We start from the raw sequence: 72,089 nt of genomic DNA, 5'->3' as shown, positions 1-72,089 counted from the left end.
AAATTATACTAATAGAAAAGGTTGCGTGAACAATACACTATAACTTCCACCACAATTGTTTTGACAACAAACAATAGTCATCATGGACAAGCAAGGAGAGACGCCATCCTCGAATTGGCTCGCGCGGGGCACAAGCCCTCTGCTATCTACAAGCTTCTTAACTACCCCAAGACCACGGTGTATTGGGTCTTCAATGCCTGGGAGGTTGAGGGGAAGGTCTTCCGCAAGGCCCACAACATGAGAAGTGCCCAAATCCGTACTCCCCGCTTCCTTGAAGGCCTCCGGAAGTCCATCAAGGCTTCGCCAGGGACTTCCTTGTCCAGGTTGGCCAAGAACCGTCGAGTGAGCAAGCAGCTGGTCTCCAAAGCTGTGAATGAGGACCTCGGGTACAGGTCATACCGAATGACCAAACAACACATCATCACGGCATCCATGAAGGCCACCGGGCTCACCAACGGTAAGCGTCTCCTCAATGAGCTGAAGAGCCATGGAGGAAGAATCATCTTCTTCTCCGACGAGAAGTACTGGACTGTCGACAGAAGCTACAACGTCCAGAATGGCAGGTGGCTTGCCAAGGAGAGAGAAGAGGTCCCTGTTGTCTTCACTACAAAGTTCCCGGCCTCCGTGATGACCCTGGGTGTCATTTGCAGCACCGGTGAGGTAATGCCTCCTTTCTTGTGCAATCCCAAGGAAAGGGTTAACACGATAAGGTACTGCGAAGTCATGAAGGAGTTCGTTATCCCCTGGATTAAGGATACGGCCGCTGGGAGGGAGTTCATAGTTCAACAAGACTCAGCAACCGCACACATAGCCATGAGGACCACTAACCTCTTCAACTTCCACGACATCACTATCTGGGATCGCAACACCTGGCCCTCCAACTCACCCGACCTCAATACATGTGATTACTACTGGTAGGGGAAGTTGGAAAAGGAGGTGTGCAAGGTCAGCCACAAGAGTATCGTTGCCCTGAAGGGCTCCATTGCGAGGGAGTGGAATGCTGTCGATTCCGCGGAAGTCATCAGGGCAAGCAAATCCTTTAGGGACAGGATAGAGAAGATGGTGGCTGCTGAGGGAGGACATGTTGAATAAATTTATTGTTCAATATCATATCTAACTTTTTCATATTAACAAATATACTCCAAATTCCATTTTTATCAAGCAGGTTGAATTTTAAGATAGTTCCAATTTATCGTAGTTTTATTGTATATTAACCAGAATACACCCCAACTCTCAGGTTGTGCAGGTTAAGTGCCTCAGTACAAGTTTAAACTGCACTGCCGTCGCATTTCTAAGCACCAAGAACCACTTATAATAGGCTAGAATACACCGCTGCCCACGCGTTGTGGGCTACGGGTAACTTAAGAGGGTAATATTCTTCCAACACCACTTCCCTAAGAACCATCGAACCTTTCTATATCCAAAATACAAACCGGTCTTCAGGTTATACAGGTAGATTGCTAAAATGCTACTTAAAGACCACTGGCGCCCCAAAAACCCAAAATAGGTAACTTAAACCGATTCTGGAGCCAGAAGAACCTACATAAAAAATTTCAGCAAAATATATCTATTGGTTCGGCCGTGATTAAATGACAGACTTTTACATTTAATATATGGAAATTCTATGACATATTAGTTAAATATATTGTATGAAATAAAACGATTAAATATAATAAATGCTTTATTTATATGCACTACTTTTGAGTACTATTTTATTAATATTTATTTAAATACTAAATGACAACAGCAATAAATAATTACCCAATATTTTGAATTAAATATCCATAAATTTTTTTAAATAATTGATTATTATTTTATAATAAAAAATCATACATGAATCTAAAAATGCAATGTAATTTATGGTCATTATCATCTAGGATACACTTTTAAATTATAATTTCGAAGTAATTATTGTTCAACTTTATGTTAGCTAGTAACTAATAACTACATAATCATCAACTATGTATTCTTCTTTTCTTTTCTTGAGGTTATTGAAGCATAAAACTGGGGGAGAAGCTTCAAGTACAGTATATACATGCTATCTACAATAACAAGTGAACTCTGAAATTGTAAATGAATGTAAATTTTTGAAAGAAAATACTAAATCATTTTTGACACAATTAAATAAATACCTATTCGCCTATCAAGAAAATAAGATAGACATTTTAAAGCAGACATTAAAATTACCTCTAATATATTTAATTAGGCCCTTTAATCTAAAATAATTGAAACTTTTCACATACCTAGTAATTCATATATAATTGAATTTTACCATGAGGAGTTAGTGAGGTAAGTATTTGAAAGTGTGAGTTTTTTTTAATGTTCCTTTAATTGGTCAGATGGAGTTGCACTTATTAAGTATAAGTAAACATTATAGCTTTACATTTACTCCATCTGCCGTAGGAATCTTTTGGGGAAATACATATTCAGAAAAAATATTTGTTTCTTTAAGAATCAATGGGGGCGAATACACATTGAATTTAAGAGAATAAATTCTCCCGAGTGGGTTGTTTATGAGCTACGGCGATACCATTGAGTATTTTTTGTGTAAGCAATAGAAAGTGTGTAAAAATTCTTATAGGAGTAATTTGAATGAAAAATCTTCTTTCTTTTTCAAAACCAAAAAGGGACTTTAATATTTCAATGGTTGATCGACTTTCAAATCTTGGTCTATTGCCAACAAATCGTCAAATTATTGTACTCATATTCAACAAAGAAAAGTGACAACTAGATGGGATCAAAATTATGACTACAAACAGCGAATTACTTTGAAATAAAATTATTGATTTATCTACCTCTTCTAGAGCTCTTATTTGAAAAAGTAAACTCAATTGTTTGATCAATTGTAAGAAGAAAAAGAATCCATCTGATAAATTCAATACTTCACTATTAAAATTATTTGATGTCAACATGGTAAATAGAGAATGGAAATACTTGGGAGGCAAGGAGTTCTACCAAAGGCAGATTAAGAGTGGAGCGAGTTTGGTGATTATTCGGTAAAATAGTTATTTTTGAAATAAACACACAAAAGATAACAGCACGGAGCAACAATACTAACTCATCTTTACATATAACAGACCTTGAGTCTGGTAATGATTATTTGCCTGAGTGTTAATTAGTTTATTCGTCAATGTCTTCATTTTCATTGTAGAAGCCAAATAAAAGAAGAGTAGAAACCACAATAGCAAGTTTACTGATGCGTAAAAACAATATTTTGACCTATAAGACTCACGATGTTCTTGGAACTATATTTGAACAGAAATATAACGTGGCCGCTTCAAATCGGTCGTGAGCCCAGACAATAGTAATTACTAATTGCTTTATACTAATAGGTATGTTTTGTCTCCAAAAATAAAATATTAACAGTAATAGCTTTGGAAAATAAAAATCATGCTCAGACTACCAACTCGAAATAATACATGAACAAATGTTGAGTCCCGAATGACTTTATTTATCTAATACATGTTATTGCTATATGTATACAGACAAAGTTAATCTGATAAGGAAACATAATTTCAGTTATGATTTTCTATTATAAATAAGGTGTTGATTTATTGTCTTACAAATAAAGCGGACGTTCTAGGTGATGATACAATCTAATACAAATTTAGTGTTAATGGAGATAAAGAAAATACAATATAATACGAATGAGGTATTAATATAAGTTTCTAGAAATATATTGGCATTATTAAGTATACTATTTCCAATGGTGATTGACATAAATATAAAATAATAATAATTGTAAAGGCTTTTTTTTACTTGCTACCTGAATAGATCGTCTGGGAGCCTACGACGGAAGATTTTACCCCATAAGGTACATAAGGTTTTACCCTGTAAATTACTTATGTCACCTACAACATTGAATATTTTTTTGTCATCCTACTCCCCCCGCTGGGTCTGGCCTCCAGACTCCCCCGAAAATAGACGGTTTTTTTTAAATCATAAGTTACATGGACAAAACTTGCAACAATATTTAGTACTATATCATAACATCATAAAAAACCTAGAATGGCAAATGGACAAAACTTGATCATTGTATTTTAATATGTCAGGACATTATAAAAAACCAAGACTGACAAAAAATTTCCATAGGATAAGTGAGTCAGACACACTTAAAAAAAAATTATATGGCTGTATAAGGTAGAATACAAGATTTTTAAAAATATCTATTTTTATATTGTACAAAAATTAATGAATTAAAAAATCTGAAATGTTATCTCTAACTAATTTTGTTGCACATTTCCAACATAAGATACATATATATCCAAACCCCAGAATATATACATTAAATTGATTATAATATACTAGAAAATCAAAATATAACTTTTATTATCCCTAGATTATAAAAAATTTCGACTCTGTATACAGGCAATTGTCCCACCCATACTTGTTCATTACATCAAAGATACAAATTACTTATTTAGAGGGGTGTTGATAAATATTATCCTAATAACTACTCACAATTATCAACAGTATCGATGTATGCGTAAAACAAGTTGCAATTAGACACATTTTTTTAATGTTACTGTAATTGGATAGATGGAGGTGCACTGATTAAGTATAAGAAAACATTATAGGATTACATTTACTTCATCTGATCTAGGAATGTTTTGGTGAAATCCATTTACAGAAATTATGTTTCTTTCTCTAGGAATCGCCTGGGCGCAAACGCACATAGAAATCAAGAGAATTACTTCTCCCGAGCACTTTGTCCATGAGCTACGGCGATTGCATTGACACATTTTCGTTGAATATTATATTAACTGAGTACAAACGGTAGGTTAATTAATTTATCACTACATTTTAGTAGCGACTTTTCATTCTACAAGAAATATTAATTCATTAATTTTTGTTTTTCTGTCGTCTGAAGTACTTTTCTTAATCTTTATCCTACATGGTTAATGTAATTTATTTTTTGTTTCCAACAATGAACAACAATGATAAAAACGCAAAACGTTTTTGGCTCGGTTTCAAAAACCGAGACAAAAACAGACTTTAGACATTCTGGTCAGACCATATTCGTGGGGTCTGGAGGTCATGTTTGACATTTTGCTAATAAGTTGACTGTTTTCATAAAACATAATCGATTACTTGTGTCTCAAAATGTTTTTTTAAGGTATTAGGTTGTCGATTAGAAAATGCAGCAAAAAAAAAATCCAAAAAACCAATTATTGAACAAACAGAAAAAGGGAGAACGTATATTAAATACGAAGGAAAAGATGGAATTAGAAAGAGGATGAACAAGTTAATCTTGATATGTATCTTCAATCTTCATTATGTTTGAAGAAGGAACACGGCAAGTTAGCAATGGCAATGACAATGAATATATCACATGGTCAAACATTTGAAAAATTTGCTTTATATGTACCAAAATCATTATTTTCACATGGTCAATTATATGTTCCATTTTCAAGAGTGCCAAAAGGGGGGGTGTAGGTTTTATAAAATTTATATTAAATGGACAGAAACAACAAAAAATATTTTATACAAGGAGGTTTATAAATATAAATTTGCTTATTATATGACTACAGTTTATAGTAAATCGTTTTAGTTTTGAGATTTATTTTAAATAACCTAAATATAAATAAAATATTTTTATTTCATTGGCTATCTTTAAGATAGTATTTACATATAAAATATTGTTTATGTGTGTCCTTGATGTGTGCTTACATCATTTAACATCGGAAACTGAAATTTTAAAAGGCTAAGACGGTGTACCGAGTTTTGGAGGTCATATAAAGGGCCTATTCTGTAGCCAAGACTCAAACATTATTTTTTTTTGCTGTTCAAATAGAAAACATAAGGAATTGAGTTATAAATTCAAAAGTAAGTGACGTATCAACAAACAACTTTAAAAATTACTATATTTTTTAAATTTATTCAAAATTAAAAAAGTTATGGGCAAAAAAAAAAAAATCGGTGAAAATTGCAATTTCGTTATTTTTTTTCAGGGGCGAAAAGAAAAATGAACTTCCACCGAAATATATGATTAGTAAATAAATTTCTTAGAAATTTGTCTGGAGATTTGTTTGTATATCAATTTGACCGATAAAAATTGATGTTTGACATATCTGTCATTTTCTGAATAATTTTTCAATTTTTCTTATTTTTTCATCAAATGTATATTTAAGTTTTTTTAAGAAGAATGCTACAAAACGATGCATTTTGGACAACAATTTTGTAGAGTCCATTTTGTATCTAGTGTATTTTCAATTTCCAGAACATTTTATTGATTTTTTTTTGCAATATTTGCAGGATTGGAAAAAAAGGTTGGTGGTTTTGTGTTTCTCTTCACAATGCGGATAAGTACTATTAACTATTTTTTTGCAAAATAAGTGCAAACAAGTTTTATCTGATTTTCCTTCCTAATTTTTATTTGGTAATTTTTTGACAAAAAATGGAATTCTATAATAACTATTTTTATTATGGGTATATGTTGGTACGTTATTTGGAGTTCATAAAGCAATATTTATTTCAATAAATTCATAATAATACTACTAAGGTTACAAGAACCAAAGTAAGAGTCATTTATTGGGGGTAAGGGATGATATGATGAGACTTTGTGGATTGCCATACTTAACTAGCTAGGCATAGTGTGATTAGTATATATATAATATAAAATAGTCAATTTCCCGCTCTATTGTCATTATTATAGCAAGGTAATTAGAATTATCAGGATCTTTCTCCATAACAACAAAACATTCACATTATAATTATTAGTATAATAATATAATTCTATTTACAGAATTGTTTTTTAAATAATTTTTCAACTATTTTGACAATTGCCAATGCAATGTCTTGTTTTCTCTTTGGCCGAGCAACGCTGCACTACTCAGAAGTCTTGCTCGAATTGTGAGCATTGTTCAAAGGAAAATTATGCCTTCCAGAAAAGACAAATAACTTGCAAAGGATAAGATCTACATATTAAACCTCAAATGAAAATATTTTTTATGATAGTTGATGTTGCTCAAAATCAATTTTTCATACTTTCCATCCATTTTTACATTTTTATTTCATTTTGAAATTTGTTGGTTAAAAAATTAATCTCTCGCCAATAAGGTAAGCATAGTGATTTATAAGAATATATTGTTTTAATAGGAAAATCTTACTGTTGGCGAAATTTTAGACACAGTTAGAAAGAAATTCTATGTTCTAAGGCAAGAAAGTAGAAAAGAGTTGAAAAAAAAGGTATATGAATATGACATTTCTTGATAGCGTTTATACATATAACAAAGAAAAATTGATCTCATAGATCCGATATCAGTTGGAATAAGAATTCGGTGAAGGAAGGAGTGGTTGGTTATATTTTACGTATCAGTAGTGCTTCTGTTGTTCCAGCCTGGCAATCCATGAAAGTTAGAACAAATGTATGTATATCTTCCTTATTTATAATTCATTCATCATATTCTTTAATAGACCCTAGTCAATCCTGGAGCATAGAGACAAAGAATGTGCCCTCCCCCCCCCTCTATTATTGAGAGGAACAGCTAGTGAAGTTAAGACAATGACATCCAATTTACTAGGTATATCTCTCAGTTAAGACGTTGCAAAGGTCCAATGTCTAAGGGAAATTCGATATTTGAATGTAATAATAGATTGGTTCTATAATTTTTTTTAAATAATAAGCAATTATGCTATAAATTAATTTTTTTATTAATGTAGATACAAAGTCTATCTATTTGAATATTTATTTAGCTTTTCATGTTTGAACCCTATAACTAAATAACAAATCAGTCTCATAATCAAATTAGGTTGAAAAAAAAGTAATTTCGTATTTTTCGATATATTAGGGTTACTATCCTTCTATTTAAGACAAGTATACCCCATTCTGTTAAATAAGTTGTTGCCAATAAGAAGTTAACTTCATTTTGCCCTTCTCTTAAAAGGCCTTACCCTATTGGCAAACGGATTGGATAACCAATTTTCACAAGTTTCTATTGAGGCCAAAGTTTTACACCCAAGCGCGTTGGCCATAGACAGGAACGGGTAATAGTCACTTGGTGCCAACTCAAGACTGTATGTTGAATGCATAAGTGTAGAGTTAGTACTAGAATCGATTAAAAAAAGAATAAATAAGGTGAAGTGAAGTCATGCAGGACCGAACTTAAGTTTTTAGCACTGATATGCTGGACTGAAATGGACGGGACTGTAGACTTCATTCCCAAATAAGGCCTGACACAATACTAGTTATAATAAAAAAAATACGATTCAGGTTGCCAACAACAAAAACTCTCAGGATAGAAAATGGTTAGATCTTATATATAAATTTACTTCCTTTTCTTTTCTTTTTTAAAAACACTCAGCTTTAGGGAAACATCTAGTAAAAAACATAAAATATACAATTTTATGAATATGTAATAAAAGTCAATAATATTTTTTTGAAAATGAATTAAATTTTTTGTTGATCATCAAACTACTTAAAATAGTTAAAGTTTTGTTGTTAAAAAAATAATTTCAAGCAAAAAGATGTACGAGGAAAAGTTGTGAAACTTCGATATTAGTGAAGTTCTTTTTAGGGACTTTTATAATATGTAATGAAGCATACCATATACTTTTACAATTTACATATGGGTAACGAATTATTCAATTGATAAAGAATAACTGAGTTGCTTCCATTAGTATACCTATTTTTATAGATATTGTAGTGTTTAAAGAGGCTTTAAACAAATTATTGTTAATTATTTAAACCTATTTAAGCTTGATTAAGTTAAATACCGTTTTTAGATAGAAATATATTTGACAAATGTAAAGCCTCCTTAATAATTAATGTGATCTCCATTGATCTCAATAATAACCTCCAAGCGATGTTGGAAATTAGTATAAATTTATGATATATAGTCCTTGTAAATTTTTTCCATTCTTTCTGGACAGATGACTTCAGGTTTTCAACTTTACGTATTTTCCATCGTATACAGGTATAGTAGTCCAATGGATTAAGGTAGGGGCTCTGTGCAGGATCAAAGTTATTTCAATCAAATGTTTATATTGAACAATCTTTGAATTGTGATAAGGAGGAACAACTAATTAAATATTACTGACTGCTCTGTGATTCTGTTAATCTGTAGAAGAACCTTTTTCTTTAAGATAAATAAACTGCTGTTCATCAGCATACTTTATCAAACCAGATTGGTGGAATTTTGGACCACAGCACAAAGTATCATTACATATTTGAGACATTACATCCTATATAAATAGTGAATTTAATTAGGGCTACTCAGAACCAAATTATTTTTCCGACTTGTGACCAGATTTATATAAAACTTATTATCATACGAGAAAAATAAATTTTTTTTTATCATGCTTGATAAATCGACCTGTTTGAAATGGTCTTTACTTTTGAAAGAGGAAAGGATTCTTAAAATATATCAAGGACTTAAAACTGGCTGGTTTGCCATAATTTTACACGGTGGCCGGGGACAGACACTTCTTTAGGTCAAGTTCAACCACGGAAATTAATGATTTTTTTTGTCGTCTGAGGCTCAAGTCTGACCAACTGTTATGAGTGATAACGATCATCTAAATGTTCCCCTTTTTTAATGGATTTTTTGACATTGTAAACAGTATAGCAGCTGATTCCCAGCTGCATGAAGTTATTTTGTCTGCGTGGATTAAAAATAGCAGGGTGAAACAAAAAATTTATCTTTTTTTTTTCTAAGTAAACTATAAATATCTTGTTTTAAAAATAAATACGTTAGGTCTATTTTTTAATCAAACAATAATGTCTTAGGGTATCCTTAACCCCTATCAAAAAGTATAATTGAATAAGTGACAAAATACTTTTTAAATACTCAGTATTAATGTAGATATGTCGTTTAGGTATTATATAAATTCCAAAACCTATTTCTACATAATTTACATACATAGACTTTATTTTAGTTAACACAGATAATAATAGAATCATCGTTCAATTACATAAAATACAAGGTAAATCATTGACAAAAATAAAATTAGAAGAGCGCTGGAGAAGTTGATGAAAGAGATGAGAAACGACTTTTGAGAAGAAGTGTAGTAAAGAAGCGCTAATCTCCTGTGTCCTATTTGATTAAAAAATTAACTGTAAAAATATTGTGTTGGAAGCAATGGGCAGTTAACAGTCATTTATAGGTAGGTTTAAACAAAAGTGCTATAGTGATGTTAGGGAGCCTGGGACAAATTACGTGTTCCACTTCATATCAGAGAAAGCAAACAAGGTTGAATCACACCCTGCACAAATTGAAAATTTTATACTTAAAAGGTTAAACGAGATGGGTTTTTATAAAACAGTCATGTCCATTGGTGGGAGTCAACAAATGTGACCACAGGTGTAATGGGAAAACTTGAATTGCAGTTTGGGAGAAAACTGGTCTGGTAATTGTGTAGTTTGCAAACCGTTTAATTTTGAGCTTGATGGCCCAATTTTCGATGATAAGACATTGTCTCGACCAATAAGAAAGCTGATAGACTCGGTTACTGCCTTGAATATCTATCTAAACTTTCCCCGAATCTATATTGACTCACAATTACTCAAACTGTATGATGAGGTTATTCAAGATTTGTTTACAGATCAGTACTACGCCTATATGATAGTGTGTGCTATCAGAAAAAGCATATTTCCAGAAAGGGTGGATGTCTTTTGGAGATCGGATATATTTACCACAGCCGCTGGCGCACCATTGCAAACATACTTTTAAGACTTGGTGTTTCAAAGCTGGGACTGTAGGGGAAAAATCTGCGACTCATAGTTAAGTTTATAATTGATGCGTATTATCCATGTTGGTTCAATACAATGGGATAAAAATGCAGGTCATATTTAAACTTAATGGTCTCAAGTCTACGAAAAAATAGGTTTGGGAACTCGTGATACACAAAGTAAAAAGATCTGCTTGGTTTGCTCGCAATGAAATAATTTTACAAGTTCTGGTTAGTTCTGATGTCCAGAAGGAGATAATCATAGTGGTTGCATGAATCCTGGCTACCAGGGGAGAAAGTCAGTTTTTCTAAGTATTTTACAAACAAAATAGTATTAAAATTAAATCTAATTTGTCTTGACATCAAGGACAATACATATACATGCCCTTCTTATAAATATTTATAAATTACAGATGGAAAGCCAGCACTGGAAAAATACATTAAAAAAACACCACAATTATTTCCAGTTTTTAAGGTCATTGTAGCTTAGGGTTATTCTATGTTTTTGAAATTTATATTTGTGAAATCTACGTGAAAATAACACAGTAAAAAAAAACTATTATTTATTTCCTAGATATTCCTAACTGTCCTCACAATCCCACCAAAAATGTCTGAAATTCTTTTTGGATCCACATCTGCATCGAGAAGATCCAAAACCCTTTGCCTTTTTGATTCCTGTTCACTCATTTTTGTCTGATTATGATCAAATTAAATAATATAGTAATTAATATGCAAGAAAATTCACACATGTTTCGAACATTGGTTGAAATGTCACTTGAAACCTTAAATAGCGGTAAAAAAATAATGACGAAGAAAATTTCTCTGTCGCACTCCGTATGTATAATGCTCTTATCAGATAATACCTCGAATTATATGCTTAAAGAAAGGACGTGTGTAAAGAAAAAACTAAGTTTACCCATTAGAAAAGAAAAAAAACGGTTGTTGCGTGTGCTCTTTCTTCTTTTTTTTTCATTTTTTAAAAAGTCGGGAGTGTGTATACATTTCACTCTAAAAGAAGAATTTCGCTTATCTTTGGTGTTAATTGTCCTATAAATACATAATTATATAGGAATAAAAACTATAATTAAAACGTTTCAACTACACTAATTTTATTTAAGATTTATAGCTGTAATTTATTTTCTCCCTCCAAAACAGGTAGCTGATATCAACATGGGTGATTTATTCAGTAATATCAAAATTCTTGCTCCCGCCTTATCACCGCATTTTTACACAAAATTCCATCTCATGTCATACTAGTATTTGTCTACAACTCCAAGATATTTTATTACCAGTCAATAGTATTTTGTGTACTTTCATAACACAAAATGAAAAATAAAAACAAATGTAGGTATATATATTTGTCTATTTATAAAGAAAATCCCATTAGCTATTTTTTTCTTTTTTTTTCAAAAGTACCATTTCGGATCCATATTGGGAAATAAATTACTTCAATTTATTTGAAGAAATTGGGAAAACTATTTTATATATATAAACAGAGTTACAAAGAAAAAAATATTTTTACTGACTAAAATAGATTACGAGCTAAAATCTTCCCACTATTGCAAAATGCGTATGTATCTTTTTAAAAAGATGAAAATTTTACATAAAAAATATTAGTATGTACATTGATAAACTTATAAAATATTTCACATAACACCATATCCAAATCAGTGCACTAAGCAAAGATAGTGTATGAAATAGATATTCTAGATAGGTCAGGTTAAAGTACTATTCTCTAATTTATTTATAACTATAACTACTAAATCTTTCATTAAAATCTGGATACTATTAAAAATGAGTTAATTAATAACCAAATAAATTCATGAGTTTACTTGTAAATATGTAAAGTATAAATTTAATGGGGCTCCAAAGTGATTTGTCTCAGATTTTGTATCACCAGAGTTTTTAAATTTTTTGCAATATAAATATTTGCTCTGATATTTTATATGATGCAATCAGAAACAAGGAGGGAATGTAAAATAAATCGTTTCCAATTTTTGTGGCTAGGGAATGCTTAGTTTACTAATTACTCGCAGTTATAGGAATGAATGAATATATTTGTTAAGACATTTGTACTTCTTAAAAAGATTGAGATACAAAAGTATGCCTCATTCGTAACGTTACACTACGTAAAAAATATAACATAATTTGTATTCATTACCAAGGCTGATCAAGTTTGTCTTACATAAAAATAGCTTTCTTTTTTTTAAATTGTAATCTTTCTAAGATGTCTAAAAACTGTTTAAGCACAAACAATTCTGTTTTTTGTTTTGTTTTAATATTCCATTGATTGATGAGATGAAGTTGTACTGATTAGACATAAGTAAATATAGTATTACAATTACTCCCTCTGATTTACGAATTTATTATCTTTGAAGTCAATATACGTAATATATATCTTCTTTCCTATGAATATCCGAGTAACGAATTTACGTACATTGAGTTAAAGATAATAATTTCTACCGAGTGAGTTGTCCATGGAGCTACATTGCTCCATTTTGTATTTTTAGAAAAGCACAACGGTTTTGTTTATTTCAATATGTCCTTCAATTAATCATGAAGTTACTATTTACAGTTTTAAGAAAAAATGTCGATAAAATTATTGAAAATTAATTAGAGATATTAACAAACGTAGCATCACCGAGGAGGTGAACATCGATCATAAACCGTTTTGAGCCATTGTCAGAAAGATAAATACAAAAAACAACTCAAATAACAAAGGAATCGGACTTCAATGCCAGGCCGCACACATCTTTAATGACGTACTAGAAGCTCTGGGAGCTCAGATGGTAAAGACCGGACCTAAGACTGGACTGGATCGAAAAATAAGGACTGAGATAACATTAATTTTTTAATACTGTTCTTTCCTTTTTTGGAGAGAATGTATAGCGTAATCAATTCGTGTGTGCTCATAAAAGATGGAGAATAATACTGAAAAATTGCCAAGGAGTCATAAATGTAAGTCCTGTTGGACTCAGATTCGAAATGAGGATCGACAACATAGTCATTCTTTTCTATTTCTCTTTATACGACGTTGGACTTATGTTTATTTTCTTCATCTCACATATACTTGCAGCTAATTTAATTAAACGTCATGACAGCTTAGCTTCTCCTCACTCAACAATCTTCAACTTTTTGGATTTTTTTTTTGACATTCTGAAAGAGATTACGATTTATAACCATATTGATATCTGTATTATTGAAGTAAAGTTTGTCCCTCTTTTTCTCAAGTTATTGACAAGTCATAACTCCAAGTAATGTCGGCCACTACAAATAGTTATGAATAAATGAAATTAAAAAATGTAGGAAAACCTTTCATTTGAATCAAAAATATGTAATTAACATTGATTTACAAAAAAAAAAATAAAGGTTTAGTCCACCTTTTTCATTTCCTCTTCTAATTAATGAAGTATCAGCAAACTAGGAAAAACTTTACCTGCAGGGTGGTGATTCAATACTTTGTTATAGTAATAAAAAAATGTACGAGCTACTTATAAACAAAAACAACAGCTGATTTTATGCTTTACTTAATATTATATAAAAGAGAAGACTATTAATTAATTAGTGGGGGGCTGTATCACTCAAGAGTCTATCTCAAATTGATATTGTTGTTCAATTCTTAATTATGTCTTCCTGGAAAAGGGGAATATCTCAGACAGTTTAATTGTTTTTGAGATCCTTGATGTTGCCTAGGATTATTTTTCAATAATGTCCATTAATCTAATAAATTTTTATTAAATTTCGTAATTTGCTTATAAAAATTTGACCTTTCGTTAGTAGGTCAGCATTATGATTTATAAGAGAAAATTGTTTTCATAGGAAATATCTTACTTTTTACGAAATTTTAGACCAACTGAATAAAAGATAATCTTACTCAATGACAAAAACAGAAACTTGAGAGAACATATTCTCCATCTACTAAAAATGTTGTTGAAAGTGTTGTGTGGAGAAATAATAGGTCCTATTACTCAGCGAGCAACAATTTCAAAGATATTCATTATTATGAAGCAATAGGTTAGAATAAAATTCAAAATAAGGATGCTAATTTGTCAGCTCATGATAATCTTTCGAATTATAACAAGGGTGTAATCTCTTGGATACAATAAAAGTTATCTTTGAAGGAAAGGGTGGTGGGCTATATTGAAATAGAAAGCAGTGCTTCTGATTTTCAAGCCTTGCAATCCATGAAAGCTGGAACAAATGTATATCTACCTTATTTATATTTAATTCTTAATATTGGATAATTGACCTTAATCAATCATGGAGCACCCAGTTTACTTAATTTTTTATAAGAACAGCTAACAAAGTTAGAAGAGGGCAATGGCAATCCCTTTATCACATTTATCTCTCAGTTGTTGTTGATGTTTTATGAAATTTTATTGATGTAAATAAAAAGTTAACATATCTGAATAAGTTCATTTAATTTTCCAAGTTTAAATTCTAAATGCTCCTTATACTAATAATAGGTTAATTAATAAATATCTATTGGGGTCCTAGGAGTCTTTTTAGATTAAAAAAAATATACAAAACCCCATAATTTGAATAACCAATAGATAAACTGAGTCCCGAAAATCTTTAATTGGTTAATTAGCACGTCAATTAAAATCATAATAATTGCATTTAATTATGAAAGTATAAATGGCTTGGATGGGGAAGAGTGCTTCATATTTAGAATTGTAAAGCTCAAAACAACAAATGTATACGTTTTTTAAATTGCAAGATATTAGTGTTCTTTAATGAATTAGTAGTTCTGCCTATTTTGAAATTCGAACGTATTAGTGAGCAAGGACCATTATACTCTTTGTCATCAGATTTATATCAAATTTGCAAGCTTGGATCCCTTCTCCCTTTTCAGTTACTTCTTTCATTTTCTGAAAAATTTCCGTTCATTCGTTAATTTTTGAACTACCAAAAAAAATATGGAATAATAAAGTTTTATGAAAATTATTAAAATAAATGTTCCCATCACATTGTAACAAATACAATATTTTGGAAACTTGTATAAGTAGTCATATGATGTTATTATGTCGATGTTCCCAATTTTAAAATACACACTCGTCTATAGACCCGGACTAAACTGAATTTTAAATAGCAGCTGTACGGACGGTACTCAATGACACTCTTCGTTAGACCTTATTACTTATTCATAAGGTACAGTGATGAGGAATGTAATAGCTTATATTATAGAGAAATATTTAATGTTTAAAAAAATAAAAAAATGGTATATGCATCCCGAATGATTTTTGTTCCATTTTCTATTTTTTAAGTGATCCCATATAAATATTGGAATAATGAAATTCAGAATCCGAATACGAACATTTCATGAGATGGATGATCAAATTAGAAGAATCTTCATTCCATTGCCCCGATCTTCTTTCACGTGTTATGACGTCATTATAGTTACTCATATTTTCTATTACATCACCATAAAAAATAAGACTACTATAGTCCCAGATACTTTAGAATATAGATGACAGTTTTGGATTCTACGGTCATAAATCGATTTGATTATTTTCTTCAATTCAATTGTGTAAACTTTCCCTATTCCTAATTGCCTCCCTCTGCTTTCGATGTTATGTATATTTTGACTATTCTAATTATAAATTACTAAAATATAAGTCTACTGTCGACACATATAGTTAAGTTCAAATGCCCACAGTTATATTCTCATATATACATAATATCAATGTAATGTAATTTTAATACATCAAAACAAAATAAAATTATGGATGTTTGATGATTGCCAATAATGTATTTTGAGACTAAGAAATTACAACTAGTACGATTTGCTTATACAAATTGCAACCAAAATTGATGTGAATAATTTAAGTGAAAGATTTACAGTAGTTAGGATATGTATCAATCAATAATTGAATATGACAAAGTACATTGTTTTTTGTTAATTAATCAAAAGGATTACTAGGATAAGGAATTATTAACAAAATGATATACTTAATTTAAATAAATACATTATTATGAGGCTATATATTGTTAAATGTGCTTAATGTCCAGCAACCATTTCAATTTATCTGTATCTATTGCTTTGTATGTATAACATTTATCTAAGCAAGGATTCCAATGACGTCACCAGAAATAGTTACTTAATAAATCTGCCTTGTTCACCATACAATTTTTATTTTCCCTCACATTAAGTCTTCTTAGTATTTTTTAAAATGTAATTATCTTATTTGAATAATAAATAAATTATGTTCCCGATTTTAAATCTTTTTTAAATTGGTCAGAAAGAGTTGCACTGAATTCAAATTGACTATATATAAGGTGTGTCGATTATAAATTTATTTGCATTTGTACAAATTGTACTGGTTATTTGAATGACGTCACAGTGGAGTCAATTCAAGAGGAAATTCAAATTTTTAAATCTAATTGTATTAATACAACATATAACAGATTTTGTTTTCTTATCTGATTTATTAAAGTAAATTTTTACCATCTGACAATTGCACTACTATAATTAAAAATAGAATAAAAGTTGCTTAAATAAAAAAAATAGTTCAGAACATACATTTTCATAAATACAGTATAGCAAAGAAATCAACAATAAAATAGAAATAAGTGCCTATTATGCATTAAATACAAAATTCTCATTTGAAAAACATAAGCTAACAATAAGATCCTAATTTATCATTTATCTTGGAAATAATAAAAATAGAGTTTAATGTAATGATCTTGTTAACTTAACCGAATATGATGCCTTGATGCTTCTTTTCCCTTGTGATTTTGATTCTTCTCTCTAGATATATATTAATACTTGGAAAATCAATTTTTCTAAAGCATCCCCACTTTTATATAACTTGGAATAGTTTTTAACACAGACCAATAATAGTAATTTAACATATAAATGGTTTTAAAGTATTTACTCCCTTGAAAAGAATTTCAATAACAAGTGGCATTTGCATGTCCAAAATAAAACCGAATGAATCAATAATATAAAAAAAAAAAAAAAAAAATAAAGAGAGCTCATAAATGAGAAATTTAGATTTAGAAGAATATCATCGATGTTCTATTTATTTTTATTGATTCAATTCATACTCAAACAATCGTAATATAATTTTGATAGATTTTAACAATAGCTCTCAATCAAACAACTAATAATAAGCTCCTTTTGCAATCAATTAGTAATATATTTACTTTTGTAAAGATCCCAGATTTTTGATAGAGTAATATTCTAAGATTGAAAATTGCAACAAAATTCAAATATTCCAATAAAATTTACAGAAGTTGTTATATTTTTGAAGACATGATCACTTTATAGTTCCCAATAACTATTTATATGCGATTGAAGTATAGAATATTCTTTGAAGACAAAACCATCGAGAAAAAAGGGGTACATTATCTTTAAAGACTACAATGATCTTCTATTTGTTTTCCAATCACATATAATAGAGAAATCCCTAATTAGGGGTGAGGCTTAAAGTGTTCAGCTTATATAATTATATAGGATACTTATAAATAAAATCGTTTTTGGGGATGTGATTGTAGAAAGCTTTTTTTCTATGTTTTAACCCGACCCACAATAAATAAATGAAATAGAGAACCCTTCTGCATGAGTTTAAAATTTTTGTTTGTTTTCATTCACCTATCTAGATTAGGAGCTGAATTATGACTTTGTTTCCTACTCCTCAAAATAGAAGATGAAGCAGGGTTGATTTAACGAGAAAATAACTAAAAAACTTTAATTCAGGAGCAGTGGATGGAGGATGATTACTCTCTCTATAACTTATTGGATCTTGCAGTCGATTATTCTATCGTTTTATGTATCTCCATAGTTCTTATATGTAGACGTATACGAGGATCTCGTAAAAAATCTGTAGCAATTAAAAAGTGTGAAGAAAAATTATGTTTACTAACTAGAAAAGAAAAAAAAAAAACAGTTGATGTGTTACTTTTTGTAAATTACTTTATAAGTCGTGGTGTGTTGACATCTCCCCTTAAAACAAGTATTCTCGCCTATATTCGTGTAAAGTATGTTAAAAGAGCATAGTAAAATAAATATATATACATATTTTTTAATATTTTCTCTGTACTAAAGGTTCTTCTCTTTATACTAGTAATTCATTTTCTGCCTCCCAAATCATAAAACAGGAAGATGATATATCCAAAGGTTTTAATTCAGGTGTATCATGCGTCTCTCTCTAGCCTCCTCCTTGCGCTTTTACAACACACCTAACTGTAACTATGATATAAATACATATAAATCCGGTGTGTTTTTTAGCTGTCCCGTTATTTTGTTGCCGGGCCATGCATAATTATTTACCGATTTTTGTTCAGAACATATCGCGGACAATAATGACATTTGAATGACTTAAGAAACAATTTATTCATACATTTTTAGAATAATAAAATAGTTTGTGATCAAATTTAATCAATGTAGTTACCATTTGACTCAATGACACTGGTCAGGCGACGTCTGAAGCTGCCACAGACTTGCTGTATGTAATCGGCGTCCATGGAGGCCCAGGCCTTGTTGACAGCAGCCTTTAAGGCATTTATGTTCTCGTATCGTTTTTTTGCAGGCCTTGGTCTCCACGTGCGCCTTCATAGGAAGTCTAGTGGGTTCAGATCTGGCCTATGAGGGGGCAAGTAGTCCTTGGCCAAAAGTTCATGTTGTCCTTGAGCCACTTCTGAGCTTTCTTGGAAGCGTGGGCGGGTGCTCCATCTTGCTGAAAACCCCAAGGAGAGTTGCCGTCTATGGATTTGATCCACGGAAGGACGCCATAATCTTCACATAATCCTCCGCTGTTAATCTGAGCCAGTGGGGAACCATACCAGCCTCATGGCCTTCCCATTGGATCTCCAAAGCTCACAACACGGTCATTTTGCCTGTTGAAAACAGGATCGACCGTAAAAGTTTTCTCATCTGAAAAAATGATGATGCGTCCAGATAAGCTCTTGATATCATTCAAGATTTTCTTGCCACGCTCAAGTCTGACTTCTCACTGACGTTCAGTTAGCAGAGGGCGTTCAGTACGCCTCAGGGACTTTCCTCCAGACCTTTCCAATGCCCTTGAAACAGTTGATGTCGACGTTCCCATCTTTCTGGTCATGTCGGCAATGGACCTGTTGGGAGTCCTCTTGAACACTGCCTTTACTTGCCTTGTTGAGACAGTGGGCTTCCTGCCAGCCCCAGGGGAATGCTTGAGATCACCCCCAGCCTCCAAGCCCTTGGAAACGTTGTAAATTGTCTTCAACGAGGCCCCAACCTGTTCATTAATGTTGTTATGAGGCACTCCCGCTCGGAGGAGGGCTGCAATTTCGATCCTCTTTGTTTCCTGATTGGACATGGTCTCACGTGTGGAAGTTGTTACGCTCTCACAAGAAGGATTTTTGTTTATTTTAACAGTAAAATACGAAACAATCAGATTGGTTGCCACAAAACCTCTTAAAAAGTATATTTACATCATCGGTAAATAATTTTGCACGGCCTGGTATTGATAGTATAAAGAATGAATTTTATTTTCCTTAACAGTGATTATTATTATTTCATTCCTGAGTAGTAAACGACCTTTTCTAAATATATTCAAAACCTGATTGAACGTGTGTGGTGTACTCATAAAAGACGGAGCGTAATCCTAAGGATTCGTTGTGGAGTTATAATTGTAAGTCCTTGTTGGACTTAGAGTAGAATTGTGGATTAAAATCGGAGTAATTCTAGCAAAAGTCCTATTTCATATTATTTATTTTTCCCCTTTTTTTCACAGCTAATTGTAGCTAATTTTATGAAACGTCATGAGCATTATTCTTTCTCTCCTCCAAAACATTTTTCAAATTGTTAGTGTTACCATGTTGATTTTCGGTTTTTGCTTTTTTAACATGCCCATTCCATACTGAATATTCACCTTTGATGATACACATAAGACACCAATAATAAAAACACCCAGAAGCAGTGCTCCTCCTGTACATGCACACGCCTGCAACATTTCATTATACAGCTACATTATTACTTTTTATATCAAAAGTGCTCATATACGTAATATTGGGTAGCAATATTTGCAGTGCACCCTGTATACACGTTTGATGCTATATGCGTAAGCCTGCAATATTTGTTAGATCAAAATATGTTGATGAGATTAATCATGGAGTATATAAATTTTGAACATGTTACTGGAAATTCTTTTATATATTCATGCAGACGGAATGACAGAAACAAGTTGCTTAATTATTATAGATAGGTGATGGATTTATGAAGTAACTATAAATTCTGTAAATCCATGATATATTTCAAATTTATTGCAAAAAAAATAAAAGCTGTTACAAGCATGAATGAGTTGCAAATCAGTTCAAAATTATTAGAACATACAAATTTCTACGTTTATTTCAAGTATGATTATGAACTAACATTACGCAGAATTCTTTTGGATCAATTTCACGGGGAGGAGCGCTTCTATTTCAATCATCTTCTTGTACTCTGTGGTCATGGTGGTGAATAGAACAATGTTTTTCTTAGGAATCGACTGCTAACTATGTGCTCCACAAAATTTTCCATACTTTAATTGTAAAAACTTGACTCTTAACATCTTAGCATAATAAAGATAAGTAAATAATAACAGTTGCCCCTGTATATCAAATAATGAGAACAAAAAAAAATTAAAGTAAGATAATTGAAGAAGAATATTTTATTCCTTAAGGTATATGTAGAAGTGTATACATAATCAACAAAATTAGAACATTTAGAGCTAGAATAACATATTTTTAACACATATTTGATTCTGATATTTAGTCCATCAACACTAAAGCACGCTAAAATGATCCTATCAAAATTTAGTGTTGATTACATTTTATATTCTTCGAGAAGCCATTGTCAATTTCTATAAAAGAAATTATTATTATTTACTCCTTGAGTGTATCACAAATTGCACTTAAATTAGCCAAACTTGATGGGCACGGTTAAAGAAAATAAATTGATAAATTTGATTTGAAAAAAGTTTTATTCTATAGCTAAAATTTATGTTTATTATAACTCATCCCCAAAATTTTAATATAAATCCTTCCATTGACTCAAATATGCATATGAAATAATATGAGCAAAGGACATATTTTTGAACAGTATGTTTAGTGCTTTGTTCTTGTGTTAAAACATATGTAGAATATACCCTTTTTACTATCAACTCTTTAGAATCTTAAAATATAACTAACCATGATAATAAAATGGTTTTTATTAATCCAGGACAACAACTTGGAATGTTGGACCTTTTTAATACTTAAAAAAACTCTACTTCATAGGAAACTAGAGTTTCTTAAAAAAATTTAATTAACCGATGTCTTAAAAACATTTTCTTCAGAAAAATTGCCCATGGTTAATTTTAAAGCAATACAATTTATCTTTTTAAAAATTAATTATTTATCATTACAAAGTTTGGGAGCATCTATATTTCTGAACAAAATTATTGGAACACCAAGTTTTAAATACAACTTATGTGGATACATTCAAAGTACTTACTTAGATTTAAAAAACTCATTTGAATAGTTTATTCATTATCTCGTAAACAGAATTGATATGTTCTTAAGATTGTATGATAAATTGCTGATTGTTATTGCTCATATGCTATATAATATAAAGTACATGTATTTTGAATCTTTTACTTAATAGCACTTTGCCCATTCGATTGAATCACTGACGTGTTGGCTTATAATTGATTTATTTAAAGTACGACAATGGTAAAATATTCAAACTTCATGCTACTGGGTTATGTTTATACCGGTAGTTGCATAAATACGCGGACTATTTGTGGCAAATAATCAAATGTGTAATAAAATTCGTATGATGTATTTTTTTTTGGAGAATTATATATTAAAGAATTTATTTTGGTATAAAATTTAATATAATTACTGAATATAACCGCCATCAGCTGCTATGACACCCTTCAAGCGCCCGCAGAAGGCCTTGCACACATTGATGATGTAATGGGCTTCCATGGCTGCCCATTGCTCATTGACGCTGGCCTTCAATGAGTCCAAATTTGGGTGGCGGATAGCACAGGCATTCTTCTTAATTTGCCACCACACACTGTAGTCAAGGGGATTCAAATCTGGTGATTGAGGTGGCCAAATGTTTTTGTTCCAAAATGGCATGTTGGCAGGGAGCCAATCCTGAGTCATTCCAGAGGTATGGGCAGGTGCCCCATCCTACTGGAAGATAAAGGGGCCCATTAGAGATCTTGAAGGCCTATGGAAGGGGCTTGTCCTTCAAAATCTTCAAGTAAACATACCTACCGGCGCTGAGGAGAGTGGCAACCATATGCCGTTTGGCCTCGTCATATATCGTAAACGACTTTGTTTGATGCGAGTAAGAAAAAAAAAAAAGTCAAAACATTTACCGAATTGCTGGTGCTGGAATTTTTTATTTCCGATCACGGAACCTCGAGATATAAGCACTTAAAAATTATTCAGCGTATTTATGCAACTACCTGGATATAGAATGATTAATAATGAATATACCTAATTGATAAAAAAAATATTTTGAGGAAAAGAACAATAATTAATTTACTTATATGAAATATATAGAATATAAACGATAACAATCGGGCATTTTATCATTAAATATTTTTAATTGAATTAAAATATAAAATCGTATTTATGAATATAGTATTTACTAAATATTATGTTTCGGCCGAATTTCCGAAATGCCTTTGGCAAAATGCCAGTTCGCCAATTTTTCTTCACCGAATTGTCCGTTCAACAATTTGTCCTTCGTCAAAAAAAAATCGGCAAATGTTTTGCTCACGCCTCTTTGTATACCCAAGTATCTTCTTGATGTACACTGGGCTGTGTCACGCACAAGCCAAATCGATGATGGTGTTCCTCCTGGTCTCTTCGATCGTAAATACTTATTTTGAATAAGAAATTGGGCAACTAACTTAAATTCAAGGTTTAACCTCTCAGTTTAAAATTAAAAATAACCAAGTGAAATTATTTTCTTATTGAAAGATCGTCAAGATTTACTAGAATGATCTTGAATTGTACATTTGTAAATGGGTTTGTGTGTTCATAGGATGTGAAGTCATTTTTATTTCCAACTAAAGAGGAATTTAGAAATAATAACATATACAAGATTGTATTTTCAAATAACTCTTGAGAAATTATTATATTTTATGGTAGTGGGTCCTAGATCAGATAATCCATATTATGTATGGGGACTTCGAAGGCGATTCCTATGTTATGTAGGTAACTATCTGATCTATCAAAGAAACATTTATTCAAAAAGTATAAATGTATGGGCTCTATGTTCTTAAACATTTTTAGAAACAGTTTGTACATAGTAACAGATAGTTCAAAAAGAAGAAGAAAAAATTAAAAAAGACTAACTTGACAGGCTTTGGAATTGAATAAAATATATGCTATAAGTTTTACTTAATGTAATATTACCAGGATGGAAAATATGTGCCACTATCTTTTTAGAGAGTATATAAGTAATACCAGATGCATCCATTCGCTACTCCATGTATGAGCATTAAGTTTATTAAGTAATCCTTGGCTAACAAAATAATTTATTTTCAATTCCCTTCTATTCCTGATTATATCATATTTTATATTGTAACAAATATCTAAACTTCTCAGAATTTTCTCCGATGCCCAAACAATGTAGATATTGAAAATTTAGATCGATATATCGTGGTTTTTTTTCGATTTTGATTCTATACATCAGCCCATGTCAAATGGAAAGTAGAGAAACTTAAGATATACATTTACGTACATTGTTTAAAAATGTCAAAATCCCTTCCTTGTTCCTAAAATTACTACACTAGTGTTACAAAATCTGAGACCAATCCCTGTGGGGACCCAAGAAATTGCTACCTTATTTGGTTAAAAACAAACAAATTCAACTGAATGATTTTAATCGGAATTCACCATCTTATATTAATTGAAATATTTAGCACTAAAACAAAAAAATACATTAGAAAATTGCCCTTTAACCTAACTTACCTAGAATAACTGAACATTTCATAGTTCAGTATTATGCAAATTGTGTACTGATAGACTCTTCATAACGATTAATCAGTTATGTAGTTTAGTTACTAGTAAATATATTTTTTCATGAAATTTGATTATTGTAAGCACAAAATCAACATATTTTAATATGTTTATAAAAAATTCAAGTCTGAATACTGTAGTTAAATAAATTAATATATATAGTTGGAATATTCATATACTATGGTAAACATTAAAGACCATTATTACAAACGTAGTTACATAATCAAATATCCCAGTATAACACAAAAAAACGACTAAAAATTCGTTGAATGAGCTCATAAGTCACTTGTTAAAGATTTGGCTTGATATCCATTCCAAATATGAATTCACGCTCCTAGATAAACACTTCTAGGATTCGAGTCGTTTGAGTAACTACGTAATACAGCCTATTTACTTCTATTTGGTGAAGAAAGAAAGTTTATGAAAAGACGATGAGAATCGTTCTATTGCAATTTCAGATTGCTCCTCGCGCTCTCCAACGACTCAACCTTTAACTTCTTCCCCCAATCTTCTCAGTGATCATCTTCTGACACACCCTAGATTAATTTAATGTAGTGCAAATAACTGATCTGTCCTAATATTATGCCAATGCTTGTTCGTCAATCCATGAGTCTTGCCCAATATGAATAATCCATCATGTCTAATGATATTATATTTGATAACAGAAAATAAAGTGATTAGGACCTATTAGAAGCGATGCGCTGTGATATTTGTTTATTTCTCTGTTATCCTAATATATATACTGGCAATATTACCTTGCGTTGCTCAGACCAAGGACGGAGCGGGAAATCACATTTCTCAAAGTGTTATTAGACCATTCCCTGAATTTCGTGTGAAATATAAATTTGACACATAAAAATTAATGTTTAACGGAAATTCAATTTTTCCCCATTATTCCTTTTTTTCATCAAACGTCAATTTTCAATTTTTAAGAAGAAATACAACAAAACGATCTAATTTTGCCATAAAATAGTCATTTTTTCGAAAACATTATTCTCTGTAATTTATTTTTCTATTTTTGACTACGAAAAAAATATTGGTATGTTTGAGCTCCTCTTTTGTACTACTTTTTTTTTTGCAAAATTAATGGAGTTTTTTTTTGCAATATTCTTTTCGAATTTCGATTTTACATAAAAATGTTTAGTTATGTTATTGGAAGTATATATTCGGTTTTTTTATGTTTTTTTCAGGTGCAAAAAAAAAAAAAAATGGATTTATAAATGACTATTGGATTTGTGGATAATATTAAATTTCTAAAAAATTTTGAGGAAATTCATTTGTCGATAAAATAAAGTTTCTAAAATTTTTTCAGGAAATTCATTTGTATATAAATATGACACATAAAATAGAAGTTGAAGTAAAATATTTGTCATTTCACTCAATCCAAAGGGCAAGCTGAATGAGCAATCAGAACAGCAAAAAATCGTCTAACGAAAAACCCCACATTACCCTTAGAGGAGTTGTTGTTCGGTTATAGGTCGACGCCTTTCCCCAACGATAAATTCCCAGATAATTATTCATTCCTTCTCCTATGCGTACTTGTCTGGATGGTTTCTTACCCGAATTGGATAAAGTAGCCCCCAATAAATTTGTGCCATTAATGAATGAATGGACTACATATTTTGGAAAGGCCGTCCTATATGGAAGCCTGGTTGGTTACATCAACAATTTGGAAAAACAGTATGGATTGTGAAAGCAGGGACCAACCATATGACTACTTATGTAAATCAACTTCGACCTTCGAACTTGTGTCTTAAAAAGCAACTAAACGAGCAATGGTGTTTTCTAAATTTTTAAAAATCAAAAAAATTATAGGAATAAAAACAACGACGAAAATTGTAGTTATAATTTTGTTAGTTGCAAGAAAACGGATTTCCAATGGAACAAAAAGATTTGATCTATATCGAAAATACACATAGTTTATCTTGATTATTGAACAGAACGATATCTAGATTAAGAGTTGTGTCGTCTCGTGTTATCTCAAACGTCGTTACTTGTATTGTATCATGCAACTCCACCCTAAAAAAAAACAGAAAAAGGATAAAAATTAATACAAGATAGCCAATTGTTATTGTATCGGCGTCAGTAATCAGTATGAATATTACCTTAGTTCAGATTATATTTTATTTACAACTGACATTTGGGTAAAATACTTATAAAATTTGAGACACGTATCCGTCCAATTTTGGTTTTGGATCCGGATCTGAAAGTTCGGGTGCCCAAAATTAACACAAATATATAAGTGTAAAGAACCAAACCGACCCGTATACGAGAAAATGTGGTTCTGTCCTATTTTACCTTGTACTGAACGTACAAGTTCAGGAGAATAATTTCTATCGAGCACGTTTTCCATAGTAAATTGCTGCTGTTTAGATTTTGAGAGTAGCAAAATGAAATTTAACATTTCCCCTCATGTATTGTAAATTATGCACACAAATTAGTTTTAACTACAGGGAGCGAGGATCAAATTGTCGCCAAAATATTTTTCTACAAAAAACAACACAAAATATACATTTTTTAACTTTTTTTTATTGAAAATCAAAACTATGACGGGCATATAGGTATATATTAGCCATTCATTCGATATAATCACCGTTGGCATCAATAATAGCCTCAATACGGCCTCTGAACTGGCTGCAGGCTCTTCTGACCATATCATTGTCCATGTTGCCGAATACCTCCTTGATGGAGTCCATCCGGCTGGCGTTGGTGCTATGGGGACGTCTGTTGGTATGTCTCTCGACATAGCCCCAGACAAAATAGTCCAAAGGATTAAGGTCGGGAGAGTTAATAGGCCACAAATCCTTGGTTACGACGTTATAACAGTTCTCGGTTAACCCCTTCATGGAGATTTTGGACACATGGCAGGGTGCTGAGTCCTGTTGCCACACCCAGGGCCTGTCTCCGGCCACCCCTTGGATCCAGGGCAGAACCACCTTCTCCATAACATCCAGGTATTGTATTGACTTTTAGACCCGTTTCAAACATGCGGGGAGGCATAACATGACCTTCACTGCTGACCACCCCGAACACCATGACCATTGTAGGGAACTTGGTCTTCATTACTTTCCTAACATGGGTGGTGCAGGTGGCTATCCACCTGTTGTTCTACTTGTCGACCTTCTGATCTTGACAGAAATTCTGTTCATCAGAGAAAAACCACAGCATCCCAGGCTGCTTTGGTTGCTTGAGCTTGTTGACCAATTTTGTTGACTTCATCAGCCTGTTGTCCTTTGCCTTCTGGGTCAAGATCTGACCCACCTGCATCTTTTTAGCTCCTGCACCATAAATCCTCAGATACACAGTCCCTTATTGTTTTCTCATGGCAGCTTAGATCCCTCACCATGGCCTTCATGGACCTGGTAGGGTCATCCTCAACCATCTTCTTTAGCTTGTCGAAAAGTCGGTGCCCCTGACCTTCCTGTCGACGTCCTTCTCCTCGGGTGCCCTCTTTATGGTGGCATCAACATCCCAGGTGTCCTCTAGCTTCTTACGGATACGCTGAACAGTCCGTAAATTCACTCCTAAGGTTGAAGCAATCGTTGAATTGGAGATTTCACCTCCATTATTAACCAATGCCATGACTACAGCGGACCTCGAAAGCTCCTCGTTCCACTTATAGCTCTTTATTTCCTCATAGGATGACGGCATGATGCTAACTGAACTACGTATCGTCAGCTGACGAGAATAGCTTTCTTATTTGGTAACCAGTTTTTTTATTTGATAATGCCGTCTTCAAGTTATCAAGGTTTAAAGTAGGCGATAATTTGATCCCCGCTCCCTGTATATTTTTGGATTTGAGTATTGTTAATTTTTAATTTTTTTATTTTTACAGGGTGTCCACGATAAATTGAAACTATCTTAAAATTCAACCTGCTTGATAAAAATGGAATTTAAAGTGTCTTTGTTAATATGAAAAAGTTAGACATGATATTAAACAATAAATTTATTTAACATGCCCCCCTCAGCAGCCACGATCTTCTCCATCCTGCCCCTAAAGGATTTGCATGCCCTGATGGCTTCTGCAGTATCAACAACATTCCACTCGCTCGTAATGGAGCCGGGAACTTTGTGGTGAAGACCGCAGGGACGTCTTCCCTCTCCTTGGCAAGCTACCTGTCATTCTGGACGTTGTAGCTTCTGTCGACAGTCCAGTTTTTCTCGTCGGAGAAGAAGATGATTCTTCCTCCATGGCTCTTCAGGTCATTGAGGAGACGCTTACCGTTGGTGAGCCTTGTGGCCTTCATGGATGCCGTGAGGATGTGTTGTTTGACCATTCGGTATGACCTGTACCCGAGGTCCTCATTCACTGCCTTGGAGGCCAGCTGCTTGCTCACTCCACGGTTCTTGGCGAACCTGGACAAGGAAGTCCCCGGTGAAGCCTTGATGGACTTCTGGAGGCCTTCAAAGAAGCGGGGAGTTCGGATTCGGTCACTTCTCATGTTGTGGGTCTTGCGGCAGACCTTCCCCTCAACCTCCCAGGCATTGAAGACCCGGTACACTGTGGTATTGGGGTAGTTAAGAAGCTTGTAGATAGCAGAGGGCTTTTATCCTACGCGAGCCAATTCGAGGATGGTGTCTCTCCTTGCCTGTCCATGATGACTATTTTTTGTTGATAAAACAATCATGGTGAAAGTTATAGTGTATTGTTCACGCAACCTTTTATATTAGTATGATTTAACCCCGAATATCCACATTATGGATCTGGATGTAGTTTAAAGTAGTTCCAATTTATCGTGGACACCCTGTATTGTAAAGTTTTATCTAAGGTCATCTCAAAGACTAAAAGGAGAGGCTTCTTGATCGTAATCACATTCATGATAATTTGAGCCTTCCAATGAGAACACAAGTTATATTTTTCTCCTATAACAGGGGTCGTATTGAGTTGTGAATCCCTAACACAACAGTATACCTTAGATAACTTTGTTGTTTAGTCGCTATTAGGAAGAAGTATCACTCTCCATGAAAAAAAAAAGTAAATAAATCGAACCATAAATTAATTGAGTAACAAACTTTTTCAATTGCAAATTAAAATTATTATTCAGATTAAAATCATTTGAATTTGAACTTAAGTTTACTATAGTAAAATAACTGTGGGCATTCGAAAATTATAATGTGCCTCTGAAAACATATTTTTTAGTAATTTATATGACAATAGTCAGAAATATATACCATTAAAATATCGATCATCCTACCCATTCACCTTGACATAAAGCTTGTAACCACAATTTTTTTTAAACATTAGAGGGTTGGACAGGGAAACGTGAACTGTTAATTGATATTAGTTTTCATACTAATACATGAAATTTTAGGGATTATTTTGTGAAATTTCTGTTCTACCATCCTCTGTGCATCAACAAATTTTAATAAACATTTTGTCATCTACTCATTATGAGTGACTAAGAAGACAAAATTACATATTAGATCTCGTTGATACTAAAATTTAAGTGGCGAGGATTATATGTACATTGTCAAGTGCTCCAAGAGCCTGGTTTTCAAGGATGATCCCACAAAATCAGTGAATCGCCAATTTATTTGAGCCGTAAGCATATTTCCCTTTCTTTTATTTACTTAAATTGGTCAGATAGAGTGAGTTACTGAATAACAATTACTCAATTTGACCTAGAGATTGTCTTTGAAGTCCGTATTAACCCTATTGGTTTCGTTAGGAATGGCTCAGTATTACACATTGAGTTAAAAAAAAAATGATTTACAGCCACCACGTAGTACATTAAAATACATCAATCATTGATGATTTATAGTAACTGTTCTAAATCATTATCGCCTATAATTCGTTAAATGCGAATGCCAGTCTGTTTCTAGCAAGGAAATAAGCAGGATTTAATCAGTTTCGATCCTCAAATGTGAGTCCAATCATTCATGAGCGCTATACTATGCTATATAAATATGTATGCAATATACTATAGAGTTAGTCTATATTTTGATGTTATCTCATGGAGAATTAAAGAATACTGATAACATCAAATAAAAAACTCTGCCAACAACAACAACAATCTCACACTTGAGAAAATGCAAAGGTAATATAATTTTACTCATACTCTATTAGAAGGTTTAATTAAATTTAATGGTATTCTGTTAACTTTTAAGTACATCATAAATAAGGTCATAACGGTGACAACCTCTTAAATTATGAGTTTTGTGAAAATTTTCATTTTTTATGTCTCCTTTTATGAAGATTAATATAACAGTGATAAATTGTAGCTTTTTTATATTTAATCAGTAAACAAATAACTAAATTAAACAATGCAGGTGCATATTTCTGCAAACTTTTAGTTCTTTGTTGTAAATATGTACACTTTACATATTTTGGATATCGTTTCAATCTATTAGTATATTATCCTTATTTTCAATGTTATTTTTCAAATATATTATACAGCATAAAAAAGTTAAAAATATTGTCACACTACGTTAAAAATGTAAGCACGCCATTTTTAAACTTGCTCCTGCGAATATAGTTATGGTCTCCAGTAAAATGTATGTCGTAAAAAGGTTGCAGAGACAAAAACGTTGAAGTAATATCGTTGTGTACATCATCATTGTGAAGACAAAAATGCTGGGGGTAATATCATCGGGAGGCAATATCGTTGTGAGTAATTTCATTGCAAGACAATATTATGGTGGGTAATTTATATCATAATCAGACGATAAAACTGTTGAATGATGAAGAAAGGTGTTCCAGGATGGAACCATTCTAATCTAAAATCCACTCTTGCCCACAAGTTGTGTAGGTGAACTACTGAGCCCGAGGCAATTTGAACATATCCACTGCTCCTTCCCTTAGCATCAAGGTACCTTTCTAATATCCTAAAATACATCCCGGCCTACAGATTGTACAGGTGAAGAACTGAGCGTCAAGGCAGTTCAAATTCCACCAACGCCGTGTTTCTAATCACCAAGAAGCCCTTCTAATATGCTAAAATACACCCTGGCACACAGGCTGTTTAGGTGAATTACTGGTCCCGGAGGCAAGTTGAATTTAGCAACCACCGCTTCTTTGACCATTTAGGTACCCTTCTAATACCCCAAAATACACCCTGACCAATAGTTTGTAGAGTTGAAGTGATGGGCACCGAAGGTAGTTTAAACTCCATGTCTGCAATCTTCATCTCAGGGATAAATTCTTGCACTCTGCTATCGATAGAACCCATTCTCAATTTTATAATGATTTGATATCCAAATAAAGGAATGCATCATGCATCTGTAAAACATAACTTATGTTTTAACTCGTGGGAATAGGTAAGCGAATAAAAAATGTGTTAGTTATGTTTTCAAAAATTTAAGTGTTAATGAATTATACGAATTACCACTTGAAAAAATTTCTTAAGGTAGTATTCATTTTTTTTAACCAGGAATGACTCATTAAGAAGTCTTATAAATCTTGAAAAATACATACATTTAAAATAATATATTCCAATGTGAATCAAATTTTGGGAAATTAATTATTCATCAAAGGTAGAATAATTGAATGATTTGCCTTATCAGGGTCGTCCCTTGAAGGTTGGAAGACAAAACGAATAAAATGTGCATTATTATAGGCGAGATTGCTGTACATACAAAAAAACGGGTACGTACAAGATGATGGAATTGTAAAAGTATTATATATGCAAGTTGTAACTAATAGTAATATTCTACGATATACAAAATTCCATGTAAAAATACATCACACGTGACCAATTAGCTATTAGCTTAGTGATTAATATTAGACTTTTAACCATTAAATGTTTTTTGTTGCACACATGAAATACACCCACCAAATCCCTAGTTGATAAAATATTTAACTAGAATGTGTCAAACTGAAAGAACCATGTTGATAAGTGTAAGTAAATATTCGTATGGTATTGATGTTGTATCACACAAGCGCTAAATAGTTCATTAGTAAATAAAAAAAACATTTAAGTGTTAAAACATTTTTTAAATACTATTTATTTTATTCTATTATCCGTAACTTTGATTAAACCAATCAACATACTTTTTAATTAAAGAAAATCATGATTTGACACAATAATTTAACTATCATTCACGAATAATCAAGAGTTTTCTAAAAGTTACTAAATTATCAAAAAAAAATATCCGCAAAGATAATTAAATCTTGGTTGAGTCAAGTTCGTCTTCTTTAAAATTTTTATGGATTATTCTCATTAAGAGTATGGATCGGAAACTTGTGAAAGACTACTACAATAAAATACAGATTTTTAGAGTATCAGTAACATTAAGTCGATTTCGTCTCCTTGGAGAACTCTTCAGAAATAATAATATAACAGTATTTTAAATTCCTAAGCCTTTTTGACTGAAATTGATTGATCTACCATTTTTCTCGAACCAAAAGCAACTGGATCATATCAGCATCTGAACTTATAGGCCGGATTGTTTTACTACTTGTTCTTTCATATTAGATTTTTTATGTCCTCTCGAATTGAAGTGTTATCTTGTGGTTTCCAAACATTTATCAACATATCTTATGCGATCACCTATCCGATCTTTACATCTTCTTTTGGTTTGGCCGACATATTGCTTTGAGCATTTCGTACAGTCGATCACATAAACCAAATGTGTAGAATTGCATGTAATCAAATCAGACAGTTCCTGAGTAACACCCAATGCCAATGATTTGATCACCGAACCTTTTTGAACCTATGAACAGGTTCTACATCCGTTTTCTAAGCACTTTTTGAAATCCACCTCATATATGTAAATAACGTAATGACCGACTTGGAGTCTCTGGAAAAACTGTTGATCGACAAAGTAGATCCTTGAAATTTTCTTTTTGCTTATAGGCCGTCATAGCTGGCTTTGGAAACATTCTTTCTATTCTTGGATCCAGCGTTAATGCTTTCCAATTATGGTGAAGTACGGTTGAAATATGCCTGAGCTGCGGGTAATAAGTCATGATAAACACTTGGTTATCATTAGATTTGGGTTTAGTTTTTTTGAGTACTTCATTCTCTCCCATTAGCCTCGATTTCTCAAACGGAGCATCAATAGCTGCAAATTCTCAAATTTTTTGAAGATAAGACTGTAGTGAATATTCCAACATACGTGGGATGGATGTGATGAAGAGGTGATACTCATTGCCGGATATGATGGGAAGTGGAATAATAAAATAGACACTAAATATACTAATAAAAAAATGTTAGAATTAAATCCATATTTTCTTACAATTTTAGTACGAATACATTTTGGAATCCTACAATCATTTATTTCATTTTTATCTAAAAAAAGAAAAGTTAATCCATGCAGTCAAATTTTAAACCTTAATTACTTATCTTAGATATAAAAATAAGACTTCTTTATCAATGATAAGACAATTCAGGTAACACTTCTTGACTCCATTTACTTTTGTAACATGACATCGTAAAGATTTAGAGCAAAAGCTAATTATATAGTAATGTCCAGCGATATTACTTCTTATTAAGAGCATCAAAAAGATTTATTTCCCGTTATTTCTGCTTGTATATAAAAATACTATTATCATGAAGGATACACATAATTATAATGCTAGACCCAATGCAATTACCCCCATTGTTGGGACCATTTTTTTTACCTTTTATGAGTTTTCTGAACACCATTTCTTGGGGCTTATCAACCATAGTTAATCCTTAAGTGACAAAAAAGTAATATTTATTGACTATGTAATATTGGAAAACCTAATGATCATAGCCAAGTCCTTAAGTGAAGAAACTAGTCTCAGACAAACTAATTGCAAACCATCCAAAGCTTATGGTAACCATTTAAGCAGTTGTTTTTGCCATTTAATGAGTTGTGTATCATAACTCTTGATACTTTTAACCATAAAATAGTTTTAAAATATTTTATGGTTAGATTTAAAAAAAATGAATACCTACTATTAGATGGTACAAAATTCAGAGTTCAATTTCGAAATGAGTAAATATTTTATACTTTTTACTGATAACTTTGATCGTAATTTGGTGTGGAAGACTCAAAACATGCTGAAAATTATCTCAACTTCACAATTTACAATGGGGGTATTTCCATAATTTTTTTAAACGTAGGATGATTAGCAATGGATAAGGGTATATAACATGCAATAAGCATCTTTGTGAAATCAGAGTTAAAGTCTGACTTGATGTACTCATCATTAATTTGATTTTTTAGATGAATAATAATGAGTGGTGTGTAATTCTAGACAGGAGACTAAAGGCATATTTATATTGACAAATCCGACAAGCCATTTGTTTCTTTTCCGGTAAGTATTTCCAAATTCCTTGGCCTCCATTTCCAGAAATCCAGACAGAAGGCGACGTTATTTTAGGCATTTTATTCAGTTCTCTATTGACTATCAGTATTTAATATTATATTAATATTGAATAATAAAGGCGGGAATTGATAACGTTCTTGATAGAGGAAGATATTTATTATTTTAATCAGTGACGCCATAAGTATTTATTCCCTTCTCCTCGCACACTTTTGTATCCTTACCAAAATTATCAATCTTGCAAATAGACTCGCTCACTATTTAGGGAGGTGTTCGACCCAAGAGGAAAAAAATTAATGATTTTAACGATATGGCTCTTCCGTTCAGAATTGGATCCAAATTTATTGCAAAATATGATTGCAAGGTCCAATTTTGAAAATATTAAACTCCACACAAAACGAATTTAGCTTTTTAAAATCCGTTTTGTGATTGTTTTATATTTTTAGATGATTGTTTCACTAATTTGTCCAATGCTATTTTTTTTCTTGCCGTCATATTTTCTTTTTTGGGGAATGTTTTATTAATAATATGTAACTTTTTTTATTTTACGTTTATAATACTCTGACTGTGTAATAATAATAAAGTATTACTGTTAAATTAAAAAATAAAAAGTACAGTGCTCTTAGTATACATGCACGCGCCTGAAATATTTCGTTATTTCATTGTTATTTTTTATATCAAAATATCTATATGATATCATGGAGTACTTACTATATATAGAGGTATGTTACAAAATGCCAATTTACGGTGTAAAAAAACTTGCAAGAGACGTGAGCGGAAGTTTAAAAGTGTTTTGGGGATTCCTATAAAAATACAGAATTTTTATTACTTAAATGCAGGAATTTATGAAATTTGTATTTGCAACGTTCTGATAGGATAAAAAATAACTTATTAATAAAAAGTGCTGATAAGTCGTAAACTACATTCATGTAATCTATGTACACTCATTTTGGAGAAAAATTATTCCACCTTGCTATTGTTTTGACAATAAGGACCTGTCCTAGGATTGACAATTTTTTTAGGACTTGACGAATAGGACTGAAGTCTACTTAGTTTTTTTAGACAGATCCAAGACTACCTGTCGGTAAAAATTATTCTAAATTTAACGGAAAAGGGAAGTCAGTTTAGGAAGATTAACATACAAAGAGGTTAGGCGCTGTAGGCAAAAAAAGCAAAACTCCCAAATTTTGATGAGTAACGAGTAAATACTCTTCTTCCAAATACAGGGGGCCGAGTTTTTGGCAGTTTTTTTTCTTTGTTTGCTTAATAAAACTCGAGTATCAATTGACAAGCTTTGTTCATGGCACATCACTATGTTTGATACCCAATCTAAAGGTGACTCGTTCGCGAAAAGCTTGAGAAATATTGCTTTATTTAAGCTAGTGACCAGTAATTTATCCGTGAACATTTGTGTGGCATAAATTTTCGCCTCTTCTTAATTTTTCGTCGGGACATATTCGCCTCCTCTTTATGTTGCATATGACAGGTTCAAAATTTACCTTTAGTCTTTACTGTTGTATCAGCTCAGTTATCTATCTGAAGAAGAATACAAATGGTGTATAGGCAGGAAATAAAGAAAGAATAATGTGTAGAAAAAGGTCCGGGATCATGAGTCTATTTTGCAAGGATTAATTGACTAGTGGCACCTTACTCATAGTTATGATTTTAGTTAGAAATGTAAAAAACTCCATTGATAGAAATAAATAAATGGTTCAACGATAAAGACTAAAGATACAAGCCTTTAAAGGTGGCAAATATGTGGTACAGCTAAATCTCCGAGAAGCGTAATTATCAGAGGCAAAAAGGTACGCGGAAAAATTACATAAGAACCATTTGAGCTGATGTAATTATTTGATTTCAAGGGGGCAATAAGAATAATTTCTGAATAAAACTTGACTATAATTTTTTTTTTTTTTTTTTATTCGGAATTCTGATATTTATTTTCATTATTATATATTTAAAATCAAAATAAACATACCAATAAAATATAACATCAACACATATGTATCATAAAGTTAATGAAAAAAATATATGGTTCTAAGTATTCTCCAAATTACTGCTTATTTTTTAATTTTAAAGTGCACAAATAACTGGGTTAGAATGATTTAATCATTAAAATTTCTTCAAATTTGAACTGTTCACATCAAGGACAATACATATACATTCCTTTACTATGAATATCTATAAATTATATGAAGAAAACGGGCACTGGAAATGATATAAAAACAGCATATTCTCCCATTTTCAAAGTGAAATTGATGTAGCTTAAGGTAATTCTATCTTTTCAAAATTACATTTTGAGGGCCCATCCAAGGGGAAAACACTTATTGCTTCAACGACATGGCTCTTCCGTTCAGAATTAGATCCAAATCCATTGCAAGGTCCAATTATCAAAAACATTAAACTTCACAAAAATAAATGCATACGCTGCTCTTAATGAATTTCGCTTTTTATCATGTGTATTGTGATTGTATTTTTAATTAGATATTTTTTACTAATTTGTCAGATGCTATTTTTTTTTCTTGTTGTTGTTTTTTCTCGCCTCCCTTGTTTTGTTTTCTTTTTAAGATTGCTTTGTTTAAAAAAAAATAAAAAGGTTAGTCATGTTAAAAAAAAAAAACTTATACGCGATATATGTGTGATCTGTAAAAACTTATTTAGATTTACATATTTTGTCTGTAATTAACTTTTTAGGAAATATATTTTTCTATTCGAACTAAAAAACTTGATTATAATTATTTGCAGAAAAGTTTTTAGTGAAAAAATCATTTTAGGTTGATTTTGTGTTGACTCAAATCTACAAAAATTGTCAATAAACTCCGAAAATTCAAACTTATATCTTATGTTCAAAAATCACCTTTGAAAAGAAAAAAAATATATGAGAGTAATTAACAACAATTACTAGAATATAATATAAAAATTGAATGGCTTGCAAAATTACGTATTCTTTCTTTCTTTTTCTAATCTTTACAAAATCTAAGAATAATATTGCTTTGACATAAAGTTACATTAAATATTTGAAGTGATAAACAAACTTTTTACAAAAAAATTATGATCAAAAAAGAAAATAATGAAGGAGGTAAATAAACATAACAGATTAACCTAATTACTTCATTACTTGAAAGCTGTCACTGGTAAAATACTCATTAAATTTGGAAAACATAGAAATAAACAAATATTAGTTTCAAATAGTGACGTTCGTAGATACCATATTTTGTATTTAAATTTTTAACTTTTAAAATGAATGGTTTTTATTAATTAATTTATACAATAATAATAAAAATACTGACTGCTGGACAAAACCTACATATTTTGACGTCAAAGAAAATAGCAGCGGTACTCTAAGAGTAACAGTCAAGGAAGGCGATATATAGCTACTATTGGTAACAGTTATACTTCTTGATATCAGTATTAAAAAGCGTGGTAGAAGTCAAAAATTGGTCCGGAAAGAGGTTATGGCACTTATCTAAATTTTGAATATAAAAAAAAATATATTTTAAAAACTTATGCGTACTGTCAAAACAAAAGCAAGGTAGAATTTTACCAAACCCGAGTGTGGATTATATTTTTATTTTTTGATGCATAATTGTTGCTTTCTATCAACAAATTATTCTTATTAACCATTTGGAAGCACTTAAAGTATCCAAAATTCACTGCCACAGTGAAAAAATGATAAATTGATAGATTTTTATTTGATAGTTGTCCGAAATTAAATTAATATATTATTAAATTATTGGGGTATTTAAATCATCCCAGAAAATTGAATAAAAAACCTTTAAATAACTCAAATATGTATAATTGAAGAAAAAAATATTTTGGGATTTTCCATTTTTCAAGTATTTTGTTTAAGCTTATTTTTTATTTTGACGCACCACATATGATAAAAACATTTTATTGTACATTATAAATTTTTTTTTTTTTATTGTTAAGATTTTGCTTGAACATAATGAGTTGAGATAAAAAAATAAAAATGCTAACTATTTTTTTTTTTTGTAAAGAAACGAGGCTAACTATAAAATTAAATAATAAAAGAAAATATAACAATAAAAAAAAGGAAGAATATTTATCACTAGATATTAACACAAATTCTCTAAATGGTTTTCTGCGTAAAATAGCCATAAAATAGTTTATAAATCTATGTTACTGATAGATCTCAATATTACAAAAGTTAGTCAAAAGTACCTTATAATTATTAATTTTTGTGGTTATAGGGACCTACAGCACACTTTTTTTCAATTGAATTAGACTAAAGTCGTAAAAAATATGATATAAAAAGTGCAATATTTTTTGTAGTTAGGAATCTGTGCGAAAATTCTTCTTAATTTTCCAAAGATGTTATAATTTTTTTTTGTAGGAGAGAATATCAAAGTATATAGATAGAAATATTGTATGTCATCATAAAAAAAATTGCGAGTAACAACAATGATTTATTTCTGAGCTATAAATATAAGCAGCCTAGGAAAAAGTTCATGTTGAATCTCAAGTATTTGCTCAAAAGGTGACGTCAAGTCCAGGTCTTGGAATGTTTTTCTCTAGTACAGTTCCAATTTTCATATATATTTATTTTGAGTTCATTTCAAGTTGGTTAGTAGTGTTAAGGTTTTTTTCAATTAGGCTATGTAGCTGCCAGTCTTAGTTATAGAGGTTAAGTCATGTTCGAAGTTTTCAAAATATAGACTAGACACGAGCTGCAAGTCTTGGATACAATTTTTGGTTGCATGGGCATATTCTAAGTGCTCTATAAACTTATTTTTGAATTTGAAACCAGATTTTGGTGGAAAGGTTTACTGTTGTACCTTGATTATGTATCTTTGATCTTTGCACTCAGAATATGGCACGGATATTATTTTTTGATTCTCCTTACTCGAGCCCGAGTGAAATATTTGAAGCGTCTATGGTGAGAAGGAATAAATATGTACACTGGAAAGAAAAGAGGAAAAAAGTTTCAATTTGCTATGAATGCAGGTCTTACGGGGCTGAGGTAAAGATGTGCTCCGGAACCACATATTCATTTTTCTCATTTCCAAAATCTCAAAAAAATAAGTGGTCATCAGCTTTTTGGGGTTGAGGTTTTAAGCCCAGACAAGGATCTAATTTACGCAATCGACACTAAAAACAAAATTAAATTCCTTATCGATTCAGGAGCTCAGATCTCTATTTTACACAAAAAATGGACACTGAAGGGTTTTAAAAATACTAAGCTACCGTCCTGCGTAGCCTTCGGAGGACAAAGATAGGTTCCTGTGGGAATGTCGTTCCTGAATATCGTCCCTGACGAGAAAAACTACTCTTGGTTTTTCTATGTAGTTGAGGAGTTTCCTCCAATTTTCGGAGTCGATTTTTACAACATCACAATTTAAGCCTTGCCAGTACGAGTGTCTCCCTCTTCAAAAGACCAGCGTACCTAAATCTCAACATGCTGACCCTTGAGTAAGAGTTTACAGAGCAGTTCCTTTTACTTTTCTCTTCCTTGGATTCTCACACACCTGTTCGGGACTCATTAGTTACTTCAAGGATCTCTATTTTGCTAGGGATTGGAGACTCAGAAAATCCCAAATTGGCTTTTCTGAAGGAAGAAGTGGGAGAGCTCCTGCAGCTTTGAGTTTTTCGATTGTCCTCATCCTCCTTCTCACAGGTAGTGAACATTGTACAGAACCTAAGTGGAGGATTTCGCCTCTGTGGGTACTTTTGTGACATGAATCTCATGTCTGAGTTGGATTGCTATCTCCTTCCCAATATGAGGGACTTTTCTCAAGACCTTGAGGGATCCAAAGTGTTCAATAAGCTGGATTTATTTAAGGCATGCCATCAGATCCCCGTAGAGGATCAAACCGCTCACAAGACGGCAAGGGTTACTCCGGTTGGCTTCTTTAAGTATTATCGTCAACAGAATGATGGAGATGATAACTGTGGTTAGGAAGTGTTTGTGGAAGCCTAGGAAGCAATAGTAAAGGCAGTGGCTCTGGATCTCGCAGAAAGAACAATAATAGTAGCAATAGTAAATACTTAGAAATATCAGCATCAAAGTGGGGTGCTATAATTGTTAAAAAATAAAAATAACTAAATAATTTAGAAAAAAAAGTATACTTGCATGCCTTCTGGGCCCAAAAAGGCAGCACAATCTGTTTAAGAGCTCATGAATTACTTATTAAGAAATGTACCAGGAGTTTTTGTTTATTTGGACAATATCCTTATTGCGTCCAAGTCGAAGGAAGAACATCAAAGCTTACATCTTAAAGTGCTGTCGAAGCTCCAAGAATCAGGTCTCCATCTCTCGGAAGAAATATGTAAATGGGCAGTACACTCTTTAAACTTTCTGGGCCAACACGTCTCGGTAGAGGGAATTAAAACTCCTTCACGTAGAATCGAGGCTATTCGAGTTCGAGCTCCTCATAAAGTCTCATAAAGAACTTAATGCCTTTTTTGGGATGGTTCAATATTATGCAAGGTTCATACCTAGCCTCTTTAACTACATAGGGACCATACATTCCCTATTTCAAAAACATGCTAAGTGTGAATAGGATGAAATACAGCGAGAAACCTTTCAAAAAATTAAAAAGACTCTTTCTGAACATACTCTCTTGGCCTTGGAATGTACAGACCTGCTTTGACAAAGACAACAGACGTGTGGTTGATTGGGATGGGAGCGTCTTTAGATTAATGGAATACAAGTGCTTGGACACCTTTGTCTTTTTGGTACAAATTGTTTACTCCAGCGCAAAAAAAGTACTCGGCATTTGATGGGGAGTTGCTCGCAATCACCCTTTGGATATCAAGATTCGTAGTGCTGGTGTCTGTTGACTCCGTCAGAGGAGCTCAATTTATAGGAGGAATTTGAAGAAGACTGGGACAAGTCCTAGGATCAATCAATTTTTTTACTACAGCTTATCAACCTGAGTCGAATGGAATATTGGAAAGATTTTATAGAACTCTTAAGATAGCCTTGGCTGAAAGGATGGACCAAGAGGGCGAGTCGTGGTGTACGGTGCTTCCATTTGTACTCATGGGGATTAGGGTATCCATCCCATCTTTACCGGGAGCATCATTTTCGCCAATGCATCATTTGTTGGGATCAGCTCCCCGCTTACTAATCTCGTTGGTCGATTAGTCTTATCCTCCGAAGGACAGGGACCTTTTCAATTAAGTGAGAAACATTAAAAATATTCTGAGATGAATTATATCTAAGCCTTTAAGCCGAGTCTAGACTTCCCTAGATGAACTTAAAAAGGTGAGTCACGTGTTTCTTAAAAACAGGCCGATCAAGACTGTTTTGTCTCCTACGTACCTTGGTACATTCAAAGTATTGTCTAAGTCCGACAGGACTATCAAAATAGACCTATAATTTTCTAATTATACGTATTTATTCGAATTTTTTCATTTTATGTTTTTATTTGAATGCTCTCATTTATCAATGTTTTTTATTTGCATGTTTTAATTTATTAATATTTTTAATGGATTGTTTTTTTTAGGTTGGCGTAGAATCTAGGGGGATAACTGAAGGACATCTTAGAGGTCTTTTTGTTTTTACCTCGTGAAAAAGTCTCATAAAAGGTATCTAATAAGGATTAGTTGAAGTAAGATAACCAATATTTGTAGACTTTTTCATGTACATGAGATGTAAAAAACAACAACTAAATAATAATAAATATATTTATACTAATTTATGTATTTTCATATATGTGTAATATGCAAATAAACATTTCAAACCAATGGGTATTCACCTTTTTGTTACGTTAACCAATACTTAATATCATATTTTACTTAAAAAAAGAAAATTTATCCTTCTTTCATTTACTATGTTTTGTACAAGTTACAATTTTGTAGAAGTTCTACCTCGTATGTGCAGATTGTACAATTAACCGATTGTACATCTAATAACAAATTATTTATTTATAATATCTGCCATTTTCAGACTTATGTTACTCTACAAAAATTAATTTTGCTTTGTTAAATTACATCATTTAGAATCAAAAGTCATAATATTACTTTCTTTGCGTTATTTATTAATCGATGTCCCCTTAAGAGAGGAGTTAGAATTAATTCGGCAAGTTTCGTACATTGAACAATGATTATATATATACACCTTATTTTAAAATAATTGATTTATTTTGATCCTACATCCTCTGAATAAACTAAAAAATATATTTTTCCCCACATTGACAACGGAATCTAGCAACATTCTCTTTTTTTTCAACTTTAATTTAAAAAAAAACACTTCAAAGTGTTTTCTTTCAGAAGCTTTACGTTATTTATGATGAGTTTTTGTTTGTTTTTTTGCTTGTCTTCTGATCGGATTAAGGCATTATATTAATATTTTAAGTTATGACAGAATCAATGAAGGAATACATTATAAGTTATTACAAGTTAATCAATTGTGTTACATTACTTATTATTCTTTAGGAAAGTAATACTATTAGTTAAAAGATAAAAAATATCATAACAGTAAGATATATTACTTACTACGCAGTACTACCCAAAATTGGTCATTTTAAATACCAAATAGAGATTAATAACTAGTCCCTCCAAGGTAGTGAATTATGATTAACTTTCAATATATTTTAGCTGATTGAAGCAAAATATGAATTATATCAATGATCTTTTGAATGTGTCAAGGAACATGTAACTTACCAACTCCCCTGATCTTAATCCTTTGGATTATTCCATCTAGGTTTAGGCCGAAGGAGCTGCCTGCAAGTGAGTCTGTGAGATATTTTGATTTTGACCTGACTTGTCAGTAGACTAAATCCGTAAGACTACATGTCAATAGGCTAACCGGAAAAGTTGGTTTTTATATTGAAAATTCGGTTCACTATTTAAAAATTATACAATTTCAGTCTGTGATTGCTGTCTGGAACCCAAATCTATCAAGAAAAAATCACTTAAGAGCGAACAAAAAAAAATCGGCCTTGGACTGAGTCATAACAATAATATGAACCTTCTATGGAATATTTAATTATTACATTATTCTCATAAGCACAAGTTATTAATGATTTTTTTTGCTTGCTTCTTGTACATGTTACCGGCAAAGTATGAAGATTTGGCAGTATCTGTATATAATACCTATATAATGTCTGATGGTCTTAGGCAAACTATATAATAAGCGAGATTTCATACAATACCAAGGTATTGTATATAATGCCCGGTCACCTGTAAGCAAAGTAAAAAATACATATAAGTTACAGACTGTAAATAAAAATACAAAGTAACGCTGAGTGTATAGGTATTTGTGCTTTGTGTGCATTAACTTATTTGCTATAATCAACAACATATTTCGATTACATACTCTTCGAGTTGGCATGAACTAACGCATCTAAATTGGACAAAGACTACATTCAAATATAATAATAATTGCCCAAACATTAACATCTAAATATATTCCAAAATGTGAGGAGGGGGTTTTACCGCACAAAATGAAGTTTTTATATAGCCAACCTAGGTAATTCGGGATTGAATCTGCTTTATATTCTTATAAATTATAACTTACAAGGATAACTTTTGATGACGCCATTATAATGAAGTAATATGTGATGAATTTTAAAATTACGAGTAGCATTGTGATAGTAGCCTATCATTTTCCATCACTAGAAATTACACATCAAGTATAAATAGAATTATCTTAGTTTTTGTTTGATGCGTCAGAAAAATAAAACGAAGGAAACATATAATTGAAATATTTTTTGAGGTACGAATGGGTTTAATATAATTCCCCAACATCAAACAACGCTTCTACCATGAATAGTGTTTTTTTCTGAAAGAAGAGACCAAATATTAATTGATGAGGTGAAAAAGGCGAAGGCAATCATTAGGAAGACACTATTGGCTTCTTAAACGTTATGACCTAATGGTAGTTGGGAATAAGACCAAATAAATATATTTTTTTAAAGAAAATTCGATTAATACTCAATTTTATATCTCAGACTCTGAGTTATTTGTCATTCTGGATAGGACCCATTCGGCTATTGGTTATGGAGGAAGAGACAGAATGTTGAAATAATTTGCCCAAAAATACAAAAAAAAAATACACGTTATAATGTTTGAACTATTTCTTCAACTATGTGAGCCCTCCCAGAAAAAACGAATAGTTGCAAAAAAAAAGAGTTTTCGTTACGCTAATGCTGTCTTCTGAGTTCAACTCTTCCAGTCAAGTCAATCTCATCGACTTTCAAGCCCATCCTGACCTAGAATACAAATTTATAACAGGGGAGAAAACAGAAATATCAGAAATAGCCTATTCAAGAACTACAGTCCACAATGGAACTCATAGATGAGAATCCAACCTATGACTGAGGAAACCAGATCAGTTTTTATTCTTTTAGTATCGAAAAGCCTTCTACTTCTGTGGATGATAAAAAACTAATTTCTCCTGAATTTTTTGAGTATGATACAAAAAAAACCAAGGATGCTGGCATATGTCAAAAGTGCGACCAAAATGTGCACACCATGTTTGGACAATATCCTCGAACAATGCTGGTGAAGAAGTCAAAGTTGGTGGGGTTAACATTTTAGGCAATGTTTGCTTCAATATTGAGAAGGCCATCAATAATAAAATGAAATAAGAAAAGACCCGAATCAAAAATGAAAAGATGGTCCTACAAAAAACCTTTGAAAGCAAAGGTACAAGTTCTAATGTCCAACGTAGACAAAGGGTGGGAATATTGTGTATCCTCTTAGCTGTTGTTATAAATGTGACGGAAGCTGTAGTTACAAGCTTGAAACTACAGAAAGAATCTTAAAACAACTATATGCACGATCACTATTCACTGTATACAAAAGGAATTTGTTGAGAATTGAAGATGTGCCTGAACGTTAAATCCCTCTTTGATCGGCAGCTAATTCTCAATCTACAGGATTTGCCAAATATAAATCTAAAAATATATTTGTGTGTAACATCAGAGTGCCAGAATAGTTTCTTTGCGATTAATGTAATAGTCAATTATTGGCATTCCAGCTTTTCCATTTTCATTGTCAGTTTTGTTATCATTTTTTTCTGAAAATAATAATATTTAATGTTTATTATTTCAAATGTCTAATTCATAATAAAGTTTGATAATCCCATCTTGTCAACATTTAATACTTTGCCTAAAGAGTTACTGGTCATTATATATATTGATTAGGTATTACATAGAATACCAAGGAAAAGTATTAAAAAAATTGTTGCATTCTATAGTTTGCCTGACACCATGAGGCATTCATTATCTAGGTATTCTATATAATGCCTAATTATACATATTACTAGTAACTTAGATAATAATATATGTAGTTTAACAAAAAAACAATCTTGAATTATTTTTCTCTAAATTAATTGTGGATTAAATTTGTAATCTTTGACAAACTATCATCAATTTCTTTCAACAAATTCTTCTGATGAGCCCCTTGGAGGCCCCCCCGCATTGCACTTAATTAGTCGAAATTCATCATCACAACAAAATCACTCTTGATTTTGTTGTGATGATTTTATTTGAAAGATCATAAAGATAATAAACTATAGTTAAAACTCTTGGGTATCGTAAGTTATCGTACGAGTATGACGACTAAAAATCCTATACTTGATTCAAACATGCCTATGAAATGATGGGTTATAATATAGATGAAGTAAAAAATAAAATTTAGAATTTTTCTTTTCTTGTCTTTCGAGAACGTTTTTATGTTGAGGAATAACAACATATGTATGGTAACATATAAAATGATTTCTTAAGGACGATTTTAAAACTTCTCCCAGGCTGAGACCCAGTGTTTTAAACCAAAAATTTAGAGACTTCTTGTTTATGAAATAATATTTTTTAATATTCTTCAAATGTTGCATGAAAATAAAAAGATTATTCCGATAAGTCACAGGGAGATGCAGTTTTTTTTTCAAATGTCTAATGCAACAACACATAAAAAATGTACTTGTAAATTTACTGGTTTTTGATACTATTATTAATTTTATTTATCACTATGGTTGAATAAATATAATCAGCTTACTTTGATGGGATTACATGATTTCCTACATGTATACACGTTAAATTTAATTTGTATGGTTATGCATTATTAGAAAAATAAGATAACAAAACATTATTTACTAATGCAGAAATAAACTTTTGTGCATTAAATATTTATATTTTAAGATCTAGTAAGTAAACATTTGTACTAACTGACGTTTAAGCTTTATACGGTATTTATTAAAGTAATCATATTTATGTACATAAAAAAATTAACTTCATTATACATAAATATAAATGGATCTGTTGTTAGTGTAATATGAATGCGTGTGGTTAAATTGTTGCCATCAAAATCGCTGAGATGATATCATTGTTTCGTAAAATCGTGGTGTACATTATCATTATGAAACAAAATAGTTGTGGGTAATATCATCGTGAATATATCAAGCAAATTCATTGCACGCAATATGACTATGAGTAATTTCATTACAATTACAAAGGGCTTTTTATTAGGAACGCTTCATTTTTTTTTTTTTTTTTTTTCGTTGGCAAAAAACTAATCGCTATTTATTTTTTCTCTTTGACATTTAGAAATTTCACTAGTATACATTTGGTCATGGAGCGAAATACACTTGATCAGCCATTGCAAATCATCCAAATTTTCTTATAAAAATAAACGTTTAATTTGGACACTAATTTTCATCGCAAAATCACCTTCAGTGATGATGCTCATTTTTGGCTCTACGGCTTAGTTATTAATCAAAATATGCGTTATTGGTCAGGCAGCAATCCACAAATCCATGAGGAGGCATCATTGCATCCCGAAAAAATTACTGTTCGGCGTGAACTTTATGCTGGAGGGATCATTAGAGACTGTTTATTTGTTTTTCGTTCCACATTACTGGAAATGGAAATCACCATCACAGCATAATAACTGATTTTATTTTACTCCAATTCAAACATGTCTCCTGCAATGTTTGAGAACCAATTACTCCAGTACATGGCAAAAGTGTGGTTTCAACAAGACGGTGCCAGTTGTCACATAGCAAACGTAACAATTGATTTTTACAAAACAAATTTGGTGAGCATATTATTTTGAGAAATGGACCAGTTGATTGGCTGCCTCGATCGTATGATATAATGGCTTTAGATTATTTTCTTTGGGGTCACGTGAAGTAATTAATTTACACCAAGCTCAGAGAAAATATCGAGTGCAAAATTTCTGCCCTATTGGTCAATTTATTGGAAAAAGTAATAGAAAGTTGGGTTCAGCGATTGGACTTCTGTAAGCGTGCTCGTAGTGGTCAAGCTATAGAAATCTATTTTGACACATTATATGTTTATAATTTTACTGAAAAAATAAATTTGGCAAAATCTTGAAACCATTTGTACTCAATTTATAAAAAAGTTGAAGCGCTCTTAATGAAACCCCCCTATATTATATACAGACAATCAAACTATTAAATGATATTACACCACTCCCCCTTTTAATATAAAAACATCCGGTCCTCCGATTATGGAGGTGAATTTCTGTGCTCTAGGGAAGCTAAACGCTACCATCACCGCGTTTCAAAGCATCAAGAACCCCTTCTAAAATGCTATAACACCCACCAGTCCACAGGTTGTGTAGATAAAATGGTTGGCTCCGACTATATTTCTACGCAACCCCTTCCCTGAGCATCATATATTTTTGTTAATACCCAAAAATACAGTCTGTACCTGAGGTTATATAGCTTGATTTTTTTGGCTCCGAAGCAGTTAAAATCCATTGACACCGCTTTTCTAAGTATCAAAAATCTAATATTACAAAATATACTTTGAGCCATAGATAGTGCAGGTGATGTACTGGGCACACAGGTAGTTTAAATTCAAATAGTTTCTAAAGATCAAGGACTTCTTGTAATTTCCAAAACTACTCTGAGGCTATCAGAATATATAGGTGAATTACTGGGATATAAGACATTTAAACTCAAGTGCTACCGCGTTTGCTGCATCAAGGTTCCCTTTTAATGTGCTATGATACACCCCGCCCCTTGGATTGTACAGGGAACTGGTGGTCCCCGAAAAAAGCTAAATTATTCTGCAGGGGTGATAGACTGATAAGTTATAAAGATATAAGGTAGATTTGTACTTGGATTCCAGCGGTTCACGAGTACAACCCCTGGGCAGAGGTGTATTTTGGGTTATTTTGGACAATGCAATTGATTCATGATGATATTGCCCACAAAAATGCTATTTAACAATGATAATGTGCAAGACTATTTTACCACCCAACGATATTATCCATTCTTTTTTGCCTCCAACTCTTTTACCAAAATCATTTTATAGTGAACCAAAATTATGTAGCAGCTACGCATACCTAAAAATAAATTTAAAAAAAGTATTTTCCTTGCACAATAGAAAAGTCTCAAACGGAGAAGATTTTTTTTTTTTTTTTTGGGAGGGGGTGTCAAATCGCCTATCGAGTATTAAAGTTGGAAAAAATAGAAGGTCAGTACGATTTTTTTGATTATTTACGTTGAGACTTTAAAAAATTTAGAAAAGACCCTTTTGAAAAAAAAAAAAGTAGAAATGAAGAAAAATAGCAGAATATCCACATAATTTAAGAAAAGGGGCCCAAAAAAGTGTGACCTTTTTAGAAAAAGGTAATTTAAAAAAATAAAATTATTTTTTAAGAAAGGCCCTTTATATTTTTTTGGGAAAACCAACGGGTCTTTTTTTTAAAATTATACTGGAGTTAGAAAAAAATAAAACGTCAGTTGGAAAAATGAAACTTTAGATGGAAAAATGAGATTTCATTCGAAAAAAATGGATGTGAGGCAGAAAATCAATGTACATCGCACTCAAGAGAAATTATTCATTTGAACTTAATGAGCGTAGGGTTGATACTTGGGCACTCCTAGAGAAGGAAATATACATTATTTATATGGTCTTCAAAGAACATTCCCAGGTCAGATGGAATAAATGTTATGCTTTAATTTTCACATACATTTAATCAGTACAACTCCTTGTCAATAATTCAAGAAACAAAAAAAAATGATAAGCTGGATAAAAAAAAATAAGATTTCAGTCAAAATAAATATATATCAGTTGGAAAAATTGATATAAATGTCCAATTCCCCCGCACCGCACGGACCAAGCACCAGGAAACCGGCCCTGATCCCATCCCCATTCATTTTTCGTCATTTTGTAAAATTGGTGAAAAAAGTTGCAATTGTCTTGGATCTTTTCAATAAGCTTTGCAACAAATAAATAACTTAAGTTTCACATTCCCTTTTAGAAGCTGAGTAATATGCTTAAAAGTAAAAATTGTGCCAACTAGCCCGACTATCGTCTACTCATATGTACTATGTATAGAATAAAAATAAAATAAAAAGTTTAAAAGATGCATATTTTGCATTTTGGGTTTTTGAGTTACAAAATTCTTCATCATTTGACTTCAAACAGAGTGTTTTGAAATTTGTGCTTTTATAGCTTTAAAGTAAGAACTAAATATGCAACTCTACTTTGTCATACAATAATGTATAATTCTAATTTCAATGAAAAAGTAACTTGTTGTTTATTAAAGTATTTTGGGAGGAAAAGCATCTTTTATTTACAGTAATAAGGTGTAGTAATAAGTAGTAAAATATTTTTCCAATAGATGATTCAAGTTATGTCTTTTTTTCGATGTATAAGTAAAATCGGTTTGCGCTAGTTGGCGTTAAAAAGATAAGATATTGTAATAAAAAGACAGTTTTGGGATTTTTTGACACAGTATTGTTTAAGCTCGCGTGTATGATAGACAGAAGAGAGAAAATAAGCTATATTTTACAGTTTTTCTTTGATAAAGGGATAAACGCAAGCAAGGTGGCTGAAAATGTGAATAGTTTTTATGGCCCTGTAACAGCCAATTACTCACATTTTTGGTTTCCTTGACTCTATTCCGTTAATTTTGATATCAAATATGTCAAAAATATGGATAAAATAATAAAAATCGTCGAGTCCAACTATGAATAAAACACTGTTTTGATTGTCACGGAGATAAACATTCATAGAATTATTTTTAATAATATTAAAAATAAAAAATTATGGATTTATTTTTACTATACCTACGAGGGTTGTTTGAAAAGTACATGCAAAGAACGAGAGATTGCAATACTGTCGCGTAATGAGGTTATGTAGCATCTATAGGAAGAACACACACCAACGTTACGCCAGATTAATCCATTTCTTTCTGTTGGGCATTCGTTTGAATCAAGGAATTCTAGTGATTTTCAAAAAATGGGCGAAAAAAATATTTCGTGCTGATTAAACATTAATTGCCAATAAACCAAAACGCCTCATATGACTAATAAGAAGCTTGATAAATATTATGACGACTTTGCACCTTCGATTAGATCAGTTTATATGTGGTTTCAAAATTTTCGGAATGGCCATACGGGCACAAGTGACACTGAACGTTCTGAAAGTCCAGTTGAGGATACTACTCCAGAAATCATTGAATATATCCATGAGATGATGATGGATGACGAAAGATTGAATGTGCATGAAATTGCTAGTGCTGTGGGCATTTCGAGTTGGAACCCTTTCTCTATTAATTTTGCAGTCACAACTGTTGAGATGTGAGGTTGGCATTGTCTTCACAGAAAAGGACTTTTTTGTGGGCCTATGGTTCGCCTTTTTCTTACAGCTTGGTTTTCAAACGGTCCGATAACGATGAATAATATGCACCAACACCTATAGTTTTTACCTTTTCCAGATAGTCCCCGCCATGAAAAAATATTAGTGGTCAAGGCACACCTGCTCTTCCCCCAGTGATTGCTCCTGTGAAGTTCATCGTAGTGCAATTAAATTTTACGCATGTAGATTTCCTGCACAAGTCGTATTCGAAGTTTTAAGAAAGTTGAAAAACAAAACCCCTCCCCCCATTATATTAAATATTTTATGTAATCCTCCATAAATAAAAAAATGGTATATAATATCCATAATTCAAAAAAGATATTTTTATGAAACATAAAGTCTTTGAAATGTATTGCACGAGTGACAAAAACTAATAATAAATATAATTATAATTTTGGGAAGATGATCTAAAAGCTTTTTTATCATCATTATACATTGCTATTGTTTTTTGTTTTTTTTTGTTTATTCCACAACATATATTACTTTTTTTGGTTAATAGAGTTTATAGATTGATAAAAACTTTACACAAATGAATTAATGAATAATTATTAATGGTTGACAATTCATCATTTATTTTTGTAGATATTACTTCATTTGGCGGATTCAATTTTGGAAAAAAAGAGATCAAGATAGCATCAGGGAATAATATGTTTCTTTTTGGGCATATACATATAAGTTTATCCACTAGTGTTGGGTTTGAGTGCGAAAATTCTAGACTATTATTAGTATTAGTAGACCAAACTCATTAGGTCCTTTAACGAAATTATATCTAAGATTTTCACACCGAACCCCAACAGGTGTTCATACACTTATATTGATGTGAACATTCTAAAAATTCAGCTGTGTTAATGACGTCAGTGTTGTATCAAAGTGGTAACCAGATATACATACCTATAACGTCATATGAAGTTAAATGTGTTATATAAATCATATTTGTACAACTCAAAATCAGGAATGGGGAGTAAATCGGTCCATATATTGAGACCAAAAAAATAGTTGCACGATTTGAAAACAATTAAAGTTCGTTTTACAATCCAATATCGCGCTCTGTAAGGAAATATCTGTCCAAATCGTTCAGAAAAAAATCAATCAAGACCGAATCAAAAAAAGTTAAAAAAATTGGTCATTGACTGAATCTCAACACTAATGTGTACCTTTCTATATACATAGTATTAATCATCATCACTAAGCAAGCCGAAAATCATTTTATTTAACAGTAAAAGAAATCTCATAAATCCAAAAATATAAAAGGAGAGAAAACCCATATAGATAAATAAATATCTTTTTGCATAGATGTATAAATGTTCATCAATCTTTACTGATTGCATATGATAGACGAGATATCTAAGAAACTACTTTTTCATCATCAAATCCATATAATAAATATAAAATAATTTCACTTCCTCTTGCTAACAAAACAATTGAATGTGTTATACGTCAACACAAAAACAATCTTCAACAAAAATCAAAAAGAGAAAAAAAATCCCAGTAGTCTTTTATTTTCTTTATATGTAGCTCAATGTTTCTTAATTTGAGTCAATTATATGCTTTGTATTTAAATTTGTAGGATGAGTTGATGGACCCAATATCCTTCAAAATATTTATGAGACTTAATTTGTTCTGGAAATGATTCCTTTGGAACAAAATCTGTCAATGTATGAAAATCTTTATTTTGAAGTGCAGAACTAGAGAAGGTGACTCCAGATCAACGACTAACATCTAAAACTGGACATAGATTGAGTGGTTTGGGGCTATGGGAGACACTCCTGTAGCTTATACCTATATCACAGGAGGTAGTCGCAAAATGTACATACTACGTGCGAGTGATAAAAAACCAAGAACACTTTACTTGAAAACTGGAAAATCAGTAGGGTAGATTATGGGAATCCAAATCTTATATACAATAAGTGATGAAAGTGCGGGATAAAGTGCTTCTGGTGTGGATATAAACGGTATCACGGAAAAGACAGGTCAAAATGTCCAGATAATAATCAAGAGTGCAGGCAGTGCAGAGGACGAAGACATTTTGCTTTAGGTTGAAAATCTAAAAAGAAAATGAATTCGATCGAGTTGAAGGAATCTGGGCCCAGGAAGGCTTCGACTGTTCATACTATATTGAAGGCCGGAGATAAGTCTGTTCAAAGATGTAGAAAATATAATGGACCAGATGTAAGCCAAATTCAAAACGGTATATTGAACATAGTTGGTGAAGCAATAGATGAATTTGAACATCAAGGAAAAAGTGTTGAGAATAGGGATCTCTTCTTACAAGATGTAGATGGGATAGCACTTTCGTGGTTCAAATAGAAAGAGTTGGGGATCTTACCCCCCTTGGTATACATGCATAAGAAAGGTAGAAGAATGTTAAACAGAATGTAAAATTACATAGTACCTAACGTTAGAAGAATTCGAGCAAATTCGTGAAAACCCTTAAAAAATATAAGATTGTGTTTTTTATACTATAAGAACTGAAATACATGAAGGATGATCCGATGAAAATTTATTTAAAAAATCTAACCGGATTCACAGCTGTATTTTGCAAGCATTTTCTTCAATTAACCTTATACCTTGCACAACTTTTTAACAACGCTTTTTTTGGCCCACGTCTCTCAAACGATCGAAAAAAGGGGCTTTTAATTTTAATACCAAAAAAAGGAAAAGACAAGACAGAGATTAAAAATTGGTGTCCGATTACATTACTTATTTATAATTTATTGAGGTTGTATTACTGAGATGTTAAACCCGATTTTAAATAAAGAGCTTCCTAGAACTCAATCCTAGTTCCGTCCTGATCATCAAATGGAAGAAGTAACGATGTCATTAGAAACCAAATACACCATTGATATTTAAAAAAAAAAGTATGACAGTAAGGCTACAGCGGCGTGTAAGACAAAGGGACCATGTGAATCCAATGCTTTTTCTTTTAGCGGTCGCTCGCCAACAAAAAATGTGCGATACCGAGATTAGAGGTTCAAATATTGGAAGGGAAAAAGTGACGAACCTCTTTTATGTAGAATATGGAACTGTCATTCTTAGTGGTTGCAATATGACTACCAAGCGTAGAGGGTGGGAGAAGTGTTGGAAATATTCGGACAAAAATTTGGTTTAAGTTTGAATGCATCTTAATCTCAGATACTTACGAATATGACAACGATTTTAAAATCTATATCCTTTCAATCTAGGGGAAGAGGCAACAATCCCTGGAAATACCATCTCAATAAAAAACAATAGTGTAAAAACCTAAGGAAGATAGATAGCATTATTAGTAAATCTATTAATGAAATTTTAAAACATAGCCTCACCCTTGTTGAGAGAATAAAATGTTGGAATCAACTTGGAATTCTAAGAGTAAACCGTATGATGAGACGTTATGCTACTTGGAGGAAGAAAAGAATTGATTTCGTTTGGCTCCCAAAAACGATTGGGACGAGTCGGTTGGTCACTCCCAAGAAACGTGGAGGCTTGGGAATACTTGACTTAAAATTCAGTGGCATCTTCTTTTATTATTTGAAGGAGGAGGGTCCTATGTATATGTAAGGTTCCCGTGGAAGAGGGCGATAATAGAAGCTGAAGGCAAAAAGTATCCAGATCGTTAACAGTGGTCACCGATGAATAGTTTTCCGATTGAACCACAAAAAGCATACTAGCTAACTATAGGCTTAGGGCCCCCAATCGAAGGAAGTGGGCTGATTACCATATATCTACCTGAAATAATTAAAAATAATGGGGGGTTAGTGACAGTGGAAGATATGTTAAATGCTCAGGGGTTCATCTTCTATTGGTGATGCTGAAGAATCAACTCCAACAATACTCAATCAATTCAAAAAGGAAAAAAGACGGGGACCACTTCAAAGTGGACAAATCGGCTATTAGGGACGACATCTCTTTGCAAGACTACACATACAAATTTAATGACACTACGAGTAAAAAAAAAAAAAGAGTACAAGACTTCATCTAGCGTGTTTGGGATCATATCCTTACACCCAAAATAGATGTACTTGAACTACGGTATCTCGTCTCGGGTCTTTTTCACAGAAGGGTTCTTCAAGGACGATCAGGCAATCTGCAAGGAATGTTGGAAAAAAAAAAGACAAGAACATATCATTTCAGGGATTGCAGCGACCTGAAGTAAATAATACAAGAAATGAGCTAGGGTGTGGAAGCCAAATTGAGTAGGAAGCCATCGAATCACAATCTCTTGTATGGTTTTGGGGGAGGCAGCGATCTCGAGCAAGTGGCCCCGAAAGTTGTAATCAAATTACAGTGTTTGTTGTCTGTAGCACAGTAGGATAATATTTTTTCCCACGAGTTGTTTAGCTTTGGCTGCACTAAACGAGTTCAGATGGATAAGGTAGGCTGAGAGAATAGAAGATTGGTTGGCAGGGAAAAGAGAAAAATTAAAAAACTATGAGGATCTCCTTTTTTTATCGTTTTTTTTTTTATTTTCGTCTCTTCTTTTCCATTTACATTCATGACCCCGTTGGGCAGTTTTATTTATTTACGAACTCCAATGGGATTTGTAGCGGTATGAGATAAGTATTGTAGACTTGGAGATTATACCCTTATTGGAGTGGGAAAAATGCAAAAAGTAGTGGATGACATCATCAGTAACGACGATAAATTTATTAATCTCTATTATAGAATCAAAGAGATCGTCAAGTGATGTAGTAAAAATAGATTTACGTTAAACCCTGAGAAGTTTATATTTGCAAAAGAAGAAGTAAAATTTTGTCGTCATATTAATGAGATCACTGGTACAAGGCCTGATCCAGGGAAGACTACTGCCTTCCAAAGTTTCTTACTCTAACAAACAGGACAGAATTAAGAGGATTTATGGGATTGGTAAATCAGTAGGGAGAATTTTCAAAGTAGAGCAGTAGAGCCACTACGTGAACTACTTAAAAAGTTGAACACTTATATGTGGACATGTGTTTATCAAAAAACCTTTAGTGTTTAGTTTCACTAAAGGTTGTAGTAATTTTCGATCCAACTCGTGCTACAGCATTGCACGCTGTTGTTTCAAGAAAGGGAGGGATGGGATTTGCCTAATTACAAAAGGAACAAAACAAGAGTTGGAAACTAATTCAATGCTAGTCTCGTTTTTTATCGGAGGTGGAATGAACAAATTCAATGGTGGAACTAGAATTGTTAGAAATTGATTGTGCAGTGAAGAAATGTTGAATATAGTAGTAACTATCAAAAGGTTCCCTCTCCTTCTGTCTTCTAGTCTTAAATCCACTTTATTGACGATAATAAGTCGATTCTTCCGAAAATTTGTCTGGACCAGATACAAAATCTCTGAAATCTTCTTCTCTGTATTCAATTCGATGTTCAATTGATTTTGAGTAATTTCAGTCATGTCCAGCTTGAGCTTCATGAACAAATATTGCACTTCCAGCCTTCTCCTGACTTTTATTAAACCACTCGTTGTGTAGAACAAGTTGGAATATATGAGACATTGCTTACGTTGATCTAGAGTTGCCTCGCTTGACAACTGGTCACTGCTGGCTTCTCCACTGACTTCCCAGTAGTCGAATTCCCATTGTGATCATGTACCCTAAGAGCCTGGATCGTCTCATTCCTATATTGTACTTTCCCCTCCAGTGCGTCCTGCTTCTCTTGGAGACTTTAGATGAGGTCCGTTGACACTTTCAGTTAAGGATTGGTCACCATCTTTTTTATTTCTTTTTCACTTACATTCTTTTGACCTTAACGTATCATAACCGTATGCCCCCTTATTAAAACTCCCACGTTGTAAATGTTATGACTTCATTAGTATGAGTGACGTTACTATTATATTACGTAAAAATACACGATATGATAACTATAAAAATATAATACAAATACCACACAAAAAGGAGGGAAAAACTTTGAACTCATTAAAAAAGAAATATCCAAAATGTTCTACATCAAATGGCTACAAAGATTTCCTTTTTTAGACACCTAAAATCAAACCGAATATTAAGTAATCTCTAATACACGTTTACTGAAGAAATTATTAGTAGCAAATTAAAATGGATGATGTCACGTTATAAGGTTGAATTTGTATGTAGAGATTTAATGAAGTCATAATCTAGTGATTAAATCTTATTTGTAATATAGTTATATTTAAAAAACAAAATATACAAATATTACTTTTGATACTTAAAGTGGAGTATAGATTTAAATACCTTATACCATACCCCCTGAAGAGGTCATGTATATATAGATATGGGCTGTTCGCTCAAATAAATTACTGTTTTGTGATTAGAAAAGGAAAACAGTTTGTAAATTTTCTTTTTTTTTTCCTTCATTATTGAATCATATTTAATGTACAAAATCTCAATCTAATAAAGACTATAGTTTGCCGCTTACCTCAGTAATATTGAGTATATTCAATTTTATTAGTAAAATGCTATAAAAAAGTTTCCCCTCAGCCTGGATAGCATTTAATTGGATCTCCATCTATGTATTTTCCCTCGGAGTTCATATTTATCCATTTGGATATCCTAGCAACACGCCTTATGATCCTCCCTTAATGTTTTGTTAAGGGATCTTGTCTCTATGTGCCTCACTCGAAGGAACTCATCTTCTTTAATGGAAGGATAGTTCATTGTACAGATGCCCTTCATATGGTATATATATGATAATGACTTCGGACCTCGTGAATCATGGTCTCTATTTTCAAAAATACATAAATTCCTCCGAATCTTCTACGGAATAATCGTATACTACCATAGGAACTAATGCATTCCATAAAAAGACAGAATAATCCATTGTAAGCTCAAGTGAGGAACAGAAAGAGTTGTCATCGTCCATCCACTGCTCCTTCATTGAATTTCTGAAGTCAACTATGCTTCGTCTCTTACTCTAAGAAAAATATTTCATTAGTAAAAGTCCTTTGGTTTCCTTGATGTACACAACGCAGAAATAACTTATCTCAAGCACAATTCCATATATAGTAGGTGGAGTTTGTGATGTATAATCTATATGGATAATTAACTATATCACCTGCAGCCTTGATTTCTTTATTACATGTGTGCCTCTGTTGTCATGGGAAAACGAGCAGAAGATAATTCTAGACTCCTCAGATAATGTGCCTATCTTTTCTCGTCTGCATTGCCAATGTATATACTATTCCGCTAATAAGTATATTTATTTATGTATAAAAATATCTCATTTCATTTTGTATATGTAAAGTGTCACTAATAATTTGTAGAATCTATTTGCTTTATTTTATATTAAAAACTTCTAATATCGTATTATTTGTCCTTTTAAATTTGTCTGATTCTCTGCTTATGACTTCTAGCTATAATTAATAAAAATTATTTTTTTAGTTGTATTCTTATTTAACTTACTATTATAATAATTTAATAAATTATCTTAATAATCTTCACTATTTCAATGTAATGATAAAGACTCTAAGACTTGGCAATAATTAATGTTTCAATATAATACCGTGCTTCGTAAAAATTTAAAGAAAGTAAATAATAATTATATTTGAAATATTGAAATTTCATACTCATAGTGAATTGATCTCTTCTAAATTGCAATGTTTTAATCTCTTTTGCAAGTAAGGAGTCAAATCTACTCTCTTGAGATGGATGATCAAGTTAGAAATATCTTTTTTTTTTATTCCTTCTATCTGACTTTGGTCCTTTCTCTTGGAGAACATATCTGAAAGGTTTGCGTATTTATCCACTGTGTATATTATGAAAAAGAGATTCCTATTTTCATTATAATGCGATATAACGAGAAATTATTTTATTACTTAATTACATTATTTATTTTATTAAGTATTAGAATACTGAATGATTCAAAAGGAACAAGGAAGCCCCTTAATAACGTTGTTGTATCTAATATCCTTTTGTGTATTTATTGTATTTATTCATCTATATATTTTTCTTACTGATCTTAAAAGGAAAAAGAGAAGAATAAAAGCGTCTTCACGTTACTTAATGCATTGACAATTATAGAATTAATATTACTAGCAGTAGTACCTGCCATTGCCTGGATTTATTAGGCGTCGCCGAATATGCAAAAATTTGCTTTAATAATATTGAATATAACTCCTCAAAAAATCTTCAGTGTTACTCCCCGTTTTTCGTAAGCACACTCATACGTAATTACTCCATAGTTAGATGTTCTCTCTTTTAAAAAAATTAATAATAATTATAAGAGCTTGATAATATTTTTTTAATATAACGTGATGAGCCACGGAGTACTTTAGTCTCTAGAGATCTCTCTAGATGAGTTTTATCTACACACGTTCGTTGCTAAACCTTATCTTAAGTAACATCCATTTTCTTTTATTATAAACATATAACCTACTTCTTCTTTACTTTTTTAAATATCGTTATCAAAAATGAGTCCTCAAATCAATTTTACAATAGAGTTATATAAAATATAAGTTGTAAGCGTAAGTGCCTGCAAGATTTCATTTCTTTTTAAAAACCGTTCTTTTACAACTCTATGCGTATCGACTTATTTTTAATATGAAGTACACCTTGATGCAACAAGCAAAATGTCACCAAGATTTGATTAATATGACTACATTTTTATTTCTTAGATAAAAATAAATCTATTGATTATATGTATACATACAGAGGGATACATTTTTCTTTATTAATATTATTGTATAAATATCTTTGACTTAGCTTAAGTCTTCCACAACATTTTTCCCGACAATCATTTAAATTCATAAAGGATCTAATTAAATATATATATAGGAGTATTTATAAGGATTTTTTTTAAATACACCAAAGGTTAGCGAGAATTTGTCTGACATGTATAGACGTTCATAGCGCCCCAATTTATTAAACAAAAAATAAAAAAAATGATCAATACACACACCTACCATTTTCCATTCCATATATAAAACTACGCAACCTTCATCAAGTTACTCTTTTAATTAAATTACTAAGGTACATTCCGCAAAGGGAATAAAAATTGAATACGTCAAGAGGAAAAGTGATAAAGTAACGTAATCTATGGTATTTAAAGTATGGCATCTCGAGGGGAAAACGTTTATCGTAGCCAAACATTTCTCTTCAAACTGGCAAGAACATTTTGTCAGTTTGTTTTTATTGCTTCGTAAGGTAGAGTAGACCTGAGTTATCTGTTGACTTACACAACACTATTAAATAGACAAGAAAAAGATATTTCATATTCAATATATTCATGATTATATTTTTCGATGAATAAATAATGAGAAATTCAATTATATACTTCATTATTATAATATTATATAATTATAAAACTGTATTAAGATATTTTCTACATTAATAATATTTTATTTCTTAAACTATTTAAGTCAAAAGTCTCTGAGAATCATGAACAGAGCTTCAGAGTTGGAGTCATTTTTGGTGGAGTCAGAAAATTTGCACCTACTCCTACTCAAGCTACAAAAATTATTATAATTCTTAAACTATTATTTATGAAAACAAAACTTATATATAATCTAGAGCTTATATTGAATATTTGTAAAGTTATTTTCTAAATGGTTATAAATTATATGCATTAAGTACTATTAATTTATGAAACTTATTAAGTTAACTAATTTATAAGTTTACTCCACAAATTTCAAACTTGCTCTATAATCTATGCAATCTCAATTCCCAAACACTTCTGAAATCTAAATTATTATACTAGGTAAAGCCACTAGCTGTGCTATTTTATTAATTAGTTTGTAAATAGTCAATTACTCTTAGTGAATGGATCTGTTCAATGTTGCAATTTTTTAATTATCTTTGCAAGGAAGGAGTTGAATCTGCTCTCTTCAGATGGATGATCAAGTTAGAAGTATATTTCTTCTATTTCCTTTGTCCGGGTTAAGTTTTATCCTTTCGATAACATGTCTGAAGATTTTTCTTATTTTCGTCTCATCAAAGATACAAATCCTGATTTTCGTAGTTATAAGTTAAGTCGTATCTGGATTTACGAATAACGAAGAATTACTCCCTGAATGGTCTCAAAGGTGGTCTTAGCTTCAAATGGTGTTCAAGGTGTTTGTCTAACATCCGTTTCTTTGGGTATATACTTGGGTATGATCTATGGATTCCAAGTATAGGTGTGGAATTTATTAAAGATTAAGTCTTTTTAGTGTATTTGAAGTATGATAAGATAATGACGGATTTTATTTATAAGTGTTAGCTATTAGTTTTTGATTATTCATTGTATAACATATCAGTTTAGCGACTTTAAGGGAATTAATTTAGGATATCTCAATGTTAATAGATCTACAATATAGAAATATGGCAGTTATTTTTATGAGTTTGACGAAGTAAATCAAGTATTCATGAATTTAAAAATATCAACTACTTTTTATATTAACTGTTCTAGTGTAATTTGAAATATAAAAGATACTCATTTCTATAGTAGAATCACGTGATATTTTATCCTCCAAACCCGTAACTTTCATCAACAGTACCATATGTACGCACTCGCTCGATGCCCATCCCTCGTCATTACTATTGAACAACATAGCATTTATATATAGAAAGGATAAATGATTTAACTGCTAATCTATCTAATATCAATTAAATTTAACTATACAAGTGTACATACTAAATGTATCAACACAAAAACACTCGCTAAAGTTGTTGAGTATCATAGCTTATTCTTCAAATTTCCATACAAAGCCTATAATTCAGTGAAATACAAATGTTTATAAAATATTAAGCTGTCTTATATAAGAGGGAAAAAAATTGTGATGTTCTCCTTTCGTTGATTTTTGTTCAAGATAGTTTTAATGTTGATGCACCTCATATGTAAGCCACTACAACATTCTTTATGTATGTACATATTCTTTTAATTACATATAGGAGTACATACAAAACATGTTTCTTCGTTTGTCTTTGACGCTTTTAAAAAACAAACAAATAGCCACAAGATGTTACCTTTTCATTTTATGTGTAATATACATAGGTACATACATGCTGTATATGCTCAATGTACAAGCTAATGTTGGGTTTCGATCTAAAAATCTTATACCGGTCTCCAGCCAAAATCATATCTGAAAGAAAAATTTAGTTTGGATCAGTCTTACAAAAAAGTCGAGCTGAATCGGTCTAGATAAATTGTTGACAACGTTATCTGTGTTTTTGAAATTAAGAACATGGAGATACAAACTCTGCATATGAAGTTAAATCTGGTTGCATAAATCCTATTTGTACAATCGGTCCATAAGTTGAGACTCAAATAATTGATCCAGGATTTCGAAACCGTAAAATTTAGATCTCCGATCTAAAATTACAGTCTGCACAAAAATATCTGGCCAAATCGGTATAGTAAAATTACTTCAGACCAAACCCAAAAAACGTCTTAACACTAGTAAAAACATATTCTTTTACTGAACTATGTATCTTTTCCGTTTGCTTAAACATTCTACTGCCAGCACAAAATATGTAAATCTTAATTAGAGTTAAGATAAGAATCATACCTCATAATTTATGCATTTAAAAGGTGTATATTTATTTACAATACATATATGTACATTACAATAGGATGTGGTTTTGAGAACTCGGTTTTGTCAGCAATATTCCAGTTTGACTCGTTTCCTCTCATTTTGTCTCGTCACGTTTTGTTTCACCTCATTTATAGACGAAATGTTGTCTTTGCTTCGTTAGTACAACAGCAACGTTAAAAAACTTTCCATACCGAACTTCTTTAAATGGCTAGACTAATTTTGTACACTAAAAATTATTCAGACCAGAACTCAGACCAGTATTAGAATTTCTGATTAAAACTCTAATCCACTAATTCATACAATTCAAAAAACAGGGATATATTGGAATAATTGTTTGCCATATATATTGAAAAAAATGAATATTAATTGCTACGGTTACAATTAGTATTGCCTTTCACTTCCCTATCAAAACTATAAGTAGTACTTTAACTTTAAACAATGCACATTTACATAAAATATTTTATAGCTTTTCTATTTTACATTGGTCCTATAAAAATTTAACAAGGGCTTATCAAAGGTAATCCCAGCTAGCCCAGAATGTAAACAAAAATTCATATAAATATACTTATATTTATAGTACAAAATAACTTATACTTCTGATACAAAATTGACTTGAATAATGGGGAAATTAGTCGTTGGAAAAGACTAAATGGATGGAATGAAACATAATTTGATGCTGTACAAACCAACAAAGGCGTTTATAACACTAATTTAAAAAAAAAGTAATTGTAAGGAAGTTTTAAATAAAGTTAAATAATAGTTAGTGACGATAGTTAAAACTAGAAAAAATCAGCAAAAGCAATATTTATAAAAGGGAAATAAATATTTTCCTGATTTATCTATACATATATGGAGACTGCATGATTTTCAGGAATATACAATGAGAACGAACAACAAGCTGTATTTTTGTCATGGACAAATTATATTGATAACTATTTAAACATTGTTATCATCTAAATCATCATTGTCACTCTCAATCTAGGGTTCAAAAAATGGTACTATCCATTTCTTACGAAGATCTTATGCGGAGAAAAACTGTTGAACATAGAATGCCACCCACGAAGCTGCCATTGTAAATAAGTATTGATAAATTAGGAGGGTACTTTATGGTTCTTGGAGGGGTGGTGCTGGTTTTTAACCTATTTCGATGTTTTACTATTATCCCACGAAATTTTGCGTACTTTGAGGTGAAATTAGGGAAATTAGGAGGTTTATTTTATTGTCGTCCGTCGGCTGATGGGAAAACTTACAAAGGATTTTTAGATGGGTCAGACTCATTTGTAGATACGAAGAATTAATATAAATATATTATAAGTGAGGGAAATTATCTGCAAATGATAATTTTCACGAAACCAGTTTGTATATGAAATGTACGAACTGGGGTTGAATGAATAAGGTCTTCAACGGAACATTTAAACCGAAAAATTGTCCTTGGGAAAGTGCCACCAGCGGAAAATTGCCCTGCAGTCATACTACAGGGTGGATATTTAAAATCCAGAAAATTTAAGGATAATTTCTTTCCCCAGAAAATTTAAGGTAATTTCTTTCCCAAATACCCAAAAATATTTCCCAAAATTAATTCAGCAATTCCCAAATCTGGTGTTCTTACATGTAGGTACCAAAGTAAAGTAAATCAATAATTTATTTTTATTAGCTAAATCTAATGAGTGAACTATCATAAACATAAATATTAAGGGTGTGAAGATATGGAGGTCTAAACTTGTTCCGGATTTAAAATCCCCACCCTTTTTAGTGATGCATCTACTGGTATGTGCAATCTATAGATCCGTAGATCTTCTAAACTCCTAAATTACATCCCAGGCCTACAGTGCTTGATGTCAGTAGGATTCGATGGCACATTAAAACCTACGACAGTAGATAGCATCAAACACCCCTTTAAATACCCCAATAAACACCCCAGGCAACGGGGGTTTCTAAATGTACATAAATGTGTAAAATTGCGGCTCCGTCATGTATGTGAATGTAACAATAGTTAAACCTGCGAGTGTGGTAATATTTTATCCTACCAATGTCATGTGTGTCTGGACTCTTGTTTACAATTAAGGAGGATAATCTGTAGATTAGAAAACTATGAACGGATCGTAATATGGATCAGACCCATCTGAAAAGAGTGATAGATGAATGACTAAAAGTGTAGTATAATCGCTGGCAATTTTTCTGGGAGAAATTTCTGATGGCAATATTCCGGAGAGAAATTTTCCTATGGGCAATCCTTCCTAAACAAGAAAATAAATTAATAAAAACCTATGTAATAAAACGAAAATGTTGTTTTTCGTCAAAAACTAATTTAGTGCAGTAGACAATAAAGATTAGATATATTATTTACAAAGTCCATTTATTTAATTAATCTATATTAGTAAAGATAAGTGGATAAAACAATCTATTTTTGGAAGTTAATTACATGTTCTGATAAGATATTTCGTCAATAAATTGAAAGTGGTGATAGATAAGTGCCTACCTACAATAAATATATGTGTAAAATACACTAAATGTGTTTTTACTGTAGAATAAACTAGTGTGCTAATTAATATTTAAAAAAATATAATACTTTAAATTAATGAGGCATGAATAAATTTTCGTTTATCTTACAATTCTTTATTTAATATACATACTAGTAATAAGTTAAGAATGATATTTTTATGTACATTTCAATTACTGAAACATAATTTTCACTTACATATTAGTGCTGGGGTTTGGTTTGGAACAACACTGAGACCGTTACATTTTTTTTTTTTTGGCCGAACTAAAGCTATAAAGCAAAGTAACAAAACACAGACCACGTAATTAATATTTATAAAAGGTATTATTGGTCTTAGTTACATTCTTTTTTTTCGTCCACTTTGAGCCACAAATACACATGAATATTACGAATCGATATCAAAAAAATGATTTAGTTACGTCATCTGGTGTATCATAAAAAGTGACAATGATAACTCCAAGACTAAGCTAACGCTGCTTTTCACTACAGTGTTTTCAAGATTTAGATCGAATTATTTCCGGTCTAGATCGGTCACATAGAAAGATCAAGTTAATGTTTGGTCCAGATCATTTGCAGTTAAAATTATGTTTGAACCAATGTTATAGATGAACTCTTGATAACGACGATATATGTATGTTTTTAAATTGTGAGCATCGGTAAAAATGACGGCGTACACAGTTTTTTATATGTCTGAAACTGGGAAATTTGGAGACCAGCGCGAGTTGTGATAAACTCACAAACACCTCCAGGAGATAAGGTTAATTTAAGGACGTAATCCATAAAAAAAAAATTCGAAAGGTATTAAGATTTGTAATAAGTCTCCATTTTCATTTTTTAAATCTGTTTCTCTTTTTAGAAATTCAGTGACATATACATTTTATGATGAAAAGTAAATTCTTATACTTTCATAATACATTTTGTCTTAATAAAATTTATAAACTGAAGGAAAGTGCGGACCAAAATATTGGTTTAAATTAGTCTTATAAAACTCAATTGAGACTGGGCTACACAGCTGTCACGATAACAATATTTTTGTAGCAGTTCCAGTATCAAAATTGATTTTGGTATTTTGATACTTTTTTACTTCATAAAAATATGAAGACAAAAGGGATATTGAGCATGCACACCCAGAGACATCTGTAACATTTGTACTTTGTGTAGTGGGAAAGGGTGCTAGTTCAGAAATTTGAACACTTTTAAAATAAATTAAAAGTCAATTTTCCGATTTTTATGTATAATTTTTTTTTTTTTTTGAGGGGTGGGTGTTTACATCGGTGGCTCAATATTGTTATCATTTGATGATCTTCAAAATACCGGGTTTTTTTTCAATCTACCAACAACCCGACACCATTGCTTTTATTGCATCACGCAACCTCTTATAGAAAAATAACCCAAAAAAGGCACAAAATTAGTTTGTAGCTGGTTAATTATGGGTGAATTGATGAGAAGTATTCACAGTTTAATAAGAACTAATTTAACCAATCAACGTGTACCAATTACGGGAAAAACATAAATATAGATAGGTGACAATAAAGTTAACGTATATGCATGTTCGTGAGGTAATACCCTGATCCTAGTATAAAATATGATCTCCCCGGTATGTAAAAATAAAAGAAGCCAAAAAATGGCATGTTAACCATGAAAATTGGGAGAATGTTAGGCAGATGAGCTGCTTAGCATTTTATTAGATTAGCGCCAAGCATAGATGAGAGCAAAGAAGTCATTCAAACATCAATCTTAATATAGAGAGGACAAGGGCAGAAATTATTAGGATATAAATCCTCAATTATATTCCAACGAGGACTTACAGGATTTACCCACCAAGGAATCCTCATTTTTACTCTCTGCCATTATAAGCACATGATTGATTACTTTATATTTAGATATTATCTCTTCAAGCATTAAAGAATACTGATAGGAGTCATGGAAAATATAAAACACACTTCAGATTTATAAATTAAAAAAATTATCGCACGTCTTAGGGTCATTTTTTATACAATTCTACTATTTAATATTTGTAGACTGCAAATACATTCCATACTTTTCACGAACACTCATGTGACTATTCATTTGGTACGAAATGAAATATTTAATTGCGCTTTTTATTAGATATAATTATATCAATTCGATCGTCTCATATTTTATTCTTAAATGTATTCTTTTCTTTTGTCTCATTATTTTATTTACATAAAGAAATCTTTTTAAATGCATGTGGATATATATCAATGTCATGTCAGTCACATTTGGGACACATGTAGGAAAGAAAAGTATATAATATTTGGCCTGTGAACAAAGAAGCAAGCTAAAATTATTTCCCCAAAAATTGAGTGTAGATTACATTTGGATTCTTTGACGAATTTTGGCCCATTTTTATTAACAAACTCCTTTTAACACATTGGATGTACTGCAAATTGCACTTAAAACAGCTATTTCATGGCCAATATATGTTTCTCGAATCAAATAAACATTCTAAGCCAGGTCTATATGTATATAAAATAATTTGCTGTACTTATACATATGTATGTATATAAAAAAAATAATTGGGATTTGTTCCTTTCCTTGAATTTTGTTGAAGTTTGTTTTTATGTTGAAGGATGATGTATACACCCGTATATGTATGTAAATATCTTGTACATAATCACTTTTGATTATGTACGTTTGAGAAAAAATATTAAAAAATCTAAGATATTAAATAACGAATCCCTACCTTCATTGAGTTTGATTAAAGATGTATATTTTTATTCCCTAAAACAAAAACTCTGGAATGAGTCAGGATTGGCTCGCTGCCAACATGACATTTTGGAACAAAAACATTTGGCCACCTCAATCACCTGATTTGAATCCCCTTGAATACAGTGTGTGGTAGCAAATTGAGAAGAAGGCCTGTGCTACCTGCCACCCGAATTTGGACTCATTGAAGGCCAGCATTAATGAGCAATGGGCGGCCATGGAATACCATTACATCATGAATGTGTGCAAGGCCTTCCGCGGGCACTTGGAGGGTGATATAGCAGCTGATGGCGGTTATATTTAGTAAATATATTAAATTTTATACCAGAATAAGTTATCTATTATATAATTCTCAAAAAAAATACGCCATACGAATTTTATTACAGATTTAATTATTTGGCACAAATAGCCCGCGTATTTATGCAACTACTGGTACAGTAAAAATTGAGTCATAAAATTTCCATAACTATTTTTGTGTTTATTTGAATATTTTTAGTTCAACATTGGAAACCAAGTTCTGGCAAAGAAGATTTCGTCGTTTGTGCCTATTCTCGTATTAAAGTTTAGTGGCTCATATGCTCTTGAGAAACGAACTGAACTATACGTCTTTTTGCACCAATAATCCTTCCTTTTGCTAAAATTTCTGAAAAACTCCTTATTTATTTCTATGGAGACTTCATGTTTTGTTGTTATAATATCTCTTATTAATTTCGATCCCATTTCCTTCCAACGTATTATCCACCACCGTTTTCTTATCTGAGTCCCCAACTAGGACCAATTTAATTTTATCTTTCTTTGGTCTTCTCATCCTTAGTTCTAGCCACCCTTTACATTATTACATACCCCTTTAATATATATGTTCAAAATGGAAATAATTAAAATTGTTTTGTTCAATTAGGGTATGCTTTATTAAAAATGGCGTTTGTCCAAAGATGCAGTTATTGGCAAGTTTGTCGGATTTCCATGTAGTGTTACTTCTAGTTCAGTATTCATATCATTAATATGTCTTGGTTTTTGTTATTTTTGGTCCCTTTGTCTCTTCCCTTAGTCCCGGGAGATATTTTTTCCCTTCCGTACCATTCCCAAATGATAAAAAAGAGGCTTTATCAAACTCTATCCACTCTGAAGAATACCGAAAAACAACACTTCACTTTAATTCTATGTAATTAAATTTATTTATTTGAGTTCAGTCAATATTTAGGTCTTGCTTTTATCTCATTTCGCGCCTTGTAATATTTTTTTTTAATTTAAAGAATAAATCGCAAGAAAAACTTTAATTATATGACCACCAAAAACTTTGTATCTTCTGTAAATGCCCATGCTAATGGAAGAGGAAATATTGATCAGACAGCAATGCTGCTTCGAAAATGGAAATAACATAATTGTCTGGATAAACTCTTAAAATGAAACTAAATTTAGCGGGGTATTAATAAGGCCTGGTTTGATTGACGTGTACAGTATTATATACTGCTGCCTTTCATTCAAAACTTTATGTTCCTTCGAGGACTCGTGTGAGCTGTGCCATATTCAAAGATGTTCAAAAAGCTATTATAAAAGAGGGCATGGAATTTTTCAGTTTTTGTACATTATTCTGGGAGAGTTCTTTCTGCCTTAATATTTGATTTTATTTACGAGAGCTGTCATGATTATTCTTTTATTCCTTCTTATTCTTACTACGCTATAAGACATCACTAAGTCAATGGAGGCTAAAAGTAAATCAGTGTTGACAAGGAGTAAGGAATATTATTGTTGAATATTAAAAGAATCTATAATGATGAATCAAAATAACTTTTGGGAATTATGACTATAAGTAGATACCTTTTAGTATTATATCTTAATATTTGTTTTCTTATATTGATAGTTCTATGTAAGTTTTATTGATAACACATTTAAGGCGTTCAGGACCCACTGAACGCGCCCAATTGTACTACAACAACTCGGGACAACTTAATCTATTACATCTCTGACCTTTAAGGAGTCATTCTCAGTACTGGCTATACAAGAAGGACCTGGCGAGAAATGATAGTTGTATTTTTGCCGAAGCCACGTAAAGACAACTACAGCTCAGCAAAATCATTTAGACCAATCACCCTCTCAAAATACATCCTCAAAGGATTCGAAAAAATTGTACAGTGGAAAGTAGAAGAAGTTATCCCTAGACTTTACTCGCAACTTGCTTACACAAAGGATCTATCAACTGAAACGGCCTTGTCACAAGCCACAAATTTAATCGAAAAATCTATCTATCAGAAACAGTGCACACTTGCAGTCAGTTTTGACTGCACAGGAGTAGTTTTATCTCCAATGGTATCAAATTATGAATACCCTCTTGGCCGAGTTAAAAGAAGGTGTGTCCAAGTTGTAGGTAATAGAGATGATATCTTTCTTTTAATGAGGGGTAAATATCCTGTTACGCTTGTCCATGGGATGCCGGATGCTATAAATTTGGTTCTGGAATGTTGGAAAATAAATTATCTCACCTTTAATCCATCCAAATCAATGTATAGTCTTTTCAAAAGCATATCAATTAAGATCTAAATACTTTCCACAATTATATATGGATGGAAAAGTTATAAAATATACAAAAAAAAGTGTAGTACTTCGGTGTGGTGTTTAATCAAGGACTTGGACCAAAAATCTGAAATAAAAAGCTGAAAGACAGTCATAGGGAAAAAGTGGGTGTTAACTTCAGATAAAGTTCTCTGGCTCTACAAAGCCATGATCAGACCCATCTTTGCCTGCGGGTGTCTTGTAGGGGGGTACACCGTTATTGCAAAGAAACGTGGAATAAGGAAATTAACCACCATTCAGAGAAAAACAATCTTAGGCATGACTCATACCCTCCAATCAACACCAACCACAGGAATACAGGCAGTGTTGGGCATAACTCCTTTCGACCTCTATATACAAGCACAAGCAACGAATTGTAGATGGAGAACAAGTCATTTTCTCTTCTCGCCTTGGATGTCGTCGGTGATCTTCCAAGGCGTCGTGGGCCACGTTTTCTTAGCGATAAAATACTTGATCAAGTTTAATTAAATAAATAAAGTGACGATCTCCCCAGCAATATTATCTGGGTCGATAACCGTCAAGATGAACACCGTGATACAATTATACATACAGACGGATCCAAAGATGAGTTTGACAACCCAGGTGCAGGATGAGCTATCACTCCTGGTGACATATCAATTCATCAATCATCAGCACCATTAAATAAGGAAGCATCGGTCTTCTAAGCAGAAATCATCCCCATCGCACAATCAGTGGTAGCTCTTCTTGACCAAGACAAGCCATCAAAACAAGTAATAATTCGATTGGATTCTCAATCGACAATTGCTACTATTTTAAATCCTTTCAAAAAAATTGATAAGATTAAGAAGTGCAAAGAAATATTAAACATTGGAAATAAACATATATATATCAGCACGAGCATTATACAATTTTTTTAATTTCTCTGAAAGACAAAATGTTCATCAAAATTTGCACAATTTCGGGCTTCAGAAAAATTATACTTGAATAAAAAATCCAGAGAAAGTAAATTTTGCCACACTAAAAATAAATTAGTTTTAATGGCTAAAAATAAATAATTTGGAAATTGAATTAGTGGAATTCCAATCCAGTTCCATTTGGTAACAAAAGATTATCAGTCTTAGGGCCAATTTAGAAAAACGTGAATAAGACAAATTACATGGATCTCTTATAATCAAAATAAATAAATATTGTTTGCTTGGAATACCATTGCTTAAATTTTTAGTGTTCTCAAAAGATTCATAAAAGATTTATTGAAAGTTTTGACTTCGACATATACATGTGAAACAGTCTTTTCTTCACTGAACTGCATCAAGAACGAAAAGAGGAATAGATTAATGAATGATGCCACTCACCTTGTGGCTTAACAAAAACACACATTATAAACCTAATGTTAAAGAATTGGCAGCA

The 72,089-nt window shown here is 31.8% G+C and overlaps 1 long non-coding RNA gene across 1 annotated transcript; it reads right to left on the bottom strand.

Annotated features, from left to right (window-relative positions):
• Positions 1-50,216: 50,216 nt before the first annotated feature.
• Positions 50,217-58,526, bottom strand: LOC139906395 (uncharacterized). Its single transcript, XR_011781887.1, has 3 exons — positions 57,829-58,526; positions 54,777-55,179; positions 50,217-54,714 (listed from the first exon to the last, which is right to left on the bottom strand). It is a non-coding gene; the product is annotated as an uncharacterized lncRNA (long non-coding RNA).
• Positions 58,527-72,089: the final 13,563 nt, after the last annotated feature.

Source organism: Lepeophtheirus salmonis, chromosome 9 (genome assembly GCF_016086655.4).
Source record: "Lepeophtheirus salmonis chromosome 9, UVic_Lsal_1.4, whole genome shotgun sequence".
In the NCBI taxonomy this organism is placed as follows: Eukaryota; Metazoa; Arthropoda; class Copepoda; order Siphonostomatoida; family Caligidae; genus Lepeophtheirus; species Lepeophtheirus salmonis.
Note: the sequence above shows the minus strand (reverse complement) of the source record. Positions and strands in the feature narration are given on the sequence as shown.